At 35.5% G+C, this 60,948-nt stretch overlaps 1 protein-coding gene across 1 annotated transcript; it reads right to left on the bottom strand.

The window, feature by feature from the left end:
• Nucleotides 1-8,143: 8,143 nt before the first annotated feature.
• Nucleotides 8,144-46,283, bottom strand: LOC145662654 (uncharacterized). Its single transcript, XM_081728448.1, has 7 exons — nucleotides 46,051-46,283; nucleotides 34,100-34,224; nucleotides 29,688-29,854; nucleotides 27,239-27,436; nucleotides 25,951-26,134; nucleotides 17,934-18,041; nucleotides 8,144-8,364 (listed from the first exon to the last, which is right to left on the bottom strand). Exons 1-7 carry the CDS (start codon nucleotides 46,198-46,200, stop codon nucleotides 8,241-8,243), a joined length of 1,056 nt encoding a protein of 351 aa, XP_081584574.1. The 5' UTR covers nucleotides 46,201-46,283; the 3' UTR covers nucleotides 8,144-8,240.
• Nucleotides 46,284-60,948: the final 14,665 nt, after the last annotated feature.

Below are 60,948 nucleotides of genomic sequence, written 5' to 3'. Positions count from 1 at the left end.
AAAGAGCATTGAGAGATATGGTGAACTGCATTTTATTTCTGCAGATCTTCACTGGTCGTGATAAACTTCTGCTCCACATAGTAAAGGAAAGAAAGTTGCATACAAAATACTGGGAAAAAATGAAGAACTGCGTCGAGAAATGGATGTTTTCAACAACCCAACATCATCTGCTGATGATGTGGTAGCTGCTAGAGAAAAAATGTTCTTAGCGTTATATAGATACACAGAGTAAGAAATTCTGGATTGTACAAGAGTCTGCATGTACAAAAAGATTGTGTCCAAACAACGCATTAGTGACACTTTAACTTAGCAGTACTATCTTCAACAATAGCTGCTGCAAATCAGCATAGTCTCCATGTGTCTATCAAGTTCAGCAGTGGAAAAAATCAAGAGATTACTCAACTGAATGAGGCTGAAGAATTTGTGGTGATTACCTTCTTCCTGTAACAATATTTAAACAACCTGCTTCAGAAGATTTGTTAAAGTTTATAGCATGCAACTGCCAGGCAAACTGCGGAAACAATTGTGGGTGCAAAAGAAAAGAGCTAGATTGTACACCACTTATGGGCAGAGTAGTGGACACGGATGTGGTAATAGCACTACTTTAATTGAAGATGCAGATGAAGGAAGTAATGATGAAGCTGTCACCAAACCAACTTCTCTGAGAATGAAGTTAACGAAAACTTTGGATATTCAACTGCAAAACGCCACTGAGAAAATTAAATCTCAAGGTACACTGGTATATTTAGAACTTTTGTTTAAGTTTATTTATAATCGCAAGGGTTTTTACGGTACCATATACACTGATCAGTAGTTGAATTAGAGACAGCAGGACACCCTACAGAGGCTCCACCAATGCATGTGAATGAAATGCATTGCGAAGGTACTGCTACTGTGTACTTCCTCTCTCGATATCCGTCTCAATCCAGTGTGTGACGGGCAAAACGAAGGACCTCAGTGCACTTGACTGTGGTCAATTCCTAGTAGCGAGACGACTGGGTGGCTCCATTTCGGAAGTGGCTGCGGTACTCGGATATTCAAAGGCAACTGTGTCAATGGTGTATCGTTAGTACTTGGCTTCCGGTAAAACCGCACCCACACGGGCAAACTGCCGCGGTCAGGGGTGTGTCGATGATAGAGGTAGACGCCCTGTGGCCCACATCGTGACAGCCGATAGACGGGCCACAGTGCGTCAAATTGCGGATTGGTTCAATGCAAGACAACAACACCGCGTCAACAGCCACACAATTCCCAACCACCTGCTCGCCATGGAGTACAGAAGCCATCGACCCACGCGAGTATCCCTTCTAATAACACAATACAGGAAACAACGTCTAGCATGGACAAAGGAACACTGCTTCTGGACCGTGGAAATGTGGAAAAAGATTGTCTGGACAGGTTTACATTGGTACATGCCGATGAACCGGTAAGGGAGCATCGCCAACCGCAAGAGGAAAGGGATTCATCGTGACAGCAAGGAACTGTGCAGGCCGGTGGTGGTGGTATTCTCATCTGGGGCATGTTTACTTGGATCGAAATGGGTCTCCTAACACATGTAACACAGTCCCTCACAGGTAAACGCTACCGCGATACTCTGGACGACCATGCCATGTCATTTGCTCGGGTGCTTCATCTAGGTGGTGACCTCATCTTGCAGCAGGACAATGCGCCGGCCCACCCACCGCTCTAGAATGGCAGCAAACTGGTTTGATGAGCACTCCTCTGATCTGGCAACACGGTCATCTGATCTCAATCCGATCTAACACATCTGGGACGCCATGGAACGACGCCTTTGGCTGTGGACCATCTTCCAACTATCCTGTAAGCTCTATGGGAGACTTTGCAGCAGACATGGGTTGAGATTCCACAACAACACTTCAGGCGCCTCGTGGAGTCCATGCTACGGCGAGTACCCCTGTTATCAAAGCAAAGGTGGTGTTAAATGCTATTAGGTAGGTGTCTATAATTCAACTGGTGATCAGTGTATATTGTCTTCCTTTTATAACTACAATACTTTTAAGTTTAGCAGTTTAATAGATGTGCAGACGAATCTAAGCACAATTATAAAAGCTAGTACGTATAGTGAAATAGTGAAAATCATGAAACAGAATATGGTGTTATTTACTGCAAATCGGATACAAAATGCATCTCAAATAATTCCAGTTTTTTGAGTGACAAAAAATATTCTAGCTATTATTTAAGTATTTTTGAAAGATTATAGTAAATTCATGATATACCTATCATATTCTGGGTTCTGGTTGCCCCCTGTTTTTACCTTCTAGATCCGCTACTGCCATAACAATTTATTCAACTGACCACTTTTTTCTTCATTGCTAGACTCAATATAATGTCAAAAACTAAGTACGTAAAGTACAGTAGGAAAAATTGCCAAATAATTCCACAAAATAATGATATAATGCTTCAAAGAAAAGTTTTAAACTTTACTACAGTACTAAAAGCCGATTGTAGTTTGCTGCAGAGTATATTAGGTGTACAAGCTTGAAATTTGGTACAAATGTTCTTGTGCTTCCAGCTGCAGATAAGATGGGCTTTGTAACCGTCTGAGGGGGACGTAGTGTGTCATCTCTAGCCTTGCATTCATCTATTGCTAAAAAGACGAAAAGTATTATCGACATGCAATAAAATAAACTTGCCGCATAACACAACTTATGTCAGTGGCGGAGGGAAGGGCAGATCCAGGGAGTCCTTCCCCCAAAGGGTTCCGACAATGTACTTTTGTACTTTGATATTTGTAATTTTTTCTCAAAAAAAAAAAAAAAAAAAAAAAAAAAAAAAAAAAAAGCAATTCCCATCCATGAACTCTATATCAAAACAAAATATGTTACTAAACAGTTCCTAGAGAAGCTATGTTCCACAACGTCGTCTTTAAAAATGCGGAGTATGGAAATCGAGTTTTCGAAGAATCCCTGTTGTTCAATGGGATGAAAGGAAAGAGTGTGGACTTACATGCATATGGTGACCTTGAAGTAATTGTTCTACTGTTTGACATAGCAATGACTACATTTCCAAGTATATTCTTTGATCCATAGCATTTGCAGACTGAGCCAGGTAATACTGAAAAATTACTTCCTTTCTAATCATAAAGGGAGGATCTGAAGAAAAATATTTCCTTAGTTCAAGGGTTAAGAGGGAACGGATATATTTGAGCCCAAGAAATCATTGACCTCGACAAAAATAACAAAACACGTGACCTGCCATAGCCTATTTTGAATCATTCACTGCCATTCCTAATAGGATTATAACTACAACAGGAAACCTCCCACAATTGGCATCAAAGAAAACGGCGATCAATGGATTTCGATAAATACTCAGCAGCTAGTTTCTTTAACCTGCAAGAAAGAAAAAAAAGAAAGAAAGGAGGGCTAAAAAGAAAAAAAAAATATTTTAGTTTCATTCAGATTAAAAATATTTGAACAAAACTTGTTAACAGGAGAGGGTGGAAAACAATAGTAAAAACTTGTAATGTGTGACTATCTCACAGCAATCTCTGATGTTTGATTAATTAGAGCAGTTCAGAAGATTTGCTTGAGTTAGACGTGTTCTAGGTGTCGAAATAAGAACTTACTTTTCAATTGCAAAATGTTGCAATACGTTTTACAAAAGTGGTTAAAGCGAAAGAAAGACAATTGTGTTAATTTCGATGAGGAAAATGTGTAAATAAAGACCCCCCCGCCAAAAAAAAAAAAAAAAAAAAAAAAAAAAAAAGTTATTACTTCAGAGAAAGACTTGAAAAACGTTTGAGAAAATGGGCTGGAACTAAAAGAAAGACAGTAGTGGTGTTAATTTTGGTGAAGAAAATGTGCAAAAAACAGCAATCGAGAAACAACGAAGAAATATCTAAAGAAGCCAGTACTTCAAAGAAAGATGTATTATTATTATTATTATTAAAACTTAATACTTTCAAGTTAATACTTTCGAGTATACGCAAGCACTGTACTAACAACTGAAAATGTTTTCAGCGTCGGTTTAGTTCGTTTGATGAAAAATGGAACATCCCGGGTTGATCTAAGGATTACTATATGCTTCACGAAGTATCACTAGAAAATGAACAAGTGTTTCTATATGTTAATATAGGATAGTCACAGTAGTTTAAATTACACAGTTCTAGCAACATCAAATTTTAGCCCTATCCTGAGATAACGTGGAATAGCGAATTCCGCGCTTCGAAATAATTGTTGTAAAATTAAAGAAAATTAAATTGCAACATTAAATAAAATCATTGTATTCCTATATGTTTAGATACAAAATAAAACAGTCCATAAGAAAAAAGTTTAGCAAGTCTGAAGAAGTTGTTGGAGTGCTGCGATTCTCACGCACGCACTTCGCACTATAAAAGCCATATATATATATATTAACTCTTAACTGGTGTATGTCTGTCAAGTACCAGTTGCGATTTTAAACGAATGATCATGCCGTTTGTAAAAAGAAAACTTCTTTTGACTTTTGACTTTCTAGCATTTTAGTCTTTATACAAGAAAAAAATTATAAAAAATAAATATTAGCTAAAGTATCTCCAACACTCACAGAAAAAAAGTATTTGAGTATTTGAGAGCCAAAATTTGGTTACGAGTATTGTACCTGAATGGTGCTAGTCATGATACTGGTAAGAACTCTAGCCAAAAAATATTTGAAAATATTAACTTTCACCAGAAAATAGTATGTAGTAGCAACGCTGTTCACTGATAAAATTCACTACGTTCACTAATAACATTGTTTTCAGAGAAAAAAGATGATTATTCAAAACTCCAGTACGAAATAATAAGGTAGTTGAAGCAAATGTAATGGAGAATTGTAAACACTTTCGCACTGTATGTCATCAGATAAAAAATGGCGTAAACTCTCAAGATACTGTAAGTTGTAAGTAATACTGTAAATTGTGTATTAACGACAAAATATAAATATTTAAAATTAATAAAGTGTGAATTTCCCACAAAAGGAAGGCTATGGTTAACTTTCGTTGTAATTGATGTAACCTTTTTTATTGATGATGTAGGGTAAAAATTTTTGAACTTTTTGTTTGCTTGTTCAAATTGTATTTGAAGATGACATCCTCTTCAGAAATTGTATCCATCGTTGGAGTTTTCTGTTGAATATATGTTTCCAGTATCCACTTGACATGGGAAATATGGTGACAAAATATGATTTCATTGTGTAAAGCTCACTTTCATTTCATTTTTTTTTAAATGAAGTATGTATAAGAAAATATTTTCAATAAAAAATATGTTTGTTAAGAGCGTTTTATTTTCATATTAAAAGATTTCAGAACGTTTATGATTCAATCATTCATCACTAAATAGTCTACTTGAAATATTGAAAATATTCGTATTACTATTAATATATATTTGTATTTACATTATTATAGCTAATGTTTGTTTAAAAGTGAAAGTGTCCAGAGTTCGGTCATTATTTTTTCTTTTTATGAATGTATTTATTTTGAAATACTTCTGTAAAATGGAAAATGTAAATTCAAATAGTAAAGAAATCTCATGATAAAATATGTTATTGTGAATAGTTTAAATAAAATAGAAAATATTTAAAATTATATAAAATAATTATAAAAAAATATTTAATTGAAAACAACATAAAATATTGAAACTTAGCATTTATATTCACTAATGCTAATGCATGTTATTTACAAAAACTAATTCCATGCATGAACATGAATGATAAAACTTAGTGAAATGCTCTGTGTTTAAAAAATTCGCAAATCTGCTTGTAAAAATAAATAAAAACATAAATTTCCGAAAAGTCTATAAGTGAAAAATTTCCAAATAATATTTCTTATGTATATTCTTAAAAAAGAAACAGCAATTGCTTTCTTAAAATATGGATACAGAATACTTCAAGCTTCAAAATATTAAACGTATACGATTTCCTGAGTACGTATGTGTCGGTAACTTATTATACACTTAAACATTCAATCGACCTTCTTAGATGGAAAAGTATAAGCCATTTGAGAATTCAGAAAAAAAAATTTAACTATTTTTAGCGTATTTAAAATAATGAAAATTCAATAAGTCTTTTAGAACATATTACTTGGAAACTTCTATAATAATATATTTCTTCTTCGTTTAAATGTTTATTGCTTTGTAAAGAAATAAAGTTAATGACGTTCCCAAGAAACTACTTTGCTCAATGTTATCAAAAAGTATGGTTGTCTCATAAAATTCTCTAATTGTTCTGTAAATGGAGTTTCAAGCATATTAATTGCATAAAAATGTAAATTATTACTAATAATATTCGCAATTACACTAGTAATTGCATGCTGGGCGATACGTGGTAAACATAAACATATGCTCTCTTAGTATTCATGTGTGCACTGCTTGGTATCACAAAATATCTATCACCAGTAAATATTAGGGACTCTTCGTTAGTAACAACCTTTTAACAAAGATACAATATACAACTCCCATATATGCCTCTAAAGAAACCGTATATTAACCGTATTGATTCTTCCATAGAAGGCAATGTAGCAACATTGAAATTTTTTTTGAACAGATACCACAAATTTTATACTTCATATTACTTACCATTCTTGCTTATTTACAAATATGATTTGTGATTATCTCTTGCTCGTATCTCATTGCAGGCCAAATTAGGAGTTTAAAAGGATGTCTTCCAGCCTTGACATTGACTTGAATAATGATACCATTAAGAAATCGGTTAGGAGGATCATCACTGAACCAGAACATGCGAATTTCTATTGAAGGAGATGTTATAAGTGAAGAATTTTTTATTCAGGTTCTTGAGAGGTATGCATCCAAACGACAAAGAAAAATATGCTTGGTTTACGTAAGGAATGCCTTAACAAAAATTATTACATGATTTGTGATTACTATAAGTAAAATAATAAGTATTTTTCATACATTTAATTTTTTAGTATATAGATCAGCTGATATTAAACTTATTACGGCTAGACATTTGTAATAAAATCTAGATAAGCATATAAGTTTTGTATATATTAAGTTGCAGTTTTGTGACTAATTACTCTAATTCAAATTACTATGCTTGGAAAAGCTTTGGAATTCGATCTAGTTCAAACTAAAGTTTCTTTGATATCTGGTTTTCATTTAGAGAAACCATGAGTGAATAATAAAACAAAACAGTGCTCCTTTAAAATCATGGTAAATATAGACTTAGGTTAGATGTGTTTTCATCTGAATAAGATTTATGATTTACTATAGGCAAATTTATTTAGTAATCACTTGAGCACATGCATATATTATTCGTCCTTTTCTTTCTTAAAAGAAGAAAAAAAGATAAAGACAAGCAAACAGTATTTCATGGAGTATCCGCGTAGAATAAAACTTTCTTCTCAGCTTAATTATTTTAAAAGAGATACATTTAGGATTTTGTTTCGGAATTGGGGGCTAAATCCAAAATAATATCAAACCTGATATTTCTTAAAATACATTCAATATCGAATGGAAAAGGGCCGCTGTGACTCAGTGGTAGATCGTTCACATCTGGTGCACGGGGTCCCTGGTTCGATGCCAGCTCGCGCCAAGTGAACTTTGTGATGGGCAAACACCATGTGCGTGGGTTTTCTCGCGGTTCTCCCGTTCCTTCCCACTTTCTTAATTTCACCATCTGATTCATTTCTCATCATTACCGTCTCCTTTAGTCTAGCCGGAATAACTATGGGACGTAAAACTAAAAGATTTCATTTTTTTTTTCGAATGGAAGAAAAGTTTAGTTTAAGTTCTATAGGCCTTTGTAAATATACATCTGAGTAACTCCGATAATACCCCCATATATCCGAAAATATCCATCCAGAAATATTTTTCTGAAAGAATTCCAAGGTTGAATTAAACATGGATCAGATCCAGGGTCAAATTATAGGCCTATTTGCCATCGCTGGGAAAAAACATTAAAGAGGAAAAAAGAAAGCAGTATTGAGGGGGATTGTTCCAATCGTAGAAAAAATACCTTCAACCGTTATTTGGAAGCCAATGAAACATTGATTAAGTGCAAATTTTCTAGATCTTTGAGGAGTATCTTATATGTATAAAAAGTTACTGTTTTCCAATTACTAACATAAAGCGCTGGTCCAAAATGGAGATCATTTTGTCATTCTATGAAACATGCAATACTTAAAAGGGACTATCGAAGGGACTGCAAATTATTATTGTAATTATCACATTTATTTATAATAACAAATTACACAATTTGTTTATATTTTGCAGGGTTGTTAGCATGAAATTTTCCAGATCATCGCTTCACTCAACTTCTTGAACTTTGAACATAGCCTTAGCTATGGAACCTTTCCGTAAAGCTTCAATGGCCTCGTTGTATTGGTCCAAGCTGAAAGTCTTCACTCCCAGATTTTCATACTGGAGATACCTATAAATATTAAATATAAATACATTCCTTTAATTACTTAGTATTATTAAATGCGATTTCTAACAATTAATCTTCTAATAATATCATATATCAAGACTTCGTCCTATCAAATGAAATTTCTTAACAATTAACCTTATTGTAACATATCAAAACTTTGTACTAACTCCAAATTACAAATACCAGTATATTGTGAGCTTTCGAGGCAATATACAAGATGTTTCAAAACAACACTGACAACGTTTGGGAGGTGATTCCTCACACCAAGATAAGACGAAAAGTATAGACCAATCTGGGTGCACAAATACTTTCTTTTGGAGTTATAGGCTGCTGAAATATGAACTTTAAAGGTTCAAGGCTCCAAAAGTATGGGACCTACCGCAGTCGAGTTAAAGCTTCACTTAGGAACTAATATGTACGTTATCCAATAATACATGTTTTAGAATCCTAAGTTACTCACGAAGCAATTTTTATAGAGAGAGTTTGGCTACGGGCAAATTATTTTAAGTACTCTCCAACTACCTCTATAAAAATTGCTGCGGAAGTACCACTGGATTCTGAAACTTCTATATTTGGATAGGGGACATACCAGTTCTTAAGTGAAGTCTGGATTCGACTACGGTAGGTCCCATACTTTTGGAGCTATGAACCTTTAGTGTTCATATTTTCAGCAACAAATTGCACGGTAAGATGCTTATATGAACGGTATGATGACCCATAAAGTATTTACCCATTGCTAGTGATGTATGCTACAATCAGCAGTAAAAGTATCTCTCCCTGATTGCTATAATTCCATCAGGTCCGGCCCAGTACTTTTGCTACTATCACAAACGCCTGCAGAGATGGACTCCAATTTGCACCTAACACATCAACCAGCAGACATTTCGGAAGTCTCAGAGCACTGAAATAAACTATTGCTGTGGATTTGATGTACGAAGAAATTTCTCCATTTTAAGATTAAACCCTATTGTAAGAAAACACTGATCATACATGAGTTAGAAAATGGTTCTAGTTAACTGAAAATATCAAATCTGGAACGATTGAATTGGAAGAGAATACTTTTCTAGATCTTTATCTCGATTCATGAACCTACTCTAATTCACCGTCATACGAACATGTCTTTCTTTTTCCACAACAGATTTTGCATATCACATAGGGTATGAACTGACTTTGAAATTGAAGAACATTAAAAATTTAGAACTTGAGAGAATTCGAACCCGAGTTACGTTGGTAGGTAGCTGATGCGGTAATGGCTTGCCTACACAGATCATTAATTAGGTTTACACAAAAACTGTTAATTACTTGAAAACCTTTCATGAAAGAGTAGTTCAGATACTACGAGACGATAATTAATTGAATTACTCGTCATTTCCTTTTTCAACTGAAAGAAAAGTCAACTAAGCCTTTCTCAATGAGAAAAATGTTTCAAAACGCTTCTCAAGTTGAAGCTAGAGTTTTAATGTTGGTTCCACAGCTTAGAAAAATAAAGATAGCAGACGTTCTTTTGTAATTATTGTCATGGGAGCTGTTTCTGAGAAAATCACATTTTTTAAAAAAATTTCACAATTCAATAAATTTCACTTATTTCTAGGATAGGAAGAAAATTCGAGAAATTTTCCTGAGAACATTACGTTTAAAATTTAGTTCAGAATTGTTGAACAATATAACTTCCAGGAGAATGAACAATTTGGATTGGAACAAACAAACGAATATTCCAAATCACTTTTCTAGTAATATGTAGGCCATGAAACGTATAAATCAGTATCATCATACTTGCTTCTCTCTTGCTTCACAATAGGTTTTGTCAGTAAGATGCAATTGAGTTTGCGGCGAATAATTGGGAATTACAGGTCTTGCAATGTATAAACCTAGTTTTCGCACAAGTCATGTTTTGTTTTATGTCACAATAACTTACGTCAAACAGAATCAGTGAACTGATGGGGTTTTGAATCATGGTTAATAATAATAATAATAATAATAATAATAATAATAATAATAATAATAATAATAATAATAATAATAATAATAATAATAATAATAATAGACCAGTAATAGAATTATAGTAAGAATTAATAAATAGTGAAACTTGATGTTAAAATTAATTTATACGGAGGGACTTGAACCTGGATTTGTCAGTTGGTAGTTTCCTACGATAACACGACGCTACAAGTTCTACGTTTAAAGTTGATAAGTCAAAATACTAGTTACCGAGGTAATACATTTACTAAGCATATTTTACTCTAAAGTATTTCGAAACCTAACTAATATTCCTGGACGTGTTGATATAATTTAAATAATTACAAATTAACTTCTGACATTTTTTCTTTCTAGGGTGCGAAACCAACATTAAAGCCTCAATCTCAACTTTTAGAACGTTTCGAGACATTTTCTACGTTGATAAAGATCTATTTGACCTGTTTCTAAGTCGAAGAAGGAAATAATGAGTAACTCAACTAACGATCGTTTCTTCATAAAGGCATTAGTATCTGAAGTAATTTTGCATGAGAGGTATTCAACTAGTTAATCGTTTTTGTTGAATCTAAGTTAGTGGTCTGTGTAATAAAGTTACAGTGATTTATCTACACCCCCTAACACCCCCAGCATCCCCTAAACTTTTCGGACACCCTCCGGAAATGAATTCCTTGCATTCCCCCAACTAAGGGGGATGCAATATTAAAAAGATTAATTCTTTGTTTGCCTAAAGCCCTTCAGGACTTTGTAGAAAATATTTTAAACGATCTTATCTTTATGTAGAACGGGAATTCCCGTTCTGTATAATCTTTGAAGACAGGGAATTCTATGCGAGGAGGAAATTTTTAGGGAAATGCAGCACCGGAAAGCTTGACTCCTAGCGTGTTTGTATGCAGATCGGAACTCATGTATAAAATGGCTGTGGTAACGAGGGCGGGAACTAAATCCAAGCGATCAAAATTCAAGGAAAATTCTGAGGGGGAGAAAATCCAAAGGAAAATATCACAGGAGTATATATAAATATATTGGAGGTACCAGGGCACACTCTATATGATTATTTTTTTTCCCTTCAATTGTCATGTATTCTAAAATGTTATCTGCATTTTTTCAACTGAAATAAGTTTTTCTTTCTTTTAAAATGCTGAAAACCCAATAAAACATAAAAATGTTATAATAAAAGGGCAGATTAGCTTTAATTACTTTCACACATACCCATATGAAAGGTTCTGAGTATTCGTATTTATAATATTTTTAATAGATTTGAAATACGTTTAACATATTACAGTAAGACCATTCATTTTAATTACGAAAAGTAACTGTGATGCTATTTGATTTTAAAAATGTCGTTCTTGTGTGGTAGCATATAGTAGTCTTTTATTTTGAGTAATGTATAAATATTTATTTTAATTCTGAACTACCGATCAAGATTTTTTTATAGCAAAGATGAAAATGTGAAATATATCGTATACTTACTATAACGTCTTTCATTTGATTTTCAGCATTTAAAAAAAAATGTTATTTCCGTAAACTGAAGAATTTCAGATAACAGTTTAGATGCATAACAGTTGAAGAAAAATAATCATTCTTTTATTAATCTGCGCCTATAATTTTGTCGCTTGAACTTAGTCCGTTTTGTCTGAATTTTCCTTGGGGTTTATTCTCTTGAATTTTGTCCTGCATTCGTAATAATATGTTTGGTAATTCTAACAGAGGCTGTAAGAAGAATAACTGTTTCTTCAAGTTTCATCATAAATTTTAGATGTTGATGTTATCCTTCTTGTTCTGTTCGGAAAAATGACGAGGATACAGTTCTTTATCAGCAGTGTTATTCACATCTATTTTGGTAAAGATGAATGTGATTTCTTTGAAAAAGAAAAAATACTTGTGATTGACTCAGTTGTAAGAAAGCCGTTTGACATTGTAACTGAAACGAATATAAAATAAAATTAATGCGGTTTAATATCAAATTATTTCACATCAAGATTTTATGCACTTTTTCAGTAGTTCATCTCTAACATGCTAAGAGTCGCAGTACGTAAAAAGTGCCACGGTTCACATCCTCAAGACATGTTTGACCATATATTAAGTAAACAATGCAAGAGGACGTATAAAGTGACTCTTAAGAAAGAATGTTAGTGTTCTGCATCACAACTCCTTTTTCGGCATCACCTTATCAGACGATTTGTCTTATATACCGGTACATAATTCTATACTACATGCAATAGTATCATATATAATTCTATTTTCATATTTATATTGTCAATGTAAATAGCAGCAATACAAAATATTTATATCAACATTGAAATACTTTTATGTTTTTCGTAGTTTCAATCAAATCAAAAGGTCAGCTAATCAGGGATAAGGGTCGTCTTACGCACCCTTTTGCATTGTTTGCTTAATATATGGCCAAATATGTCTTGAGAATGTGAACTGTGGCATCTTTTACGTACTGCGAGCAGTAGCGGTTTTAACGGGTAGGCCGGGTACGGTAGGCACGGCCCTACCCAAAAATTTTGAAAAATATATAAACAATAAAAGATACAATAAAGAGTAAATATATTTTCCACTTTTTATAATAATAGTAAATAATAATTTAATAAACAGCATCAACCAATACTGTAAAAGTAATTTCCTATTGTCATTAACCAATCAAATGTGCATATATATATATATATATATATATATATATATATATATATATATATATATATATATATATATATATATATATATATATATATATATATATATACAGGGCCGGGTTTAGGGGGTGCACAGAAGCACGTGCACCCCCTCAGTTGTGATTATACACTACCTAAAGTGAGAAGCTAGCAGTGAAAATTGCAATACTTTCGGAAAATTTAATGTCATGTTTCTGTTTTGGGCTTAAAAGAAAGCGGAGCTTTGCAAAAATAATAGTTTAAGTCAATTCCTCACACATACAATAGATGTCTATAGGCATTTACGACATTTAAATTTGATTCAAATGTACTAGTAGTTATTGGTGCACCCCTGTCAGAAAATCCTGGATCCGGCCCTGTATATATCCATACGCGAAGGAGTGGGTTTACCCAAAATTAAAATCCTAAAGCCGCCCCTGACTGCGTCCCTTGACATGTTGGAGGTGAACCACTGGTAAACTGAATAAAATTTTGTTGTGAAATGACTTGATACTAGACCGAAGTAAGTTTGTTTTATCTTCGTTTCAACTACAATGTCAAACTGCTTTCTTGCAACTGAGTCAATCAATTTTCCATTTCTCTACAAGTAGCTTTTTTTTTTTTAAAAAAAAATCATTCTTTTTTAGTGAAATAATTGTGAATAACACTGTTAATAACAGAACTGTATCTAGTCATTTTCCCGAGACGAACAAGTAGAATAAAATCTAAATTTTATGATAAAACTTAAAGAAATAGTTATTCTTCTTACAGAATCTGGTAAAACTACCAAAGAAAAGTTCTCTTGAAGAAATCCCTTCTTGAACAGAATTCCTCGTCTCGAAAGAAATCCCTTCCTGAACGAGAATTCCCGTTCTGCCTAAAGATAAGATCATTTAAAATATTTTCTACAAAGTGCTGGAGGGCCTTTAGGCAGAACGGGAAGACAGCATTAAAAATCTTGTTATTTTGTTTTTTAAAAAATTTCGAATTTTTGTTTTTAAGTTCGAATAGAATAAAACAACTTACTTTCGACAAGATAAATTTTCACGCAAGGCATGCAACGCAAGATTGAATGAAAATCAACCTTTACACGGCTGTGATCGTCAAAACAACGTTTGATTAATTTATTGTCAACGATTTAATCTTGACCAGTAGCGTCATTTCAGATTCGGGCTGGTGGGGGGAGGCAAGACTCCTTGATATAAGTAAAATCTCGCGTTTGTAATTGACTTACTACTGTTCTATTGATAAAATCTATATAAATCTCAAACTCAGGTGGGGCAAATGCCCCTCCCTGCCCCCCCTAAATGACGCCCCTGATCTCGACGTCACACCAAGCATGGGAAAGTCGACGCTAATTGGCTCTGGCTGAGGAAGGAAATCCAATGCAATCATTCGTTGCATCAACGAATTTTAAAGTTTATATATATATACAAAAGTTTATTAAAAAGACGATGATAATAGTATATCACCTTAATGCAAGATTGTACCCTCCCAGATTTTTTAAACACCTTCCTAAGTTCAAAATTCTGGATAAATCACTGGCAAGTGGCTTCCTACCAACGCGACCCGGGTTCGAATTCTCGCAGATCCTAAATTTTTAACGTGCTTCAATTTCAATGTCAATTCATATCCTGTGTGATATGTCAGATCTTCTTGTGTTATGCAGGAAAGAGATGTTTGTATGACCGTGATTGGAGTAGGTCCATGATAAATATTTAGAAAATTATTTCTCCCAATTCAATCCTCTCATATTTAATATTATCAGTTAATTTGAACTATTTTCTAACTCGTGTATGATCAGTGTTTTTTCTTTATTCTAACATACAGAATGTAGTGAAATAATCATTATGCACACAACGAATTGGAATATCATTGATACAGTATATGGCACTTATTGCACAACACGCTCCAAAGAATAAAGATTAATCTTAAAATGGAGAGTGGGGCAATTGCTCAATGGGGCAATTGCCTCCCTCTGCCCTCCTAAAATGATACTAGTTCTGAGTTTGATGAATAATATGGGGCTCGTGGGATTTCTCGGAGTTTTCCCGTTTTCTATCATTAAATCTAAGGGCATGATAAAGATCAAGCGAAGTCCTGAATAGTTTCTTGCATCCATATTGAAGAAGAGTCCAAAATCAATTCTGACGAACGTTATCCAAGATTTTCCGTCGTTACTTACATAAATATTGAGAAGATATTCTACACAAGTTGACTACTTCTGTGCAACTTTACTTCGCTTAAGAAATGTACTAAGTCCTGAGAAGAACAATATGATAATTAGTCTCTTTCCGTGGTGTATCCAAGGGGAGTTTCGGGGTTTTAATCTACTACTTTGGGAGAGATAAAATCTAAAAACAAACATTCACCATATTAAGATATAAACACCTGAAGTTATGTGAACTTGTAACCCTGAACCTCCTATTGACGAATTTCTGCGTGTACCACTTGTCTCAGGAACTTCACGGGCAGTTAAATGTAACTCCTAGAACTTTGTATCCTTCTCGAGGATCTAGGGGGTACTAGTGGATGTAGCCGAGTAGCTTCATGCGTTCGGTTGATAATGGTAGGGCAAAAACCATTGTGGGTTCGAGTCCCACTGAAGAACATGGTCATGTTTAAGGGTAGAGGCAACAGCTGAGTGGTCTAAAAATAATTCGTCTATTTTTTTCTTTTTTTTTTAAAAACGGTCTCGGCATTCGGCTTCGGATCACGAGGCATAATCCATAGTGGTTCACGTCCCAATGAAGGGTATGGGCATGTTTAACTCTCCTCGAAATTTTGTACTCGTGGCTCTGTCATAGTGAAAGTTGTATATTGGAGAAGATTAATTCGAAGACTGGAAACAAGTGCCCCGGTTAGAGTGAATAAAAAGAAAGGACAAAGGAGTGTGATTTTGGCGAACTTGGTCATCAGGGATTCGATTCCAACTTAAATCGTAGATTCATGTCTCATAAAGCCTCGGTGCCGCGAAGAAATAATAAACTTAACACATAAACTCGTATACTGTAACTTTAGCAACATTCGATAGCAAGTTCTGAGATTTTTATTTTTATCAACTGTTTATTTCGCTTCGGAAATTGACTACTGTGTATAACATTCAACATAACTACATTGTTTGTGAACTGTGTCATTTGAACACTAGTACAACGTCGTGCTGCATATAATAACAATCCAAATTATGTTTCACCATTACAGTACGACACATATTAATGTCTTTCACTCTGTAACGGGAAGGAAATAGAAACATTAATTTTTAAAAAATACATGAATAGTCGTTCGTACAAATGTCAATCTCAATCTTTCTGTGCCTTTATATTGATCAATATTTCTCTTTCACCATAGAAATAACTTCTGTTTATGTACACAGAAAAGTCATTTAAACAACTGCATATATATAATTATTTTAGCCTGTTGATTTATGAAGCTTATTTCACCTGTTGCTAAGGTAACTTTAATAAAGTTTTGCCACTTAATGTTTAAAGGAGTGAAAAGACCGTTTTTGAAAATAATAATAATAATAATAATAATAATAATAATAATAATAATAATAATAATAATAATAATAATAATAATAATAATAATAATAATAATAATAATAGACTTTCAAACTATGCTATAAATAAATCTAGGAAGACCTTTTACTTCCGTCTAACAAATAAATTTTAGGGCATCTAGTCCTTTCTTACTAAAATGTCCCTTTAATTAAAGGAAGGAAACCGATCTGTCTGTTAAAAATGCAAGACCTAGAGCAAATTGTAGGTGTTCAGTTAGTTGCAACAAGTATTTCCAATACCGGCACTGTCTTAGGTGTATGGAGAGCAATAGGTTCCAAGGTGATAAGCGTATAAATTCGCTGTAAAACCTTATCAGAAAAAAGGAATAGCGGAAGAAATCCAAACACTCATAAGAGAGATCTCCAAATATTGAACAAAACTACCCCGAAGAACTGTAGTGCTAATGCAGTACAACTCACTGCACAAGCCATAGGCGGAGCTATAGAGGGCATACGGGGCATTGCCCCCAACTTTTGACAAATAATAAAAACGCCACCTATAAGATTCTTCAATTCTCCTCTGTATTTACCATGTCTCATAGCAGACAAAAAGGTCTGCCCCCAGCAGACAACTTCTAACTCCGCCCATGTGCAGAACTCGACTTGCATCTGGAACAACATGTTTCTACAATCAAAGTCTGACGAGAGCAGCGCACCCTCAACATGCGGTACTGACAAGGAACGGACATGAACCTGTCATCCGGACATCCGAATCAAACCTAATCCATTCGATAAAGATAACAAAAATATATTCATACACAAAAAATTAGGTGGCATAGACAATGGAGTAAGTATCTGGGGCCATTAACCCTGTTAGTATAAAGAAAGTCGTAGACTTGCAGTTAAATAGCTATTGCATCAACACTGTTCATTGGAAAGTCATAATTTATAGTTCATTATCTTCAGCATGAAACAAGCTTTCCAGAGGTGCTATGTATTGGGGTTCATAACGTACTAGAACAGAGAAAATTGGGAGAATGTCTAGTTATTTTGCTATTTTCTCTGTGCTATGACCTTCCCAAATTGGGAAGATGTTTAGTACGGTAGAACGGCCAGTCACATCGCACCGTGCATTTCGCATCAGTTTCGCGCTTTGCATTACTAATCGAAGCCATCACTTGACTTATATGTATTTTGTTGAAAGCGTGTTGATTTATACGACAATATTCAGTGCACTTTTCAGAAATAAAAATACAATTACCGTATCTTGTTTTGTTTTGAATTTAGTAGCTTCCCGAATAGGGGAGATTTTTCTACCGTATCTTTTATAAAGTACAGTATGATAAATTGAAGATAGGTTGCTTTTATGGTATACTATGAAGAAAAGTTGTTTTCATGATATTGCCATGATTTAAACCGCTTTGTAAACTAATTAACCTTACCTCTGACCAAGTGCTTCTACTATTCCAATAGCCTTAGTGAAGCAATATGGATTGATAATGACTCCGATTATTGACAGTTCCTTCTTGAAAAGTTGATATGGTGAAATTCTGCAAAGATATAAGTAGAAAATAATTATTCAAAACTAGATTTCACATTTTTCTTTAAAATAACTGAAAAACCTAAAAGGAAATTAATATTTGAAGAACTTTATCTTAGAAAATTAATTATAAAAGTTTTCAACACATTATTTATGACTGAAGAATATGCTATGGGTGATCATTTAACGAATATTTTTAATGAAAATGAGAGGTCTACTAATAATTAACTAGAATTATTTACTAGGTCATTATATAATTCAAAGATTACATATACAAAGACAATGCAGAAAATTCAATAACACCTACATACAATACATGACACAATGATCATTTTCGAAGGAGTTGGTCACTATATGATTTATTAACTATGCGGGGCAAGTCAAAATTATATATCTGATTTCGAAAATTTATTCTGTGATATCTAATAAATATATGTTATTGTGAAACTTGTACTAAGAAAGGTAAACTGTCATAGTTTTCTTCAAACATCTCACAAGTGTTTTATATCAGCAACTCGCGTAATACGGTATACATCAAGCCGATGGTCTATCTCCTGCCAAATATTTTTTATCATGTTGCAGCCAATATCAGCAATTCATTTCACGTTTGCTGCTGACTCTTAGTGTAAAAAGTGGAAACAACTTGGAAAGTTAACCTTTCGAAGCGCATGTCTCGCAATAATATATGTTTCATTAGATTTCACAGAATAAATTTTTCAAATCGGGCCAATCATCAAGCCCTGTATTTACAACAAACAGGAAAGAAGCTAGAATCTCACAAACTGACATGTACTTTGACCAAGACGGCTATACTTAAACTTAGATTCAACATCTCCAATGAAATATAAAAAACGCAAATTAGAAATTTATGCAAGCCTGGGCATTTTTTTTTTTTTTTTTTTACCAGTGCTATGAGCGTTAAGTGTTTAATCTCTCGTCACTACTTTTCATTGTCGTACAAGTAAATTTTTAAAATCCGCTTTCGGGAATAATTTGTGACAGTGAAACAATAACATCAGTATTCTAATAATCTTGCTGTGAATAGAAATCTAGAGATCGTTTTTATGCTTAATCGATTACTTAATTTTGTTTTAATCAAATTTGCTTATCTAAAAAAATCGTTCAGCTATAGCACAGATAATGAAGACTGAATAGGCACCAAATAAACTTTGATAAAAAAAGCAGAAATATCTAATAGTACTTGCAATCGGAGTAAATACTTTCCTTTTCATCTGAAAATGTGCTTCTATCACGCACAATAGAAACATTCCTATATTCAGATTAATTTCACTATCAAATTTAGTAATTTCCCAACTCACGGCAATTTTCATTGATTGAAAACCGAAATCACTCCAAATATTGAAATTTATTAAATTATGTTATCTTGAAAGTAAAAGAAGATTCTTTATATATATATATATATATATATATATATATATATATATATATATATATATATATATTTTTTTTTTTTTTTAGAGTAGAGCATGAAATAATAATATATGATGTACGGAAATTGAATTTTTATCGTCTATATTACTATAAAAGTATTTATCTATTTGTCTCCTAAACAACTGACTAATTCCCACAGATAATATTGGAACATGACTCGGCGGAGCTCCGACTTTGGTGTGTAAAATCACTATTATTTGAAGCTTGTAGGTCATGCACAGAGATAATAATAAAGATGAGAAATGAAGCTATAAATTAATATTGGACACAAACAACTCTTTTCATTGGCAATCGAACCGTAATGTTTTTGGGAACAGCAGTACTTTTATTCACAATGAAACATTCCTTTCATAATTTCCACACCGCTTTACAAACCGTAATGTGAAACAAAAAATAATATTTGGTATGGAAGGCACATTGGATTTTAAGACAAATGTTTGCAAAAGAGACAATTCCAAAGTTCAGCTATACAGGGGCGGACTGGCAGCCATAGGGCCCACCCTGCTAAACTGAAATGAGGGCCCACTGTATAAAAATACACGATAGAGTTAGAACATACTTATACGCTTTATACAACGATGGATATAATAGACTATAAAGATTTAATTCGTGAAGCAGGTGCAGTGCACAAACTAGACACACTTTACACTGTCTTGCAGGTTTGCATTTCCATTCATCTTCCTCCTCACTCTCAGTTTCATTATCTTCCTCTTCTTCATTTTCCTCGTTTTCACTACTATGAGCATATTGCTCACTGCCATGCTCATTTTTTAAAATAACCTGCTTTTTACATATTGGTGGATTATAGTCCCTATAATGACCAGCAAATTGGAGCAGTTCCTCTTGAATTTGTTCTATTTCCACTTTGCAATAATGTGGTAGAGTATTGAGAGCTGAATCAGGTAGTTCTTCTAAAGTACTTATCTCATGGAAACAGGTAGGATCCAGCTATGCAATGTCCTTCATGAGACTATCATTGCAGATAAACCGAGAATGTAATTGCTCAATTGCAGTATCGAAAATAACATTAAAAACGTTTATCTGAAACACTTTTGATAGAGAATCTAAAATTCTTGCCTCATCATGGGAAAGCTCGTCTGCTTGAAGAATTGCTACTGGTATTCTCTTTGCAAGGAGAGAAGTTTCAGCTGCAACATCGTATCCTGCATCCTTCAATTGTCTTTTCAAGTGCTTTGCAAACTCCATAGCTTTAGTTTCAATAGAACAAAACATGTTCCGTTTTTGCTTTAAGTCTGATTGTAACGTACAAATCATTTTTGTAGCCGTTAGATAATCCACACCAGATTTTTGCAAATACTGCGAAGTAGGTGTACATAGATGAAAAAGTTGGCTGAAAACAAAAGCCACAAGAATGTTTTCAAATTTACACCAGTTCTGAACCAAACACTTGGCTTTAAATGTGACTTCTGCTTGAAAATCACTCATACTTGCAATAGTGAGTAGACATTGAAGCAGCGTCATGAACCTCTTCCGATCTTGCAAAGGTGTCGAAAAATCAAAGATACTCTTTAGAGTCGATCTTTACTCCACCACCTTGTCAGATTTAATTTTTGTAATCGGCGAAGTAGCTGTCTACACTTGAGTTTTCTTCATTGTACTTAATTCACATTTACATTCTTTTATATAAATCGCAGATGAAAGTAACTGTCATTTGAAGTAACCCAAGAAAGTCTTTTGCGACTTTGCAACATTCTGTTGCATTTATCATTACCAAATTTAGAACATGCGCGAGACAATACACATACTGAACATTCGGATTAAGTTTTTTGAGCTGTGCTTGGGCACCGTTATACTGGCCACTCATGTTAGCTGCACCATCAAAATAACAACCTACAATATGCGATGTTGACAGTTTCAGCGTACTAAATTCATCCTCAATCTGTTTGTAAAGATCCAGTCCAGTAGCTTTGTCCACAGGAATTAGTTTCAAAAGTTTCACTCTTATTTCACCATGAAGCACATACCGAACACCCAATGCTAACTGTTCAATAACAGTAATGTCCTGGGTACAGTCAACTTCAACACTAAATGTACCAGCCTGCTTTATTTTGTTAACACTATTAGTTTGAATCTGAAGAACAAGATAGGTTACTAACTTCTTGACAAATGTCTTCGACAAAAAAGTTACTAATGAGCCTCTTCCTTGTGAACTTTCTTCACCATACTTGCCTTGGAGCTGTAGGGAATTAGAAAGATATGTGGCGGAAAGCGCGACAGAATTTTGGAACATGCTTGAAAAGAAAGAAGAAGTTGGTGTTTGTTTATAACATATTGTACCGAATTGAAGATCGGAGATTTGATGATGTGGAGGCCATAGTTAACGAAGTTTAGATCCCAATTGAAGAATTGTTAATTGTGTAGTAGGTATTTGATTTATTAAGTGTGCAAGAGATTAATGTGTAAATGATGGCATCTTAGTGGATAGATTTATTATATGAGTTCATATGAGATTATGATAATAAAGATAGCTGGAAAACGAAGACTAGTTAAGTTGGACTTATTTGCTTGGTGAGGTGTAATTAAGGTTGAGTCAAGTCTGTGTTGGTTTATGAAAGGTAGTACTGCCCAAGTAACTAATAGAACCCACGTTGAATACAGTAAAGTTTCGGTATTTGACAACACGGAATTTACTAATAACTTTACTTACAATTGGCGACGAGCTGGTTTTTGCATGGAAGATGGCGGAGTCTAAACATATACAATTTTTTGAACCTTTGAATCCAGAAGAGACAGATGTTGAAACATACATTGAAAGATTTGAACAGTATTGTCTTGCTAATGATGTACCAGAAGCCAAGAAAGTTTGTATTATTATATCCGTTATGGGAAATGCAGTTTATAAAACATTAAAGGAACTAGCAGCACCCGAACGAGTACCGGAGCTTGATTTTCAGCAAATAAAGGATCTATTGATGAAACAGTATCACACGGCAACTAATTACATAGTTGAAAGATACAAATTTCATTCTATGAAGCAAGAAATAGGCCAAACTGCACAGGATTACATTTTCAATTTAAAAAAGCAGGCTAACCGCTGCAATTTTGGCGTATTTCGAGAAGATGCTATAAGAGACCAGATAGTCTGCGGTGTTGTTAGTGAATCTGCTCGAAAGAAGCTGTTGTCTACACCTGACTTGACCATGTCCATAGCTATTGATATAATTAATCAATTCGAGTTACTGGAGAAAGAAGCTTCTGTATTTTACAGACAAGAAAATCGGTTAGATCAGCTGCATAACAAAATAACATCGTATAATAGTTATAAAAGGAATAGTGCACGGCAGTTTCCTAAATGTAAATCGTGTGGACGATGTCATAAGTGGAAGCAGTGTCCAGCCAAAGGAGCGAAGTGCAGGAATTGTGGACGATTTAACCATTTTGCTGTATGTTGTGATAATAAATTCCCATCCCACACTGACATTGCAAAACGAGTAGATGAATTCCCACAAACGGATCACATTTCACAGAACGAACAACAAGCATCAACATCCAAGGATTATGAGCATGCTTTAGATAATTTGTTTACTTGCTCTGGCCGTGATGATTATGTATTGAACCCAGTAGAAGAATCTCATCTAAATGGCTTCACAATAGAAACGGGACAAAAAGAAGAGCCAGTGCTATCAGAGCAAGAGCTTTTTTCAGATTCGATTAACGAACACACAGTTAATCAGACAAATAAAGAAGATAACAGGGAGCAATTGGATGTATTAAATTGTAATGGAGTAAATTTAACCTTTACAACAGAAACGGAACTGCAATATTCTGTGATATCAATTTTAACATATGTGCAATTGCTTAATACAATAAAATTACAATCAATTCCTATAGAAACGGTGCAATGGGGTAGACGTACTCTTACTTTATTTGCAAAATTAGACACACCAGTGATAGCAGATGGAATTAAGTACCATGGTGAATTCAAAGTATGCCAAGAATTTTTGGATCACAGTATTATAGGATGTGACTGGTTGTATACTTTTAATAAGGAGATGTCCATGGTAAATCATAGTACGTCATGTGATCTTACTGTTTCGACAGAAGATAGCTTTCACTCTGGTTCGCGAAAGTGGATGAAGGGTTCTAAACAAAGTCGGCAATCAATCCCAGTAGTACAGATGGAAAGAAAAGAGAAACGTAAATGGAGAAATGACAAGACTACTAACCAAGTTGCTGTAAAGGGTGAACAGATTAGAAATGACTTAATTTTGGAATACAGAAGAGAACACTTTTCTTAGAGGATGAAGGAGATTTAACGAGAGTAACGAAGGATCAATTTATGAGATGGAAGACTATGGTAACCGGATAGCTACTTTCGGAAACATATTAAAAGATTGAAAGTATGTGTAGAAACATTATTGGGAATGAAATTCAGAATATAACAAAAAGAAGAAGAAGGGGGAATGTTGTAGGGAATTAGAAAGATATGTGGCGGAAAGCGCGACAGAATTTTGGAACATGCTTGAAAAGAAAGAAGAAGTTGGTGTTTGTTTATAACATATTGTACCGAATTGAAGATCGGAGATTTGATGATGTGGAGGCCATAGTTAACGAAGTTTAGATCCCAATTGAAGAATTGTTAATTGTGTAGTAGGTATTTGATTTATTAAGTGTGCAAGAGATTAATGTGTAAATGATGGCATCTTAGTGGATAGATTTATTATATGAGTTCATATGAGATTATGATAATAAAGATAGCTGGAAAACGAAGACTAGTTAAGTTGGACTTATTTGCTTGGTGAGGTGTAATTAAGGTTGAGTCAAGTCTGTGTTGGTTTATGAAAGGTAGTACTGCCCAAGTAACTAATAGAACCCACGTTGAATACAGTAAAGTTTCGGTATTTGACAACACGGAATTTACTAATAATTTTACTTACAGGAGCAATCTTCTGTTTTGACTCTTCATAATCGCCTCTGAAACATGGTTCTTTAAAATATCATTATACTTGCATACCAATAAACCAATTCTAAGAAATTTCCGTGATTAACTTTTTTGGTGTTGAAATCAGCGGCGGCTGCTTCGCGCTTCCCTCGAAAAGCTAGTCCTTGTCATCCAAGAAAAACAACTATATCCAATATACGTTTCAAAATGTTTCTCCACAGTTCAACTTGAGCTTTTCTTCTGTCCATGAGACCTTTATCTACAAGTGTATTTATATCTGCACTTCTAGTGGCCATTACATAAGCTGCGGAAGCATTGATATGTACTTTTGAATTTTCATGAGCTGTAAGGTCTTTAGAAATGTTTCTTAATGATTTTTTGGCCTGTTACAAATGGACTTTCGCTGTCAATTACAAAAACTATGCAAATAGAACAGAAACACAAGTTTCTTTCCATACAATAGGAAAACCACATTCTCTTTTCAGTAGTGTTATCTGAAGTAGTACGATAATATGTTTTCATAGGCTTGAATGGAAGAATCACATCAGCACTTTCCGTGGGTTGAATTGGATGTTGCTTAAGGAAATTGAGTTTCTCTAAAATCGAAGAATGTCGGGAAGGGGGTACAAACTTGGACAAATCTGTAACTCCCATGCTATCAGTTTCATTCGACTTTCCTTGACGAAACACGTCTTCAGTATCACTATCCAATAGTTCATCTCCAAACTGATGTTCTGCTAATTCTGACTGAAGTTGATCAGGTATTGAATCATTTGGACGTAATTCTTGGTTCACTTTTTCACAATTTCCGACTTCAGCTGGTTCCAATGTATCCATAGGCCTACAGATCCCAATTGAATGCACTAGTGCAGATGTTAAGGTAAATAGTTGTAATCATTGTCACAGTAAATACATAGATATAAATTCACATTCGAAAAATATTACACCAGTGATGGACGTGAATTTAATTAGGAAGTGACAGCTTCATCTGCTGTTAACATATGGCACTTTATATATCGACAATGCAGTTCAAAAGCGTTCCGGCTCCGCCTCCACTTTCCACAATAACAATATCTACGAAACTATTGTTTCTTTAAAACATCGCCACTCGCTGGCTTGTAAAAGGACTGGAGTAGGCAATGGTATTCAAATCCAATAACAGCCTGAAATCTACTGTGTTTCTTATATTTAAAAAAGTAGTCGTTAACGTGCTCGTTTTTAACAGCTGCTGGATCACAAACCCCCGCAATGTTTTAGGGCCTGATTGTCTCTCAGACGGAACCTTTTCAAGTCGATAAACGTGAAGAAGAATAAGATCTGTTCATGAAAGTTTAACTTTACGTCTTTTTTATGCAAAACACAAGTTTGAGGGAGTTACCCTGCCATATTTTTGATGCTGTAGGTTTAATTGAGCACATCTTTTTAAAATTGCTGGAGGGGGGCCACCTGTTTGGGGGGCCCACCCTGCATTTGCAGGGTAGCAGGGTGGGCCAGTCCGCCCCTGCAGCTATAGGGGATTCAGTTCACGTATGTACTTAATATTAAGATTTTCAGAAACACTTACTTGACTTTGGCTTCTGGTGGTGCAACCCCAAACACACAGTATCTTCCTCCTGGTAACAGCCAATCAACGGCCTCTTCCATGGCAGGACCATACCCTGTGCAGTCTACAACGACGTCTATTCCCCAGTCGCCATCTGCAAATCGTTTTCTCAGTTCGCTTGGTGACACCACTTCGTAGTCAGTTCCTACAGGATAAATAGAATCTAAAAATTTGAAAAGGAACATTTAATCCTAAAATTGTAGACAAACCAGAGGTCCGAGGTTGGTTGTGACAGTTGTATTGTTTCTCAAAGAAATGTATACGATACGTTATTGTTGGCAACGCTGTTGATGTATGTTACATGATTCCTGGCACTTATTTCGTATCAGTTTAACTCCAAAGAAAAGTAAGGAGGGATATTTTGCCTTTTTAACAGGTAAATTTAATTCATGTTTATACATGAATGATAACCATTAAAAAAAAACTTTTAGAAAAGAAAGGTTTCATAAAATGAAGTATAAAGGAAGAAAATAATCTTTGTGTAGTAAGTGTTATTGCTTCATTAACACAACAAATTCATAACTCTCTAGTATCCACTATACAAGTGAATCACTTCTCTAATATCAGGGGTGTACCCAACAGATTTTTTTTGGAGACATGGTTTTCTCAAGGGGGCCGGACTTTTATATACTAAAAGCGAACTGGAAGTCTTGTTTCAGGGTGCTAAGCATTAATAACTCACCTTGCAATTGAAACATGGGTTCTGACACCATCCAAAATTAGAATCACAGGTTGTAGGAAATATGCCAATACACTATTCGTAAGAAAAAAATGTTTTAGGGGCCTAATTTATTTTACTTTGCCTTTATATGAGTAAATAAAAGATACGGGCCATCACACTAAAGTTTCTCGCTCTCACTTTTTAATTTAAATCGTATCATGCTGTATTTATTATGAAACATTTACTAACGGTTATATAAGAGGAAAACGAAAGCGAGGAAGACTCACGATGAGATGGAAGTACAAGATACATGATTTGATGAAGAGGGGGGTATAGAGGGCTCCCAGAGCAGAGGAGAGTGGAGCAAAAGATGTAAAGATTGGAATGTCGGCCCCATATAAATATAGAAAAAAGGTGTCAACAAAGAAGAAGAAATGCTAGAAATACTCTTTAGGTTTTAAAATAGATTTTTAGAATTATTATGACGTTTGCAACATTCTCTATTTATAAAATGTTTTGTTAACGCCTACTCACATTTCTAACAAACTATAAGGCAAAATCTGTCTAATAGCAGAGTACCCGTCATACCTAATTTCTGTGCAATCTTTCTTCTGGCTTCCTGTGGTTCACTGATTATCACATTCTTGTATCCTTGAAGGTGGAAGAGGCAAGCCCATAAATTACCTATGATTCCTGCGCCCATTATCAGTATTTTAGATGCATGAGGAACATAGCCAAGCTTCTCCCAACCATGGACTATACAAGATAATGGTTCACACAGCGCACCTGTAAAGTATATGTTATCAAAACATTACTATTAATATTCAGTGTGCGTTATAGAAATACATTTGTAAATTGCGACATAGTAATATGTGAAAAATTTAACATAATTCACGTTTAACATAATTCTAAGAAAAAGATTAAACTCATATGAATTCATTAAACACATATGAATTTCTAAATCATTCCTTTCATTTCACCATTTAGAGAGATAATATTATGACTTACGGCGATGGAAATATTCTAGGTGGGTGAACTGGGCCCTTCGACTTGGAGCACAAACGATAGGATCAGTGTCATTGGTTAGTGAATCATTTGTGCATGGAACCCGATCCCCATCGTTTGTGCTTTATTAGTTTTGGAGGTATAAGAGAAAAACTAGTAGGAGGCCAACTAGTTCAGGCTGCCCCTTGACTTTAAGCACAAACGATGAAAATGTCATTCGTTACTGTATTGTTTGTGCTCGTTTGTGCACGAAACACCATCGTTTGTGCTTTATTAGTTCCAGAGATATGAGCCGAAAGCTGATAAGGGGCTAAGTTCACGCTGACGACTCGACTTCAAGTTCAAACAATGAAAGTACTGTAGTGTTGTTCGTTAGTGCATCGTTTCTACTTGCTTGTGCATGAAACCCCATCGTTTGTGCTTCAATAGCTCCTGAGGTATAAGCCAAAAACTGAAAACAGAGTTGAAAACTGGATAAAACTTTTCGCTATTTCTTTTTAAATAAAATGCTTGCATTTTCCTCCAAGTGCAGCAAAAACGATGGAATTAGTGCCATTGGTTAGTACATCGTTTTTACTCGTTGTGCACGAATCCCCATCTTTTCTGCTTAATTAGTTCTGGATATATAAGGGAAAAACTGGTAGGGGGCCAGCCTGAACTTGTCCCTCCTGACTTTTAGCATAAACGCTGAAAATAGGTCTGTTCGTTAATGCATCGTTTGTGCTCGTTTGTGCACGAAACCCTATCGTTTGTGCTTCAATAGTTCCTGAGATATAAGCCAAAAACTTAAGACAGAGTTGGAAACATAAAATAAATATTTGCTATTTCCTTTTAAACAAAATGTCTATATTGCCCCCTTACGTGAAGCATAGACGATAGGATTAGTGCCATTGGTTAGTGCATAGTTCGTGCTCGTTTATGCACAGACCTCATTGTTTGTGCTTTATTAGTTCCGGAGATATAAGTAAAAAAAACTGGTAGGGACCTTGGCCCTCGGACATCAAGCATAAGCAATGAAAATAATGTAATTCGTTAGTGTATCATTTGTGCTCGTTTGTGCTTTATTAGTTCTGGAGATATGAGCAAAAAACTGGTATGGGGCCAGTGTAAACTTGGACACCAAATACACATGAGAGTTTAGTGGTTTTCAAAAGATCCTAGCCACCCATTTCATTGATAAAATCTCTATAACTTCATTCATATTGGAAATCGGAAATCGTACGAGTAAAGGCTTAATTCCTATTTCTCTTTCAGACTTTTGTTGCAAGCTTTGTTAAACTTTTCTGATTGGTTGGTTGCTCGAAATTTAACGTCTCATTTCAATACAGAGGCTATATGAGACTAAAGCTATAGTTTAAAGTGAAGTCCAAACCACTATTTTAGTTTGCTTCCGGTTCAAGCACTCACACCGGGAACCAAATCTGTGATTACTCATACAAAACGAGTTGGTGATTTGGCCACGAAGAGGCATTATTGAAGTTTCTTGTTATGTTCCAATTCTTTTTCTACTTTTTTGAATGTAACAAAATAACATAAAACAAATGTTACAATTTTTGAAAGTATAGCCTATTAAATAGTTATATAAGATGCTATTAAGGGGAACTAATGTTTGTTTTCAACACAAATATTGCACATATTTCTGAGATCCGATGTAACTGCGACGTCATAAACTACGCTCACAAATTTCTGTCCTATATGAAAAGCTCCGAAATATATCTGTTAAGTTTATTTAATTACATTCTGCAATTATTAGACAATTTATTTTAAAATATCAATACGGCTTATTGCCTTTACATCATTCATTAAACTAAACTAAAATAAATGGTTATATGAGTAGGCCCTATATTCTATCAAGAGACTGTACGAAGTATATATAAAATATTCAGAGTAGCAAGACATTGAAAAAGAAAAAGCGAGTGTTTAGGTTTTCTTTAACACACTACATGTACTTCTGTATATTTTAAGGATGAATTTTCTTTTATACTTAGGCCTAAAGATACATAATTGCATAGTTTAAAATTACTAAAGTTACCGTGAGCTAGTGGAACTCCACTTGGAAGTTTCTGCACCTCGTGTGCAGGTATTCGGCAGTATTGTGCCCAGCCTCCATTGCGGTAGATGCCTATAGTATTACTAAGACTTCCTTCCGGACAGAAATGATATTGGCCCTGCGAACAATACGTACATTTTCTGCATCCACTGAAAATAAAGTAAAATCATGTTTAATAAAGTTAACTACTAAAGGTAGGTTGTGCTTGTAACATTTTAAAATCACAAATTGATATTTTAAAACATGTTTGAATTTATTGACGTTATACATGTTTCATATACAAAAAATATAACACCATTAAGAGTTTTAGAGCTCCTTTGTGGCTAAGCGGTTAGCGTCCGAAACCCTTGTTTGATTCCCGACGGGAGTTCGTGTGGTTCGGATTCCACGTTAAGTTGTAGGTCCACGTCTCACCTAGCTTCGCTGCTGAAAGGAACGCTAAATTCAAGTCAAGTCAAATCATTAATGGTTTGAGTCCAATTTTTTGGTCATCACTAAATAAATTATGAAACCATGAGACGTATAGGACTAGCACGGCTAAGATAGAACCATTTACCTAACAGAAAAAAATCACTGCATGTAATATACTTCCGTTCTTAATTAATAGCTGTGGTGGCTCCCATCGTCACAAAATCATTCTACGTTTTTGGAACCTAAGTTAAATTTACGTACTTTACTCAGCACATAGAATACCAGCTATTCGAGAAATAATAAAAAAAAAAAAACAGTTGATGTTGCCAATTCTACTCAACTCATTGCTTCAATTAACTTTACTTAGCCCACGGTACTGTTCTTTAAGACAAAGGAAACGGAAGAACTATTGAAAATGAATTACAAAATAATTGATGGAATGAGATTTAGGGAAGAAACGAGAGAACCTCAAGAAAACAGACACGATGTTGTCCACCACGAACTCGCATGGGCGGGGATCAAACAAGGGACCCCTCACTCCAGAGATGACCGCTCCACCACTGAGCCACTATGGTTCAATGCCAATCGATTCTGTAAAAATCTCACGGTTAGATACAAACGGAAACAAAAATTAACTAAGAGGAAAAAATTAACTAGCTTCGTTTCTCAAATATTTATAATATTTATTAGCTTGTAAAATAGGACTACGATAATATTGTCATGATGCATTGAACCAAGTATATATTCAGCTTCGATAGATTGTAAACAAATGCGAATTCATTTTCAGCACCAGGTCGTAGACCGACTGTTTAAGGTGGATTCTCGATCATACGTATTCCTATCGAGAATATAATCCTTGTATTCCATGCCGAAGACGCGTTTGCAGACCATATATCCACAAGGAAGCTTCCAAATATCAATGAAATTCCGCAAGTCTACCGGGGGCCGAATTTACTGAACCTCCGTGAGTTTTGTCCACCTTGAGCTTACCCTCTATGACTTGATAGTTGTCTATTCTCTCCTTATTTAAAAGTGTAACACATATATTTGTATCTGGCTTGCATTTTTGCTTTCATAGGAACATTTCGGTGATAATTGAATTTAAAATATGGTTCAAGAACATTAATTCGTTTCCTAAATACTTGGGGAAAAATTTGCGTAAACATGCATCACGTGTTTGTTATGAAATTTCGAAATTGTAAAGTATACTAACTCTATGGCCTATGGAACCTGGAAGTTCAATACCGCGTTCACAGAGCTCTCCATTGACTCCTGTCCTCAGGCAGCTGGATTCAGTTTCTACTTTCTATTCCTATTTCTGCGAGATCCATCTTAATATTGTCCTCCCATCTGCGCCCCGGTCTTCCTAACGGACGTTTCTCGATTGGATTTCCAGTCAAAACTTTAAAAGCGTTCCTACTTTCTTCCATCCTGGATACATGACCTGCCCACCTGAGCCTCCTAGACTTGATGACCCTAACAATGTTTGATAAACGGTATAAATTATGTAGCTCCTCGTTATGAAATTTCCGCCATTCTCTATTCCTATTCCTTTTGGGTCCGAACATTCGTTTCAGGATCTTGTTCTCAAATACTTTCAATCTGTGTTCTTCCCTCAGAGTAAGCGACTATGTTTCACAAACATACAACACAACAGCCATGATTATCGTTTTATATATTTTAAGCTTCAAATTCCTCGACAGAATTCATGACGGCAAAAGATTTTGAACTGAATAATAACACGAATTCCCTGCTTTCAGTCAACACTTAATTTTTTCGTGGATATGATTTTAGTCTGTTAATATTGATCCTAGATATTTGAAAGTATCCACTTTATCAAAAGTATTGTTTGACTTTTTGACGCATCCATAATTTGCAGTATAATCATCCCGGTGAACTTCCACGTATTTAGTTTTCTCTGCATTTACTTCTAAGCCAATGTCCCTGCAAGCGTTTAATAAGACCTCTGCATTTGTTTCTATTGTTCTCCCATCATCCCCTATCAGATATACATCATCCGCTTAAATGGTGAATATCATTCAGCTCCAGGCCATGGTTGCTATCTTTGATTTTCCTTATATCGTACTCCAGAACAAAGTTGAATAATAATGACGACAACACATCTACTTGTTTCAGGCCATAATCTACATGGAATCTCGTGGACAAGAATTTGCCTACCCGGACTTTTCTTTGGGATTCATTTCAATGCATTTTAATTAACCTAACTAGCTTTTTTGGTATGCCACTAAGAAAGTATTTTTATTTATTATTTTTTTCCTATAGATTCTTCTCGTCCTCGATACGACGAGTCATTCTTTAATATGTATATGTATATGCGTGTGTGTGCGAGAAATGGAAAAATCTATTTCGCTTCGTTCGTGTTGAGCTCGTCACCACAGCCACAGAGCTTAAGCTCTGCCCTATTTCCTATTCTGCTGATATCCTACGTACCGACCGAAATGAATTCCTGTTCTTTTCAATGACGAAAAAATTTTCATTACATTGTACGTAAAAGATAAGCGTTTAAAAGGCTGATCGGTCAGGTAGGCGATCACTAGAAAGATTCAAGCCACAATGTATGAACAGAGAGTAACATCAATCATTGACAAACTCTCATAGACATCAATCGGGGCTGCAAACTCCATATTAAAATAACTATTTTTTTATTCGGTCACTCCGCATTCGTATACAGGTATAAATGACCATATTTTTAATTTTTTTTTTTTTTTTTTTGTATTAGTTGGGAAGACAGTGATTTTGTGCTTATATTATAGAGCCGCCTATGATTAAATGTATGGAGTTTCGATTTAAAATTTAGTAAATAAATGTGTAAATTACCACTTTTATTTAGCTAATTCAATCCTCAACAGGCAAGTTTAAAGAAATTGATTACATAATATAAATAATCTACATGCGTATGCAAAGAACTGTTATTGAAGAACTTCGCAAAAAAAAAAAAAAAATCAATTAAAATAGGATTGACCATCTTTCAAAATAACAGAAATCCATAAATTATCTTGTCAGCTTTAGACTTTAATATCTTTAAAATGTACTAGATAATAACAAACAGTCTTTAACATGTAACAAGATACAACATGTAACTCAGTCTTGTATACGCATATTGCAGTCAAATTTTAATAAAAAACAACAATCATACAGATACGGAGATGCTTTATTCCTGCTCTCTATTTTTTTCCTAATAATGATTTGCATTGATTCATTATTCAAATATCTGGTAGTGTTATTTACAAATACTGAGAAAATAAACATGTCATCTTCTCAATTCCAAATGTTTTAGCAGGGCCGTAACTTGTGGAGGGGGCAAAGGGCAACAACCCCCCAGGGAAGCCCATTTTAAGACAAAATTTTCTCACTCCTTAAACGATACGAACATGAAATCATAAATGAAGCATCAAACAGGTTTACTACATTACATAAACAAAACAACATGCAAAAGGTAAATAAAACAAAAATGAATTGTGGGCCCATTTCGATATAGAGTATATCAGGGGCCTTAGAAATAATATTTATTCGATTTGTCAATATTGTTCCCTTAATTAATTTATCATGTATGGAATGGTCCCAGGAACGTAACTAACAGTCCCGCAGACCTTGCCGTGCGGAAGGGCCCACTGGCTCTGGCGGGCCCATAAAGAGTAAGAGAAAGATGGAAAGAAGGGGTCCAAGAATTAGGAAAAACTTTTTCTAGGGGGCCAAAATACGCGTATTAATGCTTCCCCCACCCAGAAAAAAAATCTGGTCCGGAAAGTTACGGTGCTGGTGGTTTTAGCACATTCATTTTGCGAATATTTGTATTACATAAACGACGATAGAAACGAGCTTATTGTAATGTGAACAAATTTTCAACCGCCAGAGAGCCTTACTTGAAAATAATATTTTCTAGTTAAAAGTTGCTACATTTATACTTTTCAAAAAGTAGTTTTGTAGTATTTAGATGTTAACCTCATTCCGCTGTTACTTACTCGTTTGGATCTATGGCCACTTTATCTCCTACAACAAGATGAGTCACTGCAGAACCTATAGCTGTTACCACTCCACTGAATTCATGGCCTAAGGTTAAATCTTGTTCTTTGCATGGCATACAACCCTTTAAAAATGGAAGAGATATGTTATTATGTTGGTTAACAGATAATTATTACTGATTTCTTTATATACCATACCGTATTTTCTCACATGTTTAAACTATTGTTATTAAAGAAAAGCATGGTTAATTCATGTGTATTATATACTATAGTACTGTATGATGCACTTTAATATGGGGTGTAATATTAAAATTCTGATTGTCATAATTAAAATTCTGATTGTCATAATGCCGATTAATAAATGTAAACAAATTATAGAATATAGGTTTCCCAAAATGCCTGTCACTACTTTATAATTTACACCTCTAGTTTTAATTATAGAGAACGTGAATATGCATATGATGTTCGAAAAGATGCTAGGATAATTACAATAATTTATTGAAATATATATAAAAAAACAATATAAAACTAATTAATTGAAATGACAAAAGTGAGATCTAAGTGGGAGACATTTCCTACTGCATGGTAAGAATCTTGAACATTTCCTATTGAAAAATCACAAGTGGTCATTTATCCATATTCTAGGATAAGATAAGGATTGTCACTTACGTTAATACTTGGCAGAAGAGACCAGAAGATCCAACCTTTGATGAGCGGGGGAGATCCATGTCAACGCTTTAAATGACGGAGGCTTCTAAAGACAACTTCCTTGCCTCTCCACCGTATTGACCGGACCCCCGAAGCAAATTTACGGCAGTCTTTTATATGTAACTTGTAACTGTGGTTAAATTCCTCTTAACCTATTTTTTTATGACCCACTCACCTACATAAGTCACGTAGCATAGAATAATATTTAGAATTTTTACTGTTAGTTGGAAACTTCTGGTCTCTTCTAACTCAAAGAACCTCAAGAAATGAATAAATCTCTGGTTCTTCAAGAACCGATTATACAATCACAAAAGTTTTCCACTTAATTTATAAGGGAAGTATGCGAACGTTTATTACGGAAATTTTTACCGATTTTTCATAAAATTGAGGCAAATCTACTGTTTTCAAATACAAGAAAGCGATTTACTTGGATCTCAGTTTCGGGAGAAATCATTTACATGTGAGTTTTGGAAAATATGTTACAAAGAAGAGCAAAAACGTTTTTCATTACATTACGTAACTTTTGTCCCTTGTGTCTTTTTCCCCTCATGCTTTTCTAATCATAGTTTTTCTTCCAGGGTACTGAGTCAGAATAAAATCAAGATTTTCTTAGCCCTATCTGAGATGATGAAAAAACTAACTAAAAAGGTTTTTAAAATTGAGTTTTCTTAATTTTTGATCTGAAGCAAAGTAACATTTCACAATTGAAATGTTATAGACTTATACTAAAAATAAAAACATGTTATAAGAGAGATACAAGCCAATTATATATCCAGTGTCGTCAATTAGAAACATTTCTTTTTTGACATTTTAAACTTTTGGCCAATCACAAAAAAGCATTGCTGAGATCTTTCAGTTGAGCTCTCTACCTTGCAGTCTTTCCACACTTGGTACAATTGTACCAAATTCAGCCCTTTTTGTCATTCATTGGTCCGTTGGTACCACGCTGGCATTTTCAGGCCCTTTTGTGAAAAAGTTGGTACAATTCTACCCAAGTCAGCACTATTTAACAAATATCACATTTTCAAAAATGTCAGTAATAGTTTTCCTACGTCTCACGTTACTCATACTCAGGTCCGTATTTATATATTGTGCGCCCCTGTGCTCTAAATAATTCACTGACCCGTACAAAATTTGCCGTGCCCCGAAACGACCAATATTAGAATTGACTTCATAGTTTTCGGGGTCGCTGAGATGAATAGTAACAGTTTTAATTCAATTCCAGTTCAAGTCCAGACTCCATTCCCCAGGAAGGGGGCGAGATTTTAAAAGTAATCGAGAACGACATATATTAGTGTTGAATTCATAGTTTTCGAGGTCGCTGACTTTAACGGAATCAGTTTTCATGACGTTCAAGTTCATCCTCACCAGTTGGGGAGTGGGGATGGGAGAAGATGATTTTCCAAAAATAATCAGATAAGCTAGCTAATTAATAACTATTGTAATTACAGTGAATTAAACACATTAACATATTTTCTCGCACTGCATGAGACTGTAGATTGCTAGTTTTAAATATAACTTTACTGTGAATCTTAAAAATAATTCCAAAATTTCGCCGACTTGTGCTCGAGCACGAATAGCATATACCTAAATACGGGCCTGCTCATACTGTGCGGTGGACTCTTTAACCCTTTATGACCCGAATTAAATATTAATTTGAATTTTAATATAATTTTTTCGTATTTGGGTTCTAAATGCGTACAAGTAACCATTAAATCGATCGATTTGATGATTATCATCATGGGCCACGTGTTTTCACTTATGGGACTTTAAAGTCCCGTCAGGCAACAACGAGTTAACATAATAATTATAATATATTTTTAGTTCGGACGTCTTTATAATCATATATTTTAGTGTCTTAGGGATATAATTAGAAGCAATTACTAATACTATAATCATGATTTATTGTTTGTATCTTTACATACAATTTCTGATTTTTCTTCTTCAATTATGTAAATAAGCATAGAAATAATAACTGTATAAAATTTCAGTACAATATTGAATGATAATGCAACATACAGCACGAATCACTTGAAAACTACAGAGAAGGTTTCTTGATAACTAACATTACGTATGTGCATATATAACAGAACTGTAAATGATATTTGAGTACTAATAGGAACAACATTTTTGAGTTTAGTTACATCCAAATTTTCGAAGCAGTCTGTATTGATTTACTCACATATGATGAAATTCAAAGAGGTAATTCTTCTTTTCATTCACACACAAAAACACATTACACAGTCCACATTTGGAGTGTGGTCTCGATTCAATCTTCTTGAAAGAACAAAGTTGACATCTAGCTCTCTGTTTTACGAATTGTGGCCAATGTGCACCTCGATTTTGAAGCCTAATATCATTGCTTCTGGAAAATTTGGATTTTCTTCTCTTGATTGGTCCCACGCTTGGTGATGAATCCTGCTTTGGTCTACCACGCTTCTGACAATGTTTACGTCCTTTAGTGAGTAGTCCTTGAGTCACCTGACGTTTGAATAACAGAAAAGGCATTCTCTCATAGAGGTCGCAAAATATTATAAATGCGTTTACCAATACAATTTCAAGAAATGCAAAGAAAAGTCGGTGCCACCATTTTTTTGCTCTTCTATCACGATCGTAAAGGGAGCGAAGCATATCGGCCTTATCTACACCACCCATGTGATTATTAAAGTCTTTGACGACTAAAGGAGCTTGAATGTTTATCTTTGAACCATCTTTCGTCTTACGTTCTACAGTTATGGTTTCAGTACCATGATAAGTTGACAAGAAGTGAACACACTTGTTATCTTTCCACTTGAAGTACGTTATTCCTTGATCTGTTGTTCGATGATCGTATTCGCCGCGTTTCAGATATTTATCTTTTGCCAGAAGTGGAAGCCCGCTGCGTTGAGGACGAACTGTCCCACATGCGTAAATATTCTGCGATTTCAAATACTCGAACAGTTCCAAAGAAGTGAAATAATTGTCCATCATAACAATAAAATTGTTGTCTTGCAGGGATGATGTTAGTTTCTTTACTGCGGATCCTCCAAGACCAAAACGCTTCTTTTCTTCTTTATCTTCATTCTCACTTTTACCCTGATATACGTCGAATTCGTAGACATATCCAGACATATCTGCTCTACACCAACACTTGTAACCTCTTTTCACAGGTTTCATTGGGTTGTATTGTTTGAGACTTGATCGGCCCTTGAAACGGATAATGCTCCCATCAATACATTGGTACTGATCTGGCAGCCTTAGTTTTTGGAAATTTGCATTCAATGATGTAATTAATGGTCTAAGTTTGTATAATTTGTCTTTGTTATCAGGTGGAATAACCAAATTGTCGTTCACGTGCACATTGGACAGAATTTGTTTGTATCTTTCTCTTGTCATTGTCTGAGACACAATCGGCACTGTTAGATCTTGGTCGGTACTCCAATAATGACACGTTTGCGGTAACATGTGATAGCCAAACAAAAACTGCAGACCAATAAAACCATACATTTCTTCTTCTGTGATTGGTTTCACTTTCCTGTTGCGTTGTTGAATGTACAAGTTGCTTTGAAAAACAACATTATTAACAATTTCGCTTGAAAAAATGTTCAGAAAAACGTCTGTCGGAGAAAAATCCGGCAAAAAGTAGTTACGAACTACACCCCGAGATAACGAAAATATTGGAGCAGTCGTTACACTATCCTGTTTTTGAAAGTTTCTTACTGTCTTTGCACTTGCCACATCATCATCACCATCATCATCACTAATTTCACCTTCTGTAAATGGAACTGTCGGAGGCAACGCTGAAGAACCTGGATTGTCTGATACAGTTTCCAAGGAATTGATAGTTTCCTCCTGTACCTCATCACTGCTACTATCTTCAAATGGAGTATCTATTTCAACATCTGACGGAATATCCTCTAGAAGAATATCTTCTATTTCCTTATCGTCGAGTATATTAGACATTATTCCTACAAAGGAACCGAAAAACATAGTTACGCAATTTCCGCAGATTGTAATATTTTCCAACATTGAAAAAAAAAAACACTAAAGGCAACGCGACACTAGGTGATACAAGGGGCTTGGATACCCGTCCTGGAATATCCGAGGCAACGAAATGAGGAATATTAAGTATTTACAAAACATTTTTCTTATTTAGATATTACCGAAAGCAAATTTCACTGTAAATAGAGCACACCACTTATAGCCCAAAAAGGTAAATCCTGATGCCGCCTCTGCCTACAAGCCTGACGGGACTTCTGGGTCCACCTGTAATTTTACCCCATAATACGCGCAATAATACAAAAACTGTTAAAATTTATATTTGTATTATTTATACTATACCTGATCAAGTAACAAAAAATCCACGAACGTCTGAAGCTCCAAATACTACACAAAATCTAGACTAAATCAGAACACACTCAACTACGACTCACAAATAAACAGCACGCTTCAAACGCGCGAAATTATATTTGTCACACATACACAGCAACGCTCGTAAACAGCTTGTACCATCTTGTGATCGTTCCTTGAAGTGTTTGAAGAAAGACTTGTTAGTCCCGACAGGTTGCTGGCAACACAAGGGCTATTACGTGATAGGAAACGTAACCTTGAAACACCGGGACTTACAAGTCCCGACAGTCGATAAAGGGTTAAAGCTGTTGAACATTCATTCTGTGACGTGGCACCGCATAACGCTACGGACTTTGTGTAGAAAATTCGTAATTCGAATATACCGGGAAACAAATAACTCTAGATGGGCTATTTTTCATATATGCCCATAATACTGTTTTGGTTTATTGATCATTTTGAAATAGAGGCGTGTTTCGTTTCCCTACAATACATACCGATGATCATGCCTATAATGATCATGTTATATAAAATGATAATCATGCCTGTTGTTCTATATGGTTGCGAAAGGTTCCTTACTCTGAGGGAAGAACGTAGACTGCAAGTATTTGAGAACAAGATCCTAAGATGAATATTCGAACCCAAGAGGAACGGGAATGGGGAATGGCGAAAACTTCATAACGAGGAATTGCATAATTTATAGGGTCTACAGTTTACCGAAGATTGTTAGGGTCATCAAATCAGGAGAATCAGGTGGGCAGGTCATGTAATCAGGATGGAAGAAAGTAGGAGCGCTTTCAAAGTCTTAACTGGAGGACCAATCGGAAAACGTCCATTAGGAAGAGCTAGGCGTAGATGGGAGAGGCGTAGATGGATCTCGCAGGAATAGGAATACAAAGTAGAAACTGGATCCAGTTGGCTAAGGACAGAAGTCAGTGGAGAAATTTTATGAACGCGGCATTGAACCTCCGGGTCCTATAAGCCGTCGAGTTACTTAGTTCGTTCGTTAGATGATAACTGTTTTCCCTTTTAATTTGCGGCCTTTGTTATATTTCCTACGTGCGAGAAAAGTTTCATCTACTTCCACGGTTATTCGTGCTTCTCCTATTTGGATATTTGGATATTTTTAAAAAGTATTTTTTAAAAAGAGCACTTTTTTGATTTAGACTCTTGGAGACAGAGAGAGGAGGGGAAGAGAGTGTTATAGAACTTTCTTTCAGTTTCGTATTATAGAGCCATATATTACTAACTAACTAACTCTATGGCCTATGGAACCCGGAGGTTCAATGCCGCGTTCACAAAAGCTCCCCACTGACTTCTATCCGTAGCTAAGTGCATCCAGCCTCTACTTTGTATTCCTATTTCTGCGAGATCCATCTTAATATTGCCTCCCATCTGCGCCTAGATCTTCCTAATGGTCTTTTCCGATTGGTCTTCCAGTTAAGACTTTGAAAACGTTTCTACTTTCTTCCATTCTAGCTACATGGCCTGCCCACCTAAGCCTCCTAGACTTGACAACCCTAACAATGTTGGGTAAACCGTACAAATTATGGAGTTTCCTCGTTATGGAGTTTTCGCCATTCCCCATTCCCGTTCCTCTTGGGTCCAAATATTCGTCTCAGGATCTTGTTCTCAAATACTTTCAGCCTAGGTTCTTCCCTCAGTGCAAGCGACCATGTCTCGCAACCATACAGAACAACAGGCATGATTATCGATTTATATATTTTAAGCTTCAAATTCCTCGACAGAATTCGCGACGACAAGAGATTTTGAACCGAATAGTAACATGAATTCTTTGGTTTTAGTTGACATTTAATTTCTTCGTGAATATGATTTTCCTGTGTTAATATTGATCCTAGATATTTGAAACTATCCACTTTATCAACAGTATTATTTAATATTTTAACGCACCCATAATTTGTTGTGTTACGGTCTCGACGCACTTCCATGTAAATACCGTTTAACTCTAGGCCCTGGTTGCTATCTTTGATTTTTCTTATAGCGTATTCCAGAACAAAGTTGAATAATAATGGCGACAACGCATTTCCTTGTTTCAGGCCATTTTCGACCTGAAAGCTCGTGGACAAAAATTTTCCTATCCGTACTTTACTTTGGGATTCATTTAAACATATCTTAATCAATCTAATTAGCTTTCTCGGTATTCCAAGTTCTGTAACAACGTTGTATAATGTTTTTCTCCTAACCGAGTCGTACGCCTTTCTAAAATCAATAAATAGTTGATGTACCGGGGTATTGTATTCCCACTTTTTTTCGAGTATGTGGCAAATGGTAAATATTTGGTCGATAGTTGATCGATTTCGTCTACATCCGCACTGATAATCCTCAATAATTTCATCTGCGTATGGGGTCAATCTTGCTAATAAAATATTTGAAAGGATTTTATAGGATGTTGACAGAAGAGAAATGCATCGATAATTATTAGTCAGTTTTGTCGCCTTTCTTGTGAATTGGAACAATTATTGATTCTTTCCACTCTTGTGGCAAGTCTTCCTTGTTCCAGATAAGGAGGATGAGTTTGTGTATCATGTTCCACTATTTTTCGCCTCCAACTAAAATTAACTCAGCCGGAATTTCATCTACACCCGCAGATTTGTGTTTCTTTAATTTCTTTATAGCGGTTCCTACTTTTATTCGGTTGGGTTCTGGAATATACGGTTCTGCGGTGTGTATCTCCTTTTCTCCACGCACACTAGTTTTTGGTTGCTTGTTAAGCATATCGTAAAAGAAATCTTTCCATCTATTTAAGATGCTATCCGTATCAGTGCGGACTGTACCGTCAGATTTCTTTAATATATAAGCACGAGGTTGATAGCCTTTCTTAAATTCGCTGATCCCCTTATACATGTCTCGGATGTTTTATTTTTACTATTATCTTCAAGATCCTTAATTTTAGCTTTCAAAAAATCGCGTTTCTTTTTTCTAAAATTTTTGGAAGTTTCCCGCCTGGTATCTGCGAAATTCTGTGTAGTTATTTCATTAGGAGTTTGTAGCCAGCGAAATTTTGCCTGTTTTCTCTTCTCTGCTAGTTTGATGCATTCCTGGTTGAACCATGGCTTGTTTCTAGGTATTTCAGCGTGTTCCAATTTATCTTTTGCTGAAATGTTTACACTGGTATAAAATAAGGAATTCAGCCCTTTTTGTTTCGATTGGTATTTTTTTTTTTAGCCCACTCCAGAGCTAGAACTATGGGAACACTGCTATCATGTAGCAGTTGAGCTCTAACACGAACCTTGAAATGTCCGTTACGTACGTAAAAAGCTTTTTCGTTGGGTTCAAAAGCGAGTCCTCTTTTTCTCACTTGATTCTATTGGTGCTATTATACCACTACGTAGGAGACTCCAGTTCGATTATTGGCGACAGCTCATGTGGTTCGTATTCAATATTAGTTGTATATCTACGTGCCATGTAGCCTTGTCGCTGAAAGGCATGCAAAACCCAAAATCTAAACCAATCCAATTATAACACTAACATTTGCAATTAACGCAATGTAACGCAAACTATTTTATGTAGATATTGAAATTTTGCATTTTTTAATGTTAGTATTAATATATTAGTTCTGTCAAGGGCCAGCACTAGGCAATTTGCCGCTCCGTGCAATAGTATATTTTGGCGCACCTACAGTGGTATCATTTGCCACCCCTCCTCCTGAAATAATACGTCTTAAGCCTGGAACACAGAGAGGGATGCTAAGATACCCCACTAGTTCTTTCTTTACCTACAGTCGCTTTTGATAAAGTAGTTTGCAAAGAAACTCATCCCCAAGAGTAAACTTCCCCTTGTGAACTTTTGGTAACGAATAATTTACAAATATTATAGAGTTAAAATGAAATTTTGTTTTATGAAATATGATCAAAATCGCCTAAGTCTTTTTAAGTAAAAGCGTCCGAAAAAAAATGCCCCAAGAATAAGCAATTCTCATAGATTCTTTTAGCACAAGTGAGTTATGTAATATTGTCAGGTTATTAAGGAAATATTTATTTATGAAACATGGAGAAAATCGCTTGAGTTGTTTTTTTAAAAGAATCGTCCGAAAAAAACTCACATCCAAGAATTAATTACTTCTCGATTTTTCCCACAGGAGTGACTTATACCACATGATGGGATTGTTTCTGAGAAATTGATTTATGTAATATAAACTAAATCGTAACATCCGTTTCTGAGAAAATGGCAAGTTTTGATTTTCACACAAGTAAACTACCCTTAGTTTTAGGAGTAGAAAAAGCTCGAAGAAAAACCTGGATAATCACATAAAAACCTTAAGTTTAAAATTTGGTTTGGATACATTGAACGGTATGGCCTCTAGGCAAGTATACATCAGGACGAACAGATGTCGAAAAATCACCTTTTTTTTCAGTATCTATAGGTCATGAAATATGTAAATAAGTTTTTTCTTATAATCAACATACTTTTTTCTCTCCTTTCGTCGCTAGAAAGTAAAAAAAATTAACAGCGACTGTTTCTAACATCACTTTTCGTTGAGTATAAAAAACATATACTTCAGCCATTCTGTTTACAGAGTGAAACTACGGTAAACTTTCATAGTATGCTAATTCAATGTTCAAATTTAACCCTTTTGCATCCCGGAGTTTTGAAAGAAAATTGTAGTTTCAGTTAAATAAATACTTCTTCAGAACAATTTACCCCAAAATCCTTCGTTTATACGTCATTTTCTTTAGAATAAAACCAGTTTTCAGATGGTATGATATCCTGGCCCCCACGACATACGTGGAAAGAGTAATTGCGAGAAATCCTGTAAAATTCCTTTTTGGAAGTTTGGTTCTCCCTACAACTGCTCCCGGTGAATTTTTGCGCCTCTAATGTCTCGTCAAAAATGCATCACTCCATTTTATATGTTTATGCAAACACAATTGCTATGGAATTTATAGTTACAAAGAAAAAACGTAGTTCCCAATTCTTTCGGAATGTTGAAACAAAACTCATTTTTGGAATAGTAACCTGTATCAAGAACCGTTTTTCGATATTCCTTAACGTTTTGGCTCAATCACAAGCAGGATTGAAATTGTAAATTGTAAATTTCAACCACTTCTGGTTTCGGTAGAAAGTTCGCTTTTGTTATATGGCGATCAAGTTTAAAACCGGAACGATTGATTTCCACCACTTCCGGTTTTAATAATGGGTTAACGGAGGAAATGGGGCCTATTCTTGGAACGCCGAATCGATTGCAAAAAAAGCGCTTCTTGATGTCTTTTTACCAATCCCTGAAAGTCAATTACTAGCAAATAGCACATTTACTAGCAAACTTCAGCCACTTTCAGTTTCCGTAGAGTGTTGCGGGTGATGATGTTATGTTCTCTTAAGACGCTGAATCGATTATAAAAAAAGACACACTTGTTGCTGTTTCTTACCGTTTCTGTTCTATAGCGATGAACATTGAAGCCGTAAAGGTTGATTTCTAACAATTCTGGTTTAAATAGAAGTTACCGGAGGATATGGAACCTTTTCTGGGAATTGAAAAAAAAAAAAAAACGCTTCTTGAAATCATTTGCCTGTTTTGCTTTTTGAAAATCAGTATTGGAACCGGAAATACTAGTAAATCTGAACTACTTCCGGTTTTGATAGTGTTGCAAGTTACTATGATATGTTCTCTTGAGGCATTGAACCAATGACATAAAACTATTTGTAGCAATTTTTGTTCTATGTCCATAAACGTAGAATCCGGAAATAGTTTATTTCTAGCACTTCATGTTTGAGTAAAGAGTTAGCCTAGGATATGAAGCCTAGTCTTGGGATACTGAACCGATTAAAAAAAGAAAAAAAAACTAGGCTAGTCGCTGTTTATTACCCTTTCTGGTCTCTAGCGATGAAACTTGAAACCAAAATTGGTTGATTTGTACCACTTTCGGTTTTAATAGAGGGTTAAGAAAGGAGGTGGAAACTTTTCTAGGGACGCTAAATTGATTTTAAAAAAATCTCGAAATCATTTACCGTTTTTGCTCTTTGAAAATAAATATTGAAACCGGAATTACTAGTAAATTTCAAATATTTCCATCTTAGTAGAGTGTTGCGGGTACTGACGATCATATCTTCTCTTCAGATGTCTAACCTATTGCAAAACAAAACAAACAAACAAACAACAATAATAACAACAACAACAACAAACAGCTTGTCGCTATATGTTCCCTTTTTTGCGATATATAGCAATAAATATGGAAACCGAAAATGATTGGTGTCTACCAGTTCTGGTTTAAATAGAGGGTTAGCCTAGGATGTGGAACCTATTTTTGGGAATTTGAATCAATAGTAGAAAACAGCTTCTCAATATATTTTTTTTTACCGTTTTTGCTCTATGGAAATCAATACTGAAACCGGAAGTATAAAAAGTACAAATAAATTTCAACCATTTCCAGATTTGGTAGAGCTTTATGGATAGTGACAATATGTTTCCTTAAGATGTTGAACCGACCTTACCGGTATCTTTATCTCATTGAACAAATGTTCAATGAGATTTGTCCTCAGAGGTTAGACGACCGATAAACTTCTAAACACCTGATTGAAATTTGATAAACAATTAGTTAAAGCATGAGCTGAGCTAGAGGTTGAGCATGATAGGTCTCAACACTCTTAAACTCATATTTCGCGTTAAACTCATAACTCATGCTCCATTTTTAAAAAGTGCGCTACCTCATGACAAAACTCGCAAAATCGAGAACGCTCCCGTGAGTGCTTTACATGAGCACGCTCGTCTACAATCCTGCTAAAAATTACCTTCTCTTGCTTGTTTGTGTATTATTTAATTCCGAATATTTTGCTTATGTCTGTGTTCAATTCCTCACTTAAAACTAGTGTCCAACTTCCTGATTGAAACTGGATCTACCACCCAGAGTCTGGAAAACGCGAATATGAAACATTGATAACAATTAACTAAGTATACTTACATCAATGATATGAAGATCTGTCCCACATATTCCTGCATAGGCAACTTTCACAATTACATCTTCAGGAGAAACTGGCTTTGGAATTTCTGTATTTACAAGCGATAATTTGTTTTGTTTCAAATTGAACTGTATTGCCTTCATGGAAGCCATAATAACAACAGCGTTAACTGTTTGAGTTGTCCAACAATTACTGAGAAAGAAACATCGATACGCTGTTGGCACGTGCAGATAAAGAAGAAAGTCAACACAATAACCTTGAATAAAGCTAAGGTCTGGGGCAAATGAGTATAGCGTATCTCCTGGGTTTCTAAGATAATTTTTTCTCTCTTGTGTATCTATCCAGCAAAAGTAAACATTTTACATTTAAATAAGCCAAACAATAATTACTACTGCACAGTCCAAATAGTTGCTATTGAAGTAGAATTGAATAATACTAAATATTAACACTATATAATTAGCTAAGCTATTATATCTACAATTTGTTTACCGTATATAGGTTGTTAAAAAAAAAAGAACAAAAGTCATAATTTGAAGAAATTCATCCTTATTTATCTGTACTTAATTTGAATTAAAGTTGACGAGGTGAATTTAAATTAACTAGGAATAAAAATGTGTTTATACGAGGGTACATAGGAACACTTTAAAAATTCATTTATTTTACAAAAAAAGAACAATGCATAGTAAAATAATTTATACTCATTTCCCTTCACTTCCTTTCTGTACAAAGGGTAAGCCAGAGTTCCTGAAAGAGTTGCAATACTTAATATTGCCTATGTTAACTATTAGTCTAGTCAAATTATACAATAATCCCTACCAAAATCATAATAAGCCGAAATTAGGTACACAACTTCGGAAAGGTGTAAATAACAACATGCTAAAAGTTCTGAAATATTCAATGAAGGATTTGTCCACTATATTGTAAAATAGCCGCCAGACCAGTATTAGGGTAAGTTAACATCTGGAGAAATTTTGAGCTGCATAAGACAAATACAGGGTGCGGCACGTAAAACTGGCCCGTAAAGTGAACACATAAAATGAAATGTAATGTATTGCATATGATTAACTACAACACATAAATGAAATGTAATGTATTGAATATGACTACTCACCTTCACAGCAGCCTTCACAGCAGGTGCTGAAAGTGTCCTCCGCCCACTTCAACACACATGTGAGCACGATTGAGGAGATTGAGGAGATTGAGGAGATTGAGGAGATATACCCTTGTCAGTTCTTGTGTTGTAATGCTATTGGTGACATCCTGGATTCTGGTCTTGAGTTCTTCAATTGTGTGTGGATTTGTTTCGTATACTCTTCCCTTTAACAGTCCCCATAAGTAAAAGTCACACGTGGACAAGTCTGGTGACCGAGGAGGCCACAAGCCTTTGCTGATTGTCCTCTCTGGTGTAAACATCTCATGCACAAGGGACAATGATGCAGCTGATGTGTTGCATGTTGCACCGTCCTGCTGAAAGTAACATAACTGACGCTCCTCTTCGGTCAAGTGTGTATAAAACTCCTCCAGGATTCCCATATACACGTCACTGTTCACTGTCGTCTCAAAGAATATGGGCCCAATAACGCGTGTGGCGGAAATGGAACACCAAACACCAATCTTCTCATCATGCAAGGGTATCTGGTGGATTGCGTGTGGATTTTCTGTCGACCAATATCGGTTGATTTGGGAATTTACGTACCCAGACAGGTGGAACCTCGCCTCGTCACTCATGATGAGCATTAGTGGATCCAAGAAACCACTGGCAACATTGCTCAACAGCCATGAACAGAAATGCACCCTCTTCTGCAGGTCAGGCTCCTTCAGTTCTTGCACAACACTTATCCGGTACGGTTTTAACTTCAGTCCCCTTAAAACACGTCTGCAACTTCTCTCACTCGCATGAACCTGTTGACTCAATCTCCTGGTTGACTTTCGAGGACTTCTTGTCATTATCTCCTCCACCTGCATCTTTAATTCAGGTGTGCAGACAGATGGTCGTCTGTTCCTGGGAGCATTTTGAACCGATCCTGTACGCCGCCATTTTTCAATCAATTCCTGAATGGTGCTTTTTGCTGGCACAGAACGTCCTGGAAATTTCTCCCGAAACAAATTCTTTGTTTTCACAGAAGATCCAGTGAGAATGAACCCTTCAACAATGGCAACACGCTCGGGTATCGAATACGGCATTATCACACACTGACACTCACCCGGCTTAACACTACGAGGCCTTTTTCTCAACTGGTTTCGACAAGTTTCACTGGCTGCGGCTGCACGTGACTGCTGCAGGTCACGTAAGTCGACCCGACCTCGACACGCCATCTCTTGGTAGGAAGATAGATTATTTAAGTGTTGCCAAAAACACAATATACCAGAATATTACGACGGGCCGGTTTTACGTGCCGCACCCTGTAGTTTTCATAATACTTTGGAAAGAAGTTCACCATGTTATTATATAGGGATTGATGATCTCAGCTGAAAACGTTAGACACGGCCTTAAAAAAAGAAAGTTATATCTGGTTGCTATGGTAACTGCTAAAACTCAAGTTATAATTGCAGTAGAGAAGCATTTTGCACCTCATTGAAATAATAAAGAACCAGAAATTTCCGGCGAAAATTCTTTTCTCCCAACTATTTTCCTAAAATTGTTGGCAATCTTGTCATCTGAGAGCGTCAATGAAATTTATGGAAGAACACAATATCTACAATAATATCTACAATATATCCTCTAAGTTTCATTTTGATCTTACTAATAATAACGGAAAAGAAAGTTTTGTAAATGGTGTAGCAGCCCGGGGTTAAATAGCCCCTGATCTTAGGCAAACCGTATAACACTCATTTATATATGTCTAACGCTAATTTACAATCGTAATATTTTAGACTGCGCGGGAGAAACAGTGTGTCAGAAATTGGCCAAAATGAGATAAGCCAAAATTGGGTAGACTATCTATGTGTCATAACTCCACCTAGGTTAGCTTGGTATAAGTCGATTCTAAACGCTAATAATCGAATAGTTGAATAATTGCGTTTTGGTACTGTTCGTATAACTGATTCATACTTATGCTTGGTAGAATAAAAAATCGCCTCCTGAAAACTTGTGTTTTTTGACATACTGTTCTCCCGTGCAGTCTAGAATTCACCTTAGGTATTATATTTGCAAGAATAAAAAGAGGTTTAGGAAAAACGTCCAGATTATATATTCCCAATAAAATAGACCTTTGCAAGATCTCCAAGCGCCTTAAGGAACAAAAGAATGCCCTATTAGTACATCAAGTTTCTGCTTACCTCAGTGCCAACATTGTTTCGTTATATACAGCACAGATAGCGTTAATTATAATAATATGCATTAAAATACGTGAATAACTCCATTAAATGTAAAATCTCATGAAATCCACACACACACACACACACACACACACACACACACGCGCGCGCGCGCGCGCGCGCGCAAAACAGTACAATGTTTACCAGTGGTGCCCACCCCCTTATGTCCATGACGCACCTCCCCAATTGTCTATCCATAGGTGTTCTTCCATGAAAAAAAAATCTTTTCGATTAATTTTTACACCCCCTCAAGCATATTTATATAGGTTTTAGCCCCCCCAAATATTTCAATGACGCACTTTGCGTCATAGCCCCCCTTTGTGGGCACCCCTGATGTTTACGTTGCATTTTGCATTTTATATTGCAATATTGTCAATGCCAGTATTGTCATCGGATTCATATCTCCACAAAATGAATTGCTGCAATCACTGCGATTACAACGTCTCTATATTAAGCTGTACATCAGAACTTCTTTGCCTGCACCTACATCATGGAGGACCTTTGTCGTCATCTGTTCCATAATAGAACTTTTCTTCGGTACTATTCTAGATAGTAAATAATGTCATTGAGAGGCAACACTTTTGTCGAACGCTTCTTCCAATTCATTATCCTATATCATTACTTGAATTCTAACTTTTAATGCTTGGTTGATTTATGGGTTTCTCTCAAATCTCTTCTTTCATTTTATCCCGTGCATCTTTCGGATCAAGCAAGTTGGGCTTTTCTAAATCAACGGATACTGCATATACTTCCTTCCCTTTGTTTGAAAAGCTTTTATTTAGTTTATTCGATGAAAATTAATTGCATCTTTGTGTTATGTCTCCTTAAAAATCATAACTGTCCAACCTCAATCTCTTTCATCTCTTTCTATGATCCCTAGAACTAACTATAATCTCTTTCATATTAGAAGTTCAACTTCTGCTACGCACAAAGTGAAATTAATACACTGGTGTCAAAGCTTTTACATGTGTTGGTGTACAGTACCTCAACCACATTCGCACGAAATTCGCACCTCAGAATGTGTGCCTAAAGAGGACATTCTGATCCTAGTTCGAGGGTCCCAGTACATTCACCACCACCGTAAATGGCAGTTCGACCGGTTTGTAGTAGGCATGCTGCTCCTAGTACTAAGGTTGTCTGGCACCAAGCGAGTGTAGTTACGTATGGATCATTCCAAGGAAGACACCAGCGAACGTGTCAATTGTCGTAATGAGTAGCGAGAGTAATTCTGGCAAAAAAATTGTATCAATTTTAAATTTCGAAATGTTTTGAAAACTAGAAAAATGGGGGTGCGACTGAGGAGCATCAAGTCATCCAAATTTCACAAGTCATAAAATATTTGTTGACCTCAAAGTCGAACAACTCTAAAGCCAGAAACATATTTTGTCAGCAACTGTCTGTCGTCTTATCCAAGTGCCAGTTGCTTCTTGTCATAATTTATGAAATTCGTTGGAAGTTAATCAGAATGTTGTTTCCTACATTTTATTTTGTATTATATATTTAAGTATCACATTTTGTCTCGTCTCGACATTCGAGACTAGTCGAGACAGGAATATATCTTCGAGTCGTACAGTATTTTCTCGAGACACTCTTAGATCTCGACTCGACTCGTCTAGTGCGCATTCTTACTGTCCAAGTAGATCGTTCAAATAACCAGTTAACCTTTGAACGCAAACTGAAATTGTTTTGTGGCTTATTAATCTTATCATCATGTCAATCAAAGTTAATCGCTACACGGACTAAAATGGACTCTATCACAAAGTGATCGCAAACCGCATGGAATCATTATGAATAACCCTGTAAAATAGAATAATTCAATCTGGATAAACTGTACTTGCTGATTAAATTCAACAGAATAGATTAAACCTAGTCTAACTATGGAATATTAGCTATCACTTGGATCAATGAACGTATATTTTTTTTTTAAAAAGAAAAGAGTTGAAATATAGTTTATCCTGGTTCAGTAAATCAATTTAACACCAAAGGTGACACATAGCGATAACATAGTTTAACTGTCAAGGTTAGTGGGCCAGAAGTTATCTGAATAACCTTAAGAGACCTTGGGAAAATTTAACTAGTTTCCAAGTTGTGATATCTACTTTTTAAACCTGTGAATACGTAACTTACTGTTGCACTGATATCTCTTGTTTGCGTTTTCGAATAATAACAACAGTAGAGGCTTTCCGTGTATACGTCTGAATAAGTGATTTTGTTTTATCTATTATTCCTTCTCTTAGTTACTTCAAAATATAATATTTGTCTTTTACAATTTCCTCCAGTAAGACTCAGCAATTTTATTGATATTTTTTAAACAAATATTTCATAGTCAAATTAGCGTAAAATAAAATTTTGTGGGGATAAATTCCAAAAAAAAAAAAAAAAAAAAACTATTTTTTTCTATACACCTTCATAAATGTTCTAAACACCTCTAAAGTCTCCATCGATTTGACCCACGCTAAAAACGTTAGAACTGGTCAGGAAAAAAAAGTTTCGTGAAAATCTCATAAATTATTGGTTCTACTACAAAAATAATTATTAATAATTTATAGCACAGAAAATTTGCTACAAGGATGTTCTGTTACATTTTCTCCCCGTAAATGTAATCGTTTGGGAGATATTTCGTTGCGAAGAGTAATAAAAGTGTATTGTAACATATACTATAATGACATGATATGTGCACATGAAATGTCTATAATATTAATGATATACATATGTATGCAGACGTAATAGCCAGCTGGAAAGCACAGTGGTTAAGTGCAGAGATTATTTTATAATCATTTATTGTCCTTTATCTATGGAAACTAAAACCAAACAAATAGCACTTCGAACACACACTAGATTACTACAGAATTTAACTATGGAAAATACTCTCTTATTTTTTTTATCTGTCTGTAATTTGATCCCAGACCATGTAAGTTTGATTAGGGCAACATCGTGTCTTGGGTCTTCTCAGAGCTCTCTCGTTCCCCCATTTGTCATTCCCCAATAATTTGTAATCATTTATTTTATTAACCATAAGCTTCCTTTATCTGTGAAAACTAAAACAAAAAGATAGCTAACTTTGAACATACAGTAGGGTCAAGATTACTTTAAAAATGTAACTATGGAAAATACTCCGATAATTTTCCCATACCGTAAGATGTGAAGAATAGCTATATGCCTGCCAACCATTTGTCTGTGTATATGCCTGCATTTGGACCTCCCACATTTATGCCTGCATTTTCTCTCAGAGTAACGTTCATCATAGGTATTCTGCCATTATTGGCAGGTCACTTGCAGCAACTGAGAAGCTTCCATGCTCCAAGGTCTTCCGTTAACCTCTTGATCTTCAGTGACGATTTTTCTGTTTCGATATCGGGAATAATTTAGTTTCCGGGAGTGGGGTATAATCAGCAACGAAACATATACAATCTATATATCAATTGATTCAGCTTGACAAAACAAATCGATCGATACCAATTTTAACTACTTCCGGTTAAGCACTTCCGGTTTAATTAGCCTAATTTAGTTCCCGGAGGTGGGGTATAATCAGAAACGAAACATATAGAATATATATATCAATCGATTCAGCTTGACAAAACAAATCGATCGATACCAATTTTAACTACTTCCGGTTAACTGCTTCCGGTTTACTGAGTCTAATTTAATTTCCGAGGGTGAGGTATAATCAGCAACGAAACATATACAATCTATATAGCAATCGATTCAGCTTGACAAAACAAATCGATCGGTATCAATTTTAACAACCTCCGGTTAACAACTTCCGGTTTACTGAGGCTAATTTAGTTCCCGGAGGTGGGGTATAATCAGCAACGAAACATATATAATATATATATCAATCGATTCAGCTTGACAAAACAAATCGATCGATACCAAATTTAACTACTTCCGGTTAACCACTTCCGGTTTACTGAGTCTAATTTAGTTCCCGGGGGTGAGATATAATCAAACAATAATATGAGCACGTTCTTGGCAACGTCAACATTTAAGAATTATTTTATCTATTGTTTTTATTGAAATTAAAAAAAAATTGAAAGATATGTGTATTGGCTCACCCAACTTTTACTTTTATATAACCTTTAAGATTTTTTCGAAATAAAATATTATCATTGAAGCCACTCAATAAGAAAGGAAAAATAAACAATTTGGTTGAGTTTTGAATCGAAATCTAAAAGCAGAAAAAGTAGTGTGATGACCAGTGTGATGTTGACCACCAAATATATCTTCAAACGTATTTTTTTTTGGGTGTGTGTTTTGAAAAAGGGATTTTTATCTTCAAAACAATCAACAGCAGATAAGTCTCTCTTTCTATTTTTCCAAACAAACAAAAAAAGAATTATCTTCAAAATAACCAATAACAAATAATTAGCTTTTGCTTTTTTGAAATATGACGGTGTTACCAGTTTGCACAGTAAAATATGGTTGTGTTAATTCAACTCAATTTTAACACAGAGCGGTGGTTCAAGCGTGACTACCACTATACGGTGTTAGTTCAACACATACGCCACAGTGTTGGCGTTTAACACAAGGGGTGTGTTACGTCTTTAACACACAACCGGTGTTGAGCCGTGACGTAAGCGTTAATGAACCACAAAATTACTCCCCCAAAATATGTTAAATCGCCTATATGCGTAATGGCGCATATACATGTGTTTACATTATGTTGAGTCTAAAAAAACATTTTAAACAAGTAAAAAATGTACTCCAGTGGCGGAGGGGGGAGGCACGAACAACCTACCTCTCAATTACTAGAGGCGTGCTCTTCCGACTTGGCCACGAAGGCGATGAAGGATACTGAATTTCGCTAATCAGATTGCTCCTTTAAGCCACGTATATTCGACGATAACCGTTCGGGATAAGATAAATTCTGCTCGCCATGTAGACCTAATTCTATAACAAAATGAAAACTGTCTATTTACTTTTTTTTTAATAGTTCTTCCATATTCACTTTTAAATGATCGGCGACAGTTGCCATCTAATAAAGTTGATGCGTTTGTTGCTTCTAGTACACAATCGCTTAGAAAAAGAAACAAAAAATGCATCAAAAGTGGGAGATGAATTTAGAACACCTAAATGGCACATGTCTAGCACGTCTTGTGCTGTTAGGTTTATTTCAGAAACATTACCTAAAACAATTGAAAACACATCGCGCTCTTTGCATTTTGAAATTTTGCGTATACCGGGATTTGTTTAAGAATTTCTTTCTACTGTGTTTGTCTGTAGCTTCAATTCATAAGCCTTTATAATTAGATGCCCAACATATTTGGCAATCACGCAGAAAACAACACCGAAGATTCTACACTTGTGTTAATTTAACACATAGGTTGGGTTTCATTTCAACTACGGGCATTTGACACACAACTCCAAATGGAGAGTGAGTTGTTCTAACCATTTGTTTGTGTTATATTTTAACATAATCGTGTTAACACATAGGCATGTCGTTGAAATAACACAACGATTTTTTACAGTGTGAAGTTTCATCGCCCATTTCTTTTGTAAACACTTTTTATGTTTTTCGAAAACTGTTTTTTCTTCAAAATAATCAACAATCGAACATCAAACAATTGATTTTGGTTTTCAAACGAAAGGACCTCGCACTTTTCTTATGGAAAGTGGCTTTCGGCTAATATTGTTGAAACTTCGCTGGTTGATAGTTCTTAACATGTGGATCAAAAGTCTCAATGGGCACAAAGACCAAAATCCACTCCTTCCCCCCCAAAAACCGCCTCCGATTAGCTGGGGGGGATTGAACTGATTTCAGCATGTAAAACTATTTGTTGTTTTAATCAACTCAACAAGGACCCCAAACAACCACATGTTAGACTATCAAACTACCCCACTTGACACTGCCCTTTGCCCCCCACATATCCCCCCCGCGAATTACCTTACGGATGTTCCATATTACTGTAGTTTATAGTTGCGCGTATGTGTTGAAATACCTATAGTTTTGGTCTCACCGACGATATAATGGGTTTCACGTATCGCTGATTACGAATCTGAGGTGAGAGTTCTAGAATTCAAGATCGCTGATCAATATGGCGGACCAAAAACACGAAACTCCTGAATGTAGCCACAAATAGCTGTTTGCTAGGGTATTTTGGGTCGTTGGTTACGAATCTGAAGTCAAAATTCTTGAATTCAAGATTGCAGATCCAATATGGTGGACAAAAACGTCAAAGCTACAAATCGTAGTAGACTAGAGTTTTTTTTTTTTTTTTTTTTTTTAGATCGCTGTTTAAGTACGCAACATTCCTTGATACTTCATCCACCATGTAGAATTATTCTGCACCCTTGCCCTTTACCAAAACCCACCACAGATATCTTAATGCTGAACGGTGTTAAAATAATTGATCAATTATCTGTTCATTATTTTCATCATTTCGGTTTGCAGCATCTAATGTGGTACTTAGCAATGAGTCATCGGGATATCTAATATTCTGTAAATGTAGTGCATGGCCTAAATACCACAAGACACTTGCAACGTGCGCACATGTACCTAATGTACGAGCACCGCTTTGACATGTACAGTAATAAACTTGAATCACATTTTGATCATAATGCTGGTCATCTTCATCATTGGCTACATATGCTATGAAAACTTGATGCTTAGTTGCATTGCGGAACCTTGAGTAGAGATGTATGCGCAGGAATCCCGGTTCAGTTACGTGTTCGTCAAGCTGGAATTGCTCATCCTTATCTCGTATTAGTTTATCTTCGACGTAAGAGGATGAGAGATCTACTTGATATGTGCCTACAGTCAAATCTCGTAAGTAATTTAAGTTAAGTACAGATAAATCAATTAGGCCTTGATCATTCAGCGGTACCCATTGACCGTCCCTTCTAATAAGATTATCTACTTCCACTCTTGCTTTAACAACGTTCGGCATGATTGACCTATTTCTTATTTCTCTAGCTAATTCAATGGTTGCATCTTGCATGAAAATAACGGGATGGTATCTGTTCAAATTAGCTCCAGCTATGCGATAGAAACTATTCAGTTTCTTTGCATGTTGCAGATTCAACGTTTGTGCTAGAAACTTAAAAACAGATCTTAGATACCAGTTTCTTGCCTGGACTATCCATCGACTTTTAGTAACTAGTCGAGAAGTATTCGCATCTTCTGTTGATAGTTGTCTTTCAGGTGGTAGTAGGAGTGCGGGCATTTTATGATCAATTCCTAAATATTCCAGTAAAGGAATTGCATCGCGGTATCCTCTGTCTACTAACACAATGACCAGGATTATGATCAAAATGTTATTCAAGGTTACTACTGTACATGTCACAGCGGTGCTCGTACATTAGGTACATGTGCGCACGTTGCAAGTGTCTTGTGGTATTTAGGCCATGCACTACATTTACAGAATATTAGATATCCCGATGACTCATTGCTAAGTACCACATTAGATGCTGCAAACCGAAATGATGAAAATAATGAACAGATAATTGATCAATTATTTTAACACCGTTCAGCATTAAGATATCTGTGGTGGGTTTTGGTAAAGGGCAAGGATGCAGAATAATTCTACATGGTGGCTGAAGTATCAAGGAATGTTGCGTACTTAAACAGCGATCTAAAAACACTATAGTCTACTACGATTTGTGGCTTCGACGTTTTTATCCACCATATTGGATCTGCAATCTTGAATTCAAGAATTTTGACCTCAGATTCGTAACCAACGACCCAAGATACCCTAGTAAACAGCTATTTGTGGCTACATTCAGGAGTTTCGTGTTTTTAGTCCGCCATATTGATCAGCGATCTTGAATTCTAGAACTCTCACCTCAGATTCGTAATCAGCGATACTTGAAACCCATTATATCGTCGGTGAGACCAAAACTGTAGGTATTTCAACACATACGCGCAACTATAAACTACAGTAATATTTAACATCCGTAAGGTAATTCGCGGGGGGGATATGTGGGGGCAAAGGGCGGTATCTAGTGGGGTAGTTTGATAGTCTAACATGTGGTTGTTTGGGGTCCTTGTTGAGTTGATTAAAACAACAAATAGTTTTACATACTGAAATCAGTTCAATCCCCCCCCCAGCTACTAGGAGGCGGTTTTCTTTGGGGGGAAGGAGTGGATTTCGGTCTCTTTGCCCATTGAGACTTTTGATCCACATGTTAAGAACTATCAACCAGCGAAGTTTCAACAATATTAGCCGAAAGCCACTTTCCATAAGAAAAGTGCGGGGTCCTTTGTAAGTATAGGGACCTGGCTAAATTTGGCAACATCTCAACTTTATTTTGTAAATATCTTCTTACTATTTTCGAAACAAGCTATTTTTTTCCTTCAAATCAATTAATACGAAACAGATAACAAATGATTGGCTTTACTTTTAAAGCAAAATTTGAAAGTATTGGAGAGGTCAGTGTGAAGTTGCCTCGGAACTCCCTCGATTATTGAATAAATATCTCATTACGTTTTTCGAAACAAACGATTTTTACTTCAAAACAATCAATAACAAACGAAAAACAAACTTTTGACTTCGTTTTCAAATCAAAATTTGAAAGTAAGAGTGGCCAGTGTGAAGTTGCTCTCTCAACTGTACTTTGTAACCCTTACGTTTTTTTTTTTTTTTTTTTTTGTTTTTGTTTTTTGAAAAATTTTTTTTGTTCAAAACAATCAATATCAAACGAAACACAAATGATTGGCTTCGATTTCGAATCGATATTTGAAAGTACAGGGCCATTGTAAAATTATCCTTCCCCCTTCAACTTTATTTTGTAAATGTCTCTTTATTTTTCAAAACAAACGAGTTTTTCTTTAAAACAATCAATAACAAAGGATTTTGGTATCCAATCGAAATTTGAAAGCAAGAGCTAACTTCACGTAGATGTAACTACATAACCGAAATAAAAACATCGAAATTCTTAATGTTCTCTGTTCATGTAATGCTTTTTCATGTTTCTGTTTTGTTCTTAAGCAAGAAGGCCTGCTAACTAACTCACTCTATGGGCTATAGAGGCTGAAGGTTGAATGCTGCATTCACAAAAACTCTCCATTCACTTCTCTCCTTAGGCAACAGGATCCAGTTTCTACTTTATACTCCAATCTTGCGAGATCCGTCTTAATATTGTCCTCCTATCTTCATCTAGGATCTTCCTATTGGTCTTTCTCCAATTGGATTTCCAGTTAAAACTTTCAAACCACTCCTACTTTCTTCCATTCTGGCTACATGACCTGTCCACTTGAGCTACCTAGATTTCATAACCTTAACAATGTTTGGTAAACAATATAAGTTATGCAGTTCCTCGTTATGAAATTTCCGCCATTTCCCATTCCTGTCGTTCTTGGAACCGAATATTCACCTAGGGATTTTATTCTCCAATACTCTCAGCCTGTGTTCTTCTCTCAGAGTAAGCGACCAGTTTCAAAACCATATAGTACAAAAGGGATTATTATCTACGACAGAATTCTTGAAGATAAAAGATTCTGATCTGAATAATAACACAAATTCCCTGCTTTCAGTCGAGATCTTATTTCTTCGTAGATATCGTTTTAGTCTGTTAATATTGATCCTACCCTAACAGCACAATTATATAGCAGGCATATGCCTATCATGTTCCCTCAGGTACATGGAAATCTGCCCAGTATGTGCCTTATGTACCTGTAAGAGTGAAACCACATGGATGGCAAGTGATAGTCACAGTCTATGTCCGCCTCTAAGCACATACCTCATATGTACCTGGGAAACTTACCTAGTACGGTATATTCTAAGTAGGTTCTCCATGCCGCAAGCATTAATGAACCACATAATTATTCACCCAAAATATGTTAAATCGCCTATATGCGTAATATGTTTACATAAAGGTGAGTCTAAAAAACAGTTTAACCAAGTAAAAAAAATGTGCCTCAGGGTGGGCGTGAACCACCATCCATTTGATTACTAGGCGCGCTCTCTTCCGACATGGCCACGAAGTCGATGGGGGGAAATGTTACTTGTAGAGGGATAAATCCTTTAGGTCTTTTTAATTTGGCTAATCAGAGTGCTGTTGTAACTCTGTATATTCGACGATATCCATTTGGGATCAGATAAAATCCGCTCGCCATGTAATTTTATAACAAAATGACGCGCTTCTCTTTTTCATGGTTCTTCCATTTTCACTTTCAAATGATCGGCGACAGTTGGCATCTAAAAAATACAATTCTTTATCCCTAACTACGTAAATAATTAACTCTTCACATATGTATTAAAGATTCATCTTAATTTTTATTAATCAGTTATGTCATTTCTTTCTTCTGCATTTATCTCCCAAATTTCGTGCATATGTTGCTACTTTTTTCTAAGCGATTGTGTACTAGGACAGAAAGTGGAGCAAAAAGCGTGAGAAACCGTTGCATGTTACTGCGCATGAGCAAATGCGAAGAGCTCACTATCATTCGTGTGTCGCTGCAGATATCAATTATGTCATAAGTATCTCAAAAGTATGCACCCCCGGAAAAAAATTATGCTCAGTAAACCGGAAGTGGTTAACCGGAAGTAGTTAAATTTGGTATCGATCGATTTGTTTTGTCAAGCTGAATCGATTAATATATAGATTGTATATATTTCGTTGCTGATTATACCTCACCCCCGGAAACTAAATTAATCTCAGTAAACCGGAAGTGGTTAACCAAAAGTAGTTAAATTTGGTATCGATCAATTTGTTTTGTCAAGCTGAATCGATTGATATATATATTGTATATGTTTCGTTGCTGATTATACCCCACACCCGGAAACTAAATTAGGCTAATTAAACCGGAAGTGGTTAACCGGAAGTAGTTAAATTTGGTATCGATCGATTTGTTTTGTCAAGCTGAAACAATTGATATATATTGTATATGTTTCGTTGCTGATTATACTCCACCCCCGGAAACTAAATTAGGCTCAGTAAACCGGAAGTAGTTAAATTTGGTATCGATCGATTTCTTTTGTCAAGCTGAAACGATTGATATATAGATTATATATGTTTCGTTGCTGATTACACCCAACCCCCGGAAACTAAATTAGGCTAATTAAACCGGAAGTGGTTAACTGGAAGTAGTTAAACTTGGTATCGATCGATTTGTTTTGTCAAGCTGAATCGATTGATATTTAGATTGTATATGTTTCGTTGCTGATTATACCCAACCCCCGGAAACTAAATTAGGCTAATTAAACCGGAAGTGGTTAACTGGAAGTAGTTAAACTTGGTATCGATCGATTTGTTTTGTCAAACTGAATCGATTGATATTTAGATTGTATATGTTTCGTTGCTGATTATACCCACCCCCAGAAACTGAATTATTCCCTCGATATCGTCCATTAACTGTAGTCTCCTTCGCCTCCTCCTTCTCTTTCCTTCTACCATACACTCTAGCACGTCCCTCATGATACAGTTCCGTCTTACTCAATATCTCAATAAGTTTTTCTTCCTCTTCTTAAGAATATATAAAGTTGTTCTTTTTCTTCCCTACCATTTCTAACACTTTCTCATTCGTTTCCAGCTCACCCAGCTAATTCTCTCCATTCTTCTCCAGAGCTCCTCCGTGGCTAAGCGGTCAGCGTACGCGCCTTTGGCGTGGAAGAGCCGGGTTTGATTCCCGGCGGGAGCTCATG

The sequence above is a fragment of the Thermobia domestica genome, chromosome 10 (genome assembly GCF_964235325.1).
Source record: "Thermobia domestica chromosome 10, izTheDome1.hap1.1, whole genome shotgun sequence".
NCBI lineage: Eukaryota > Metazoa > Arthropoda > Insecta > Zygentoma > Lepismatidae > Thermobia > Thermobia domestica.
The sequence above is the reverse complement of the archived record's forward strand: the minus strand, read 5'-3'. Positions and strand labels throughout refer to the sequence as shown.

Coding starts and splice junctions, on each gene's coding strand:
- LOC145662654 (XM_081728448.1), bottom strand. CDS start 46,200: ATGGCTTCCATGAAGGCAATACAGTTCAATTTGAAACAAAACAAATTA. Junction 26,135..27,238: donor AAAGATTGCACAGAAATTAG/GTATGACGGGTA, acceptor TTTATCCTGTAG/GAACTGACTACGAAGTGGTG. Junction 8,365..17,933: donor GTAGAAGCACTTGGTCAGAG/GTAAGGTTAATT, acceptor TAATATTTATAG/GTATCTCCAGTATGAAAATC.